Source organism: Pipistrellus hanaki (assembly GCF_964339955.1).
Source record: "Pipistrellus hanaki genome assembly, chromosome: 2".
NCBI classification, from domain to species: Eukaryota; Metazoa; Chordata; class Mammalia; order Chiroptera; family Vespertilionidae; genus Pipistrellus; species Pipistrellus hanaki.
This window is the reverse complement of record NC_140504.1, coordinates 13350828-13422916: the sequence shown is the minus strand read 5'-3', so window position 1 is coordinate 13422916 and position 72089 is coordinate 13350828.

Genomic DNA, 72089 nt, shown 5'->3' with positions numbered 1-72089 from the left:
GCCTGCAACATGGGAGAAGGCAGAAGGAAGAATCTGAGAAGACTGGAGCCCCTTGGAGAAGGCAGAATGGAGAATGTGAGAAAGCTGGCACGTTGGGAGATGGCAGAAAGGCGAAGTTGAAGGGCACAGGTTTGAGAAAGCAGAAGGGAGAAGGTATGAAGGTCTGAAACAATGGATAAAACAGAAGGGAGAAGTGGAGAAGGCCTGCAACATGGGAAAAGGTATAAGAGAGAAGGTGAAAAGATAAGAGCCACTTGAAAAGGCAGAAAGAAGGTGAAAATGCCATCCCAAAGGGAGAAGATAGAAGCAAAAAGGTAAGTACAGTAGAAGGCAGAAGAGATAAAGTGAAAAGTCCAGCAATGTGGGAGAAAGCAGCAGGCAGAAGATTTACATGTAGGTGCTGATGGAGAAGGCAGAAGGAAAAAAAGTGAAAATGTAGGCACCACTGGAGAAGACAGAAGGGAGAAGTTGAAAAGTTAGGAGCCTCATGGAGAAGGCAGAAGGCAGAAGGGAGAAGATAAGGAGGATGGAGCCCGTGGAGAAGGCAGAAGGAAAAAAAGAGAAGGCAGAAGGAAGAAGGTGAAAAGGCTTGTGCTGTGCGATACAGAAGAAGAAAGAGGGGGACAAAGCCAGCAGCAATGAAGAAGGCAGAAGGTAGAATGTGAGAATGCTGGCACCAAGGGAGAAGGCAGAGGAACAAGGTGAGGATTCTGGTGCTACTGGAGATGGCAGAAGTGGATGTTTTGAAGGCCTGCACTAAGGAATAAGGTGAGAAGCCTGCAAAAAGGAAGAAGGCAGAAGGGAGAAGGTGAAAAAAGTAAGCAATGCTTGAAGAAGGCAAAAGGTAGGAGGTAAAAAGGCAGAAGAAAGAGGGGGGAAATGTAGGCACCACTGAAGAAGGCAGAAGGAAGAAGGTGAGAAGGCCAGCCTCAAGGGAGAAGGCAGAAGGGAGAAGGTGAAAAAGTAAGCAATGCTAGAGAAGGCAGAAGAGAGAAAGTGAAAAGGCTGACGATGTGGGAGAAGGCAGAAGGCAGAAGGCGAGAGAGCCATTACCAAGGAAGAAAGCACAAGGGAGAAGGAGAGACAGCTGGCACCACGGGAGGAGACAGAGAGACAAGGAGAGGAGTTTGGTGCCACCCGACAAGGCAGAAGTGGATGTTTTGAAGACTTGCGCCAAGGGAGAAGGTTAGAAGGCCTGCAAAAGGGGAGAAGGCATGAGGAAGAAGGTGAAAAGGTAAGCAATGCTGGAGAAAGCAAAAGGTGGGTAAAAAGGTAGGTGCTGCTGGAGAAGGCAGAAGGAAGAAGGTGAGAAGGCCAGCCTCAAGAGAGAGGGCAGAAGGGAGAAGACAAGAATGCCTGCAACACAGGAGAAAGCAGAAGGGAAAATCTGGGCATATTGTAGTTCCTTAGAGAAGGCAGAATGGAGAATGTGAGAAGCTAGCACATCGGGAGATTGCAGAAAGGAGATGTTGAAGAGGCACATGTTTGAGAAAGCAGAAGGGAGAAGAGTAGGAAGGCCTAAAACAAGGGGGAAGTCAGAAGAAAGAAGGTGAGAAAGCAGGCACCATGGGAGAAGGCAGTAAAAGAAGTCCAAGAGTCCACTGCTACAGGCGAACAAGAAGGGGAAAGGTGAGAAGGCCTGCAACAAGGAAGAAGGAGGAAGGGAGAAGGTGAAAAGGTAAGTGATGCTGGATAAAGCAAAAGGTAGGTACTGCTGGAGAAGAAGAAGAAAAAAGGTGAAAATGTAGGCACCACTGGAGCAGGCAGAAGGGAGAAGATGAGGAGGCCGGAGCCCTTGGAGAAGCCCATGGAGAAGGTAAAAGAAGAAAAGGCCAGCGCTGTTGGAGAAGGAAGAAGGTGAGAAAGCCAGCCGCAAGGAAGAGCAAGAAGGGAGAAGGTAAGAAAACTGACACCACAGGAGAACACAGAGGAACAAGGAGAGAGGTCTTGTGATACCAGAGAAGGCAGAAGTGGAAGCTTGGAAGGCCTGCACCAAGGGAGAAGGTGAGAATGCCTGCAAAATGGAGGAGAGAGAAAGTGAAGAGGTAGGTGCTGCTGGAGAAGGCAGAAGGAGAAAGGTGAAAATGTAGGCACCACTGGAGAAGGCAGGATGAAGGAGGTGAGAAGGCCTGCAACATGGGAGAAGGCAGAAGGGAGAATCTGAGAAGACTGGAGCCCCTTGGAGAAGGCAGCATGGAGAATGTGAGAAAGCTGGCATATTGGGAGATGGCAGAAAGGCGAAGTTGAAGAGGCACAAGTTTGAGAAAGCAGAAGGAAGAAGGTATGGAGGCCTGAAACAAAAGAGAAAGCAGACGGGAGAAGGGGAGAAGGCCTGCAACACGGGAGAAGGTACAAGGGAGAAGGTGAAAAGGTAAGAGCCACTGGGAAAGGCAGGAGGGAAAAGGTGAAAAGGCCAATCCCAAGGGAGAAGATAGAAGTAAAAAGGTAGGTACAGCACCACTGGAGAAGGCAGAAGAGATAAAGTGAAAAGTCCAGCGATGTGGGAGAAAGCAGAAGGCAGAAGGTTTAAATGTAGGTGCTGATGGAGAAGGTACAAGGAGAAAGGTGGAAATGTAGAAGACAGAAGGGAGAAGTTGAAAAGTTAGGAGCCCCATGGAGAATGCAGAAGGGAGAAGATAAGGAGGAGAGAGCCTGTGGAGAAGTCAGAAGAGAAAAAAAAAAAAAAAGGCTGGCAGTCAAAAGGGATAAGGTCATAAGGCCAGCCTCAAGGGAGAAGGCAAGAGGGAGAAGGTGAAAGACAGAGGGAGAAGGTGAAAAGGTGAAAAGGTAGGAGCCACACGGAGAAGGCAGAAGGGAGAAGATGAGGAATCCGGAGCTAGTGCACAAGGTAGAGGGAAGAGAAGAAAAAAGGCCTGTGCTGTGGGAGAAGGCAGAGGGAGAATCTGAGAGAAGATTGGAGCCCCTTGGTGAAAGCACAATGGAGAATGTGAGAAAGCTGGCACATTGGGGGATGGCAGAAGGAAGTTGAAGAGGCACATGTTTGAGAAAGCAGAAGGGAGAAGATGAGAAGGCCTGCAACAAGGGGAAGACAGAAGGGAGACAGTGAGAAAGCAGGCACCATGGGAGAAGGCAGTGAAAGAAGTAGAGGATTCCAGTGCCCCAGGAGAAGCCAGAAGGGAAAAGGTGAGAAGGCCTGCAACAAGGAAGAAAGCAGAAGGGAGAAGGTATGAAGGCCGCAATAAGAGAGAAAGCAGAAAAAAAAAGGTGAAAATATAGGCACCACTGAAGAAGGTATAAGGGAGAAGATGAAAAGATTGGCACTGTGGCAAAAGGCAGATGGAAGAAGGTGAGAAAGCCAGCACCAAGGAAGAAGGCAAAAGGGAGAAGATAAGAATGCTGGCACCACTGGAGAAGGCAGAGGAATAAGGAGAGGAGTCCTGTGTCACAGGAGAAGGCAGAAAGTGAAGTTCTGAAGGCCTGCATCAAAGGAGAAGGTGAGAAGCCTGCAAAAAGGAAGACAGAAGGGAGAATGTGAAAGGAAACAATGCTGGAGAAGGCAAAAAGTATGCAGTTAAAATGTAGGTGCTGCTGGAGAAGGCAGAAGGGAGAAGATGAGAAGGCCTGCAACATGGGAGAAAGCACAAGGGAGAAGGTGAAAAGGTAAGAGCAATTGGAGAATGCAGAAGGGAGAAGGTGAGAAGGACTGCATCAAGGGAGAAGTTGAAAAAGTCAGTGATTCTAGAGAAGACAGAAGGGACAATGTGAGAAAGCTGAAACCATGGGAGCAGGCAGAGTTACAAGATGAGTCCAGCACCACCGGAGAAGTCAGAAGGGAGAAGATGAAAAGGTAAACGATGCTGGAGAAGGCAGAAGGAAAAAGTGGACTATGTCGGCACCACTGAAGAAGGCAGAAGGCAGAAGTTGAGAAGGGCCGCCTCAAGGTAGAAGGCAGAAGGGAGAAGGTGAGAAAGCCTGGACCAAAGGAGAAGGCAGAAACAAGAAGGTGGGTATGCTGGCCTCATGCTCCAGAAGGCAGAATGTGAAAAGGCCAAGGCCAACGGAGAAGGTGAGAAAGTAGGCACCATGGGAGAAGACATTAGAATAATTCAAGGAGTCCAGCGCCATGGGGGAAGCCAGAAGAGTAAAGGTGAGAAGGCCTGCAGCAAGGAAGAAGGCAGAGGTAGAAGTGAAAAGGACTGCACCAAGGGAGAAGACAGAAGGGAGATGGTGAGTAAGCTAGCACCAAGGGAGATGGCAGAAGCATAAAGTAGAGAAGTTCAGCACCAGTGGAGAAGACAGAAGGGAGAAGCTGAGAAGGCTGGAGCCCCTTAGAGAAGCCAGAATGGAGAATGTGAGAAAGCTGACACCTTGCGAGATGGCAGAAAGGAGAAGTTGAAGAGGCACATGTTTGAGAAAGCAGAAGGGAGAAGGTACAGATGTCTGCAAGAAGGGAGAAAGCAGAAGGGAGTAGGTGAGAAAGACTGCACCCAGGGAGAATGCAGAAGGCAGAAGGTGAAACAGGTGATTAAGGAGAAGGCAGAGGGGAGAAGGTGAGAAAGCTGGCACCATGGGAGAAGGCAGAGGAACAAGGAGAGGAGTCGGATGCCACAGGAGAAGACAGAAGGGAGAAGGTGAAAAGGAAAGAGATGCGGGAGAAGGCAAAAGATAGAAGGTAAAAAAGTAGGTGCTGCTGGAGAAGGCAGAAGGGAGAAGATGAGAAGGCCCCCACCTTGAGAGAAGGGAGAAGGTGAGAAGGTCTGCAACACAGGAGAAGGCTGAATGGAGAAAGTGAGAAGGCCTGCGCTGATTAGGAGAAGCAGAAGGGGAAAGGTGACAAGGCCAGTGACACAGAAGACGGCAGACAGGAGAAGGTGAGTAGGATGGCACTGTGTACAAGAAGGGAGGATGCAGAAGGGAGAAGGAAGAAAGGACAAGGTAGCAGTTAGGGTGATCAGGCCAGAGTGGAGAGCAGATGCGCAGTTAGAGGGATCAGTCCAGGAGAGGGGAGCAGTTAGGCAGTTAGGCGTATCAGGCTATGAGTGGGGAGTAGTTAGTTTGGGGATCTGTCCAGGATAGGGGAGCATTTGGGTGCCCAGTTAGGGTGATCAGGCCAACAGGGGAGAGTAGTCAGTGCCATTTGACCGACAGGGAGCACTTAGGGGAATCAGACGGGCAGGCAGGTGAGCTGTTAGGAGCCAGTGTTTCTTGATTATGAGAAGGATTTAGGACTGGTGAGGGTACAGTCAGGGCTGAGGGACATTCCCGCCCCCCACCCCCTGCCCTGTGCATGAATTTGTGCATGAGACCACTAGTATAGACTCCCATATTTTATAAGAATATGTAGAATTATGTAGTATGATGTAGTTAATATAATGGTTGTCTTTTAAAATAAAAGGTGAAACTAGTAATTGGAAGGGATACTGGAGATACTTCTTTTTTATTTTTTTTAAATATATATTTTATTGATTTTGTACAGAGAGGAAGGGAGAGAGAGAGAGAGCTAGAAATATCGATGAGAGAGAGTCATCGATCAGCTGCCTCTTGCACACCCCCTACTGGGGATATCCCGCAGCCAAGGTACATGCCCTTGACCGGAAACGAACCCGGGACCCTTCAGTCCCCAAGCCGACGCTCTACCACTGAGCCAAACCGGTTTAGGCATGGAGATACTTCTCTAGCACTGTTCATATTCTATACCTTTAGCTCACATTTAGACAGAGATAATTAATTCATAATTATTAAGATATATATTCATAATCTGTATACATTTTGAATTTTCTATCCTATCTAGTAAAGACAGGATATGCAAATTGACTGTAACTCCATGAAAAAGATGGTGCCCACAGCCAATAAGGAAGGGATATGCAAATGGACAAGACAGGCAGAAGATGGCTCCAGGCCAGAGTGACAGCGGAAAGGAGTCTCAGGGCCAGAGAGAAGGCAGAATGGCAGCTATGGCCAGCGTGAAGGCGGTGCAAGCAGCCAGGGGAAGGAAGGCCTATGCTTGCACGAATCTTTGTGCCTCAGGCCTCTCCTGGAACTATAATAAAGAAAAATAATTGTACTTTGATGTTTACCTTTAATATGTAAATATCACTTTCAATCTCAAAAGTGGAAAAAGCTATAAGTCCTGAAAATATGTTTTTCTTGGCTCCAAAGAATATTAAGGTTACATTTCAAAGCACTACCCCAAAATCTGTCTTTCCAGATTTGGAGCCTTTAGAGAGATACTTCCAAGATCTGATAACTTAGAGCTGTGTGACGGGTTACTCTTCTCTGTTCTCTAAAAATATGCATATTTAGTAGCAAAAAAAGTATGCAAATAATTTTTTTTAAAAACAAACTTAAAAATAAAATTTGTTTACAATGTAAGTTTTTATATATGATAACCAGATTCTAAACTAAACCAAATGAAATATATTTTAAAGAGATTCTAAAAAACCAAGCGTATAATAACTCATTAATTTTTATTCAAGTATAAACCAGAAAAATTCAAGTGCATTAAGAATGGCATGCAACGCCAAATTTATTCTTTAAATTTTAAATTTGTGTCAACCTTCATTTATTTTTAAAAGCATATATAAAAACACTCTCAGATTAATGTATAATTCATATCTATAATAATAAAAGCATAATATGCTAATTAGACCAGGCAGCTGAATGACCTTCCAGACCTCATTGTGGATGTCCTTCTGAAGGAAGCTGAGGCAGTGAGGACCAAGGCATAGGTGGTTAGGAATGGTCAGGCAGGCAGGCAAATGGTTAGGGATAATCAGGCAGGCAGGCAGGTGAGTGGTTAGAAACCTGTGGTCCTTGATTGCTAGAGAGATGTCCAACTTCCAGTTTATGGCCAATCTCATGGAGATTCCTGAGTAGTCCCAGATTGCGAGAGGGTACAGGTTGGGCTGAAGGGACCCCCTCCCCAATGCACAAATTTCGTGCACCAAGCCTCTGGTATTTTTATACAAAGCATGGTTATGATAGTGGTGATTCATGATGATATACTTATAAAAACAGTTCTGGTAATGATAGTGATGAGTGATTCTGACATCATTAATAAAACATGTGAAGTTCCTCTATTGAAAACCAGATTTGCTTCTGTAATAATGGGTCTAACACTGTTTTTAATGTTTGACTTCTCACAACTTTGAAATCCCAACACCACTTTTCTCTTCTGCACATATCTCGTCAAGCTGATTAAGTCCAGTGCTGCCTCCTTTGCTGCTGGGGGTGAGGTTCAAAACACGCAAGCTTCAGCCTGAATGCAAGCCTCTATATTTATCTCACACCTTACCCTAACCACAATCAACTCCAAATTAGTTTTCTTTCTTTCCTCTGAAGACACATTCAGACCTTCTTGCAAGCCTTCCCTACTCTTCCCGGAAAACCTCACTAAGTGGGTAATATTTCCTAACCTTTCATTTGTGCCGATGGTTTCATCAGTTTCAACATCTCAAACAATTTGGGGATGGGAATCCCAACCATGTCTACAGGTAACCACAACACCTTCTAAAATGCCTATCTTTTGGTGTTGTTAATAATTACCCAAGGATATTTTTCCATTGATTTTTGAGTAGAAGGAGGGGGTGAGACACACACAGAGAAATATCAATGTTCATCGGTTGCCTCTTGCATGCCTCTAGACCAGGGCTGGGGATAAAGTCTGCAACCGAGATACATGCCCTTGATGGGAATTGAACCTGGGACCTTTCAGTCCAAGGGCTGATGCTCTATCCACTGAGCTAAACCAGCTAGGGCTATAATGTCTAATTTTTAAGATCCATATCATGTCATGTATGAAGTTCAAATATTTTTGTATTATTACTACCATTTTAAAATCCTTGAAGGAAGAATTCATCATATCTATAATAATAAAGCAAGGACTTGAATTTAACTAGTTCTGTCATTTCTGCTCAGTCAAATCACTATATTATCACTTTATATATAATTGTTAAATATATATAACTCAATCTAAATACACCAACTTGCTTGGAAATATCATGTACTTTAATTTTGGTCTTTGGGAACTATAATTTGTCTTTGGAATGTTTGACTTAGGAAGTTTGTTTAAGGCAGTTAAAGATATTTTGAAATTTGTGCCTAAAATTAAAACATATGCTGATTTAAAACTTTTTATAAATTTAAAACTGTGTAAATGGAAATCTTTTTTATTCTACATGGAATATTTTTCCCTTTAGCTGTACTTTGATGAGCCATCAAGTTAACATTTGAAATAAGAATATATATTATGAAATATAATTAACTAAAACTACTGAGGTTGAATCAAAATTCAAATCCTTATTATCTTTTTCTCAATTTCCTCCTTTTGCTATAAAAACAAACTCTTCCTACCCTTTTTCATATGGTTATATTGGCTCAGTAATATAGACAAATGCATTGAGCTAATAGGTAAAATAATAAAAATGTTTTAATACTATCATGTGTTTTTCTTTAATAGTACAGCTTTTTAAATCAATACTAAGAGAGGTTTTAGCCCATTGGGCTGTAACTGCTTGTTTGAACCAAGGATGAAACATTTTGTCAGTAAGATCGGTCTTTGAACCTGTGCTTCTGTGGTAGCAAAAACTAAACTCTACCTAGTGACTAAAACTAAGCAGAAAGATGAGTTTACTACAAGGCCTTTGAACTGCAAACCGGGAAACTCAAGGCTATGGCAGCAATGAGTCTGGAGTTGCTGACAGACTAAGGGTTATTTATAAGATAAATATGGAGGTAATTTGGCCTTTTTGCTGATTGGTTGTCTAATGGTGTTCTTTCTTATATGGGTCAGAATAACTAAGACAGGAAAAAGAAGTTCAGAAAAGCATGCACAGATTTGGCAATTCTGGAAGGGCTTATGTCCTTTCTGAGAAGAGCTGTAAAGTCCTTTGAAGTTAGTGTAAGTTTTCTTCATGTGCCTGTGTTGTTTCCATGGTCCTGGACATAAGTTACTTCATTTGAGGATAGTTCCATGGTTGGCAAACTGTGGCTCATGAGCCACATGTGGCTCTTTGGCCCCTTGAGTGTGGCTCTTCCACAAAATACCACGGCCTGGGCCAGTCTATTTTGAAGAATTAGCTTTAGAAGAAGTTTGTTTAAAAATTTGGCTCTCCAAAGAAATTTCAATCCTTGTACTGTTGATATTTGGCTCTGTTGACCAATGAGTTTGCTGACCACTGCCCTAGTAGAATAAACTGTTAGACTCTAAAGTTCACTGCACATCTTGTCTTTCAAGGCATTGTCTGTTTGCTTGAACACTGGCAGTCCATAGGGACCTAAATATCTCATGAGAAAAGTAATTTTTATCTGGCTGCTAGAAAATTCTTCCAAATTATGTTTTGCAGTTGAGCTCATTTATTGTTTTAAGATTTGCTCTTGAAATAGTGTAAAATAAGTCATTTTCTCTTCTATATGTTCATTTTGACATATTTTGTGTGTCTATGAATGATAGCTTATGAATTTTAGAGCTCTTAATTTAGTATTCAGGTGATTTAATCCTTTTATTATCCTTCTCAGTTTATGTGTTCTCTAAGTCACATTGAACTGTGAAATTATATGATTCAATTTACATTATTAAACTTTCGAGTATATTAAGAACCGTTGCTTGGGTGACCATATTAGAATTTAGGATAGGGTAGAAAAGATGATAAGAGCAGAAGAAGACATCAGGAAAAGAGGTTTTGAGCAAGTGTTTGATATCCATGTTATGAAATAAAGAATATCTACTTCACACAGATTTTATATAGTTTAAGTGGGTTTTAATTCATTGAAATACATGACGATTATATGCAATGAGAGACATGAATAGAAAACATAAGCTGAGTCCAGGCAGTCTTCTTAAAGAAAAGCTACTTGCCTGGTAGTGTTTTTATTGTTGTTATTGAGACATATTAACATAGAGCATTGTGAAGTTAAAGGTGTACAATGTGTTGAATTGATACATTTATATACCGCAGTATGATTACCACCATACTATTAGCTAACACCTCTGTCACTTCACATACATTTCTTTTCTGAGGTGAGAACAATTAAGGTCTAGTCTCTTTGCAACTTTGAAGTATTTCTGTATATAACAGTTTGGGAGTATCTCTATGTTCTGAGATTTTGGTGATCCTGGGTCAGTTATCTCTGCATTCTGCTGGTGCTTCCCACCAGGGTGGCTTATTGAAGTCACCATAGTGTGAAGAGCAAGTCTTTGATTGGGATGAGCTTTGAAACCGATTTCTTCATTGGGTGAAATTGAAAAAAAATGTTAGTGGTCTTAACAGTACCTTTCCCATCGGCTTCTGAAATGTTAAAGACTGATTGATCGATGCTTAGTAATTCATGTGAACTTCCTCAGAATCCTATCCAATAACTTGAAAAATTCTCTGGTGTATGTTTATGGAAAAACTTTTTTACTACTACTTTGGCTGCAAAATCTAGAAGGAAGAAATTTTTGGCATGGTTGAGTGTCTGAAAAAAAGTTGTTGGCACGTTGGCTAATATAAGTTTCAATAAAAATGTTTAATGGTTCCCTTTAATTAATCTCATCTTACTTAACAATTCAATACCTCATTAACTTATATAGTACTGGTGGAGAAATCAGTCCCAGCACTATAGGGCTTGCAACTACTTTACACTTGAAACATGCTACTTTTCCTAAAGAAGTGCCTTAAACTTTAGGAAATCAATTAATCTCTAAGTTTATGTTTTTCAATCAATGAAATGCATATAATAATGGTTCCTACTTCATTAGGTTGTTAGATTAAAAGTGACATGAGATCTCATGGAAAGCACTCAGCCCAGCATTGAGCATAGAGTGTGTTATCAATAAGTACGAGCCATTTTAGTCAGTTGTGCTGAAAATAAATATTTATTATCTTTGTGGTGTTGTGGAGCATGTGGAAATAATGACAGGTTTTGAGGGATCATCCTCTAAATTATTTGGAATAAAATTACAGTAGGTTCAGAGTTGTGCCAGTGAGTCACCTAATTGTATACCAGTGAAGCACTCGTGGACTACAATAATTAGGTTGATTTTTTCCCTCTATGTCACTGAGCACAGCTAATTATGAACCAAAAGCAGCTCATTATATGCTATAGTTTCATCTCTAGACCAGTGAATCTCTTTTTTTATTTTTTGGCAACTGGGGGGAAATAGAAAACAGAACGTTCCTTCTCTTATAAAAGTACTCATGGCCACTTGGACACTCTTTTTCCCCCTCTAAATTTTCATAACTTCCATTTATGAAGCAGTTGAGATTAGAAACCAAGAAACCTTGATGTAGAAATTGTGGAAAATGATTTTTTTTTAGCCATAAACCCTAAATGCTTTAATATTTTGTTCTCTATGGTTTTTTTTTGTTTGTTTGTTTTTGGTTTTTTTTAAATATATTTTATTGATTTTTTACAGAGAGGAAGGGAGAGGGATAGAGAGAGTTAGAAACATCGATGAGAGTCATCGATCAGCTGCCTCTTGCACACCCCCTACTGGGGATATGCCCGCAACCAAGGTACATGCCCTTGACCGGAATCGAACCTGGGACCTTTCAGTCCGCAGACCGACACGCTCTACCACTGAGCCAAACCGGTTCCGGCTTGTTCTCTATGTTTTTTCTATATTTCTGCCTTGGTGTTTCTCTCTCTCTCTCTCTCTCTCTCTCTCTCTCTCTCTCTCACACACACACACCCACACACACACACATACACACTCACACAAACAAAGTTTTTTTTTTTTTCCTAAATGCAGTGCTCATATCTAGAGTCTGTGATGGAAAAAAAATCAAAACATTCTTCACTTTTGAGTATAGGTAAGGGCTTCCCTAGATATCTACTTTTTTGTTTAGGAAAATATATTCTTAAGAGGATCTAGATAGCAGTTTCAGACTTGCTGATGACATTAATTAATCAGCATAATAGCATTACTCATCTTTTATGATTACATTTCCTTTTTAAACTCAAGACATATTTCAAAGCAATGACATTAGGAATCAATGTATTGGCCTAAAAGTAGATATTTTAAAAGATTTATGGATAGTTGAGGTTAAAATAATTCTAGTTTTTACTAAAAGAGAAATCAAAATCTTTAAAGTATTTACCAGTTATATTTATTTACACTTTCCATTACAAAGTTATATTAATTATTTAATTAAACAGAAAATATATTAAAATCCATATGCCTATTTGAAGGTGATGGTTTATGACTATTTTTAGAAAGAGTAGCAAAACTTAGAAACCCTGATTTGAATTGGCCTTGGTTTTTCTTGCCACAAATAATTTAAGTGTGTGTGTGTTAATGTATTTTATTGATTTTTTACAGAGAAGTAATGAGAGGGATAGAGAGCTAGAAACATTGATGAGAGAGAGACATCCATGAGCTGCCTCCTGCATACCTCCTACTGGGATGAGCCCTCATCCAAGGTACATGCCCTTGACCGGAATTGAACCTGGGACCTTTCAGTCCGCAGGCTGACGCTCTATCCATTGAGCCAAACCAGTCCTGGCTTAGTTTTTTTGTAAGTTTGTTTGTTTGTTTGTTTTGTTTTTAATCTTGGCCATAGTTTGCATATTCACCCCATACAGTTAATTCCACCTCCAAATGGCTATGTCATTTTTAGAAATAAAAATAATAGTATAAACATTAAAATGGTTTAAATTTCAATATATAGAAAGGTCTCTTTATCAAGAGATTTTTAAAAATAGCATTTCTATATATACTGAATCTCTTAGGTGTTTATGGATTAGCCTACAAAGAGAAAAATAATCTTTCGTTGCTACTGAATGCATTAACAGCAATGCCCAATTAAGTGCAAGGACATTTCTTCATAAAATTTTTAATTTGTAGAAGAAAGTATATAACATAGCACAAAGGGCCTTGTATTTTACATTTAACTCCATCAATTATAGAAGTAGATACTACTTCTAGTCACAATGCTTCAGTCTCTATTGTACCTGCCTAACAAATGGTGTATATGACCTGAATTCACAGTCCACAGTCATTTTAATGACATTTTCTTTATAAGGGGTGCTATTTCATTAAATGGGGCTTATTAAATGGAGTGCATCATTTTTAAGTTAGTGAGCTTGTCACAAGTTCAATAAAACAAAATAACTATAATTGCTAGTTAAAAGTCACAAAATTGTATGAATTTAGAAAAAAACTCATTCACATGATATTGTGATATTATACCCTCAAGGATGCTTCTTTTAATAACTGCCATGTAGGCCAGATGCAGACTTTGTGTGGCTAAAGCTTATACAACTTGAGAGAGCGGGAGGCTTTGAGTCTGTGATTCTCAAATGGGGATCACCCTGAGGCTCCCAGGTACCTGAACACTTTTTTTTATTGTTAGCTACTAGAATCTAATGGGTAGGTGGTATGAATGTTGCTTCCGTGGCCCACCGTGCACGAGACACCCCACACATAAGGACTGTTCCATCCAAAAAAGGAGAGTAGTGCTGGTGGAGAAATGCTGCTGTAATCAAAATAATACAATTAGAAAATATAAAACTTGCCACAGGAATGAGAGACGGACTCTAGAATAAGCTTTATTAATGTCATAGGTAAAACTGCTTCAGGTGTGACTCCTATACACAATCCCAGTCTAACGTGCTTCCTGTTGAATACCGCATTAGACCTTATAAATTTCCACCTCTGGCTAAAGGTTTCAGAAGAGTGGAGAAACTAATGTGCTTTAAATGGAAGGTCTCTGTCTAATGAATTTAAAAGACAACTACATAATACATGATAATGAGGTTGGCAAGCGCAAAGTTACAATGATTTGATTAAGTTAATGGAGACTAGGAGGGGGAAATCAGATAGCAACTTCGCGTGTTGCAGGTAACATTTTTCTGAGAAGTAGCAAATTAGTGAATATAAGAAGTATTTTTAAATTACTTTTTAATTTATTTGATAACGTCAGCGTTTATTTGTAATTCCAAAATGTAACAGTTTTACACAACACTATTAGGGTATACTATGAGTTAGGTATTCAGGCCATTATGAGTAACAGACAATCACAAAAAAACAAAAAACCTGTGCCCAGTGTATTACATGCAGTAAAAACTGTACACTATGGTCCTCTATCTAGACATCCATTCGCGCGTGCGCGCACACACACACTCACACACACACAGGCACACACAATCAGGTTTCAGGCTCTCTAAAAAAACAGCTTGATTCATTAAACTACCGGTATTTGCACCATTTATATACCTAATGCCATTTGGGAGGGTCATCACATCATCATTTAAGCTTTGGTTAAATCACTAAGTATTTAACTTGTGTTACTTGTGTGACATCATACTGTCCACAGGAAAAAACAAATGCAGATGTATATTAAACAGTGTTTCTGCAATGTGTCCTAGTTTGCCAAATAGAGTTGATTTCAATCTTTCAGAAAGTTTAAAAAAAATGGATATTGCTTTGGTTATTTGAGAGTTTAAATTTCATAAGGAAGAAAGAAACTGGCAATATAGGCTTTCATATTTTATTTTTATAAATATATTAAACAAAGAAAGCAATTTAATTATTCTGTATTACTTAAAAATGACAGAGAATAATAACAATTTAGAATTCTAGGATATTTAGCAAGATTGGTGGATTTATGTAGTTTTTATGAATGAACATTTTTATGAACATTCATTTTACATATTTGAGACCTCCAATATTTCTAGGTCCTTTCTGATCCTTATTAAATTCTTTTTTAAAAAAAATGTCTTCGTGTAGTGACAGGTGTTGGGTAACTAAAGTGGTCTTTTATATATTTGAAGACTAATTAGAGAAGTAAAGCTTCAAAACTCCCTCATGAGAAAATTGCTATTGTCAGCTCACTTTATCCTTATCTGATATCTCAAATATGTTAAATTAATTCAGGTCTTGTGGAACACATTGCTGTTAAAGAGATATATATAGTTAATTTCAGCTCTATTGTGATCAATGACACGATAATTAAATTGTCCTTAAGTAAGTATCTGTACCTCAATGGAAATGTGGGACACGAGACAGGGACAATATTAAAATGTAGCCTGAAGTTTAAAATTGTCCCTTATCCTTCCTAATTCACCTATGTTATGCCAATATAAACTGTCTGGTGTACTTCTAAATTGTAGCTCCTTTTTATTTTAACTAATTAGGAGATCCTTTAGAAATTGTATTTTCTTTTTAAAATTTTATTGATTTTGGATAGAGAGATAGATACATGGATTCGTTCCATTTATTTATGCATTCATTGGTTGATTCTTGTATGTGCCCTGACCAGAAATTGAACCCACAACTTTGGTATTGTCGGGAGGATGCTTTAACCAGTGAGCTACCCGACCAAGCCTGTTATTTTCTTCTAGAAGTATTCATTTTTCCTGTCCACCTGTGATCAAAATGGAAGCAGATACTATTATATTTAGTAGGAAAACTACTAAAGGGAAAATAAGAGGTGCAGCACAGGGAATAGAAAATCAATAAATAGAAATTCCTTGCAAACTAAATGACTGGATTGGTGGTAGTGATGAGGGGACCCAAAGGGCAGTAGGAAAGTGATCCAGTTCTTGGTACAGTACTTGGCAGGCCTAAGCCATGAGCATTTGCATGGTCATTTGCTCTCCCCTAAAGGGATACTACAATGAGTTATACCTTGGTTGAATGCACAGATAATGACAGTATTGGCATCAATAAAAAACAATGCTGTTAGCAACAAGAAACTCCTATGAGGGAACAAGTACACCCAATATTCTATACCCCTAGAGTAGAAAAGATGATAAATTTTTTTAAAGACTCTGAGATCATAAGAAGCATTCCTTTGAATATGTTTTGGAGGTCAGGTACCATTTGATTTAATAGCTCACTATTTAGAATAGAAAATTCGATAAATAGGGCTTTTAAAAAAAATACATTTTGTCCTGGCTAGTTTGGCTCAATGGAGAGAGCATCAAGGGTCCTGGGTTTGATTAAGATCAAGAGCACATGCCCTGATAAACAAAAACAGCCCCAGAGACAGAGGAGCAGCTATCAGACTGTCAAACTTCAGAGGGAAGGTAGGGGAGGGTGGAGGAAAGGGGAGAGATCAACCAAAGTACTTGTGTGCATGCATATAAGCCTAACCAGTGGTCATGGACAACAGGGAGGGGGGGCATACGTGGGGAGGGGTTTGGGATGGAAATGGGGGGATGAGGACAATTATGTGATACCATAATCAATAAAGAAAAAAATCACTAAATAAAAAAGAAAGAAAGAGCATATGCCCAGACTGCGAGCTTGATCCCCAGTAGGGCATGGAGGAAGCTGCTGATGAATGACTTCCTCTCATCATTGATGTTTCTATCTCTCTCTCCCTCTCCCTTCCTCTCTGAAATCAATCTATAATAATGAAAGCACAATATTCTAATTAGACCAGATATCCTTCCATCTGGGCAAATCCAGCTGGGGCTGCACGGGAAGCCCAGGTGCTGGGTGCCTCTGGCAGCCGGATGGAAACCTGGGTCTCAGGGGCCAGAGGGAAGCCACTGCTGGCAGTTGGGGGAAGAAAGGCCTACTCTTGCATGAATTTTGTGCATGGGGCCTCTAGTAAGCTTATATTTTGAAAAAATACATTTGAAACCCTAGCCAGTGTTTGCTCAGTGGTTGAGCATTGTCTCCTGTTCCTCAAAAGGTCACCAGTTCAATTCTCCGTCAGGGCACACACCCAGGTTAGCTGGTTTGATCCGTGGTCAGGGGTGCAGATGGTGTTTTTCTTTTCCCCTCTCCCTCGCCTTTCTCTCTAAAATCATTAAAAACATACTTTTAAAAATACATTTGAAGCCATGAAGTATAAGATAGAGTTGAACATCTATGGTGCATATAACAAAAAACATGATTTTTAATATTGTGACTTATGTGTTTCTTTCATCTCCCATGGTGTCACCATTTCCACATCATCCCACCCTAAAAAACAAACAAAAAAAACATTAATCTGAATTATTTTATTTTTAATCTACTTTCTTGCTTTTCTCATTAATGATTTTATTACCTATGTATTTATTAAAATATATTTCTTTTGCTTACATTTAGTTATAAAAATGGCTTTATACCCTTTGGAAAGTTCTAGGGCTGGCATTTTTTCCTCCCGTTTAGAATATATCTGTAAGTTCCACAGGCTGTTAGTCTCCCAGTGGGCACATAAAAGTTTCTAGAGTATGCAGCTGGGAAAGGATGTGCTAGGTTATGGATTGCTTCAGAGATTCCTATTCTAAAGTTCTATCTGAAGTTTCCAATGTAAATAGACATTCTAATACAAGTATACAAGTATATTAAGTTATTTAATACAACTACTGAATAACTTTTTATAAAGGATAAAAATTCTAACACAATAAACTAAAATACAGAATGTCCTAAAATGTATGCACACTTGAACAGCTGATAGCTCAATTTAAAAATGAAATGTATTTTAATAAACACTGCCTTTATAATTATTCACAATGTGTGCATCCACTTTTTGGGGAATACTTTGCAGGAATATGTTGCCTGGCTATTTATACATCTATAGGAAAATTCATTAATTACCATGTGTTTTTTCCCCACCTAAATTAACATAATTATTTTAAATACTAATTGATTAATACTTTGATGGAACTCAGAATTATAATCAAAATAAGTGGCAATCTACCAGATTTATTTTCTTCTGATTATTTCATCAGGAATTATTATTCTACATTATTAAAATCTGTTTTCAAATCACATTTCTTTTTTTTTTTACCTCAGAGAAGGATACAGTACAAGAAAATAAAGGCTCGTTTTTGTTCATGTTTCTTTTAGCATTATTTTCTATTCGAAGGGAAAAGATGTGCATGTGCATAGTAATTGCTAAGAAATTAACATTAGGCCGAAACTGGTTTGGCTGAGTGAATAGAGCTTCGGGAAAGGTCCCAGGTTCAATTCTGGTCTAGGGCATGTACCTTGGTTGTGGGCACATCCCCAGTAAGGGGTGTGCAGGAGGCAGCTGATCAATGTTTCTTTCCCATCAATGTTTCTAACTCTATCCCTCTCCCTTCCTCTCTGTAAAAAATCAATAATATATATATATATATATATATATATATATATATATATATATATATATAAAAACAAATAGACATTAGCCAAATAACATATATGCATAGTCCATGGGTACAAACAACAGTGTGGTGATGGCCAGAGGGAAGGGCTGGGGCGGGGGGGGGGGGTGTCTGGTATAGTGGGCAAAGGAGGGGAAAATGGAAGACATCTGTAATAGTGTCAACAATAAAAAAAGTAAGAAACTTTAGAAAACATGTGTTGTTCATTAGGAATTTATGCAACCCTTATCTTTGCTGGCTGTGGATGTATAGACAATTGGCCAACGTGACTCAGCCTTATTGATGACAGCTATTCTCAAGTATGCAGCCGTGATGGAAAATACTATAATCATTCATTTAGAAACACTTTATCAACAGAAAAGAAAAAAGGCAATGGTGATTCCATTTAGAAAACTAGAACAACCATGCTTGATGTAACCAAACTAAGGGAAGTTTTAATCATCATACACATTCCATCTGCGCCTGCTTGCACTTCAGAGAACATGTGAATATTGCTTTGTTTGATTATGAGTATTAACATGAATTGAGTGAAGTTGCTAAGATCTGTACAATCCATTAAAAACATTTCAGAAAGTTGCACTGTGCTGCCAGTTGCTGACCAGACTTTTAGGGGCTGTCTAAGGAACTTGAACTCTGATGGAACAGGTTAGAAAATGAGGCTGGCAGAGCCATCACTGCTTTCTCTGCCTCTGAAGAAATCTCCCGAGGCTGCATTAATCCACATCTGTGTGTGCTCTGCATCTGTAGACACTCATTTCTCTTCTCAGACCGCCTTTTATTTCACCGGGGCATTGTACAGGATTGTTGCCACCACTCTAAGCAGCTAAAAACTCTTTGTGCTCGGAGGTTACATCCCAATGCTAGCGTTTCATTTGTCTGAGGTCGGTAAGTACACACAAAGGGCATACTTTGGGACGGTGATGTTTTAGCTTAATGGTTAAGGAGAATGTTTCTACACTTTCAAAAGAAATTGTCAGGAATTTTATGGATGTGAAATAGACAGGCATTTCTGAAGTACCGTTGGCCACCCAGAAATGGGAGGGTGTTCAAAAGCACCTAGATTCTGCAGAATTTCTGGTGGGGTTTAAAATAAAGACAAGTCCAACATTAGCATCTGAATATGTAGAAATATATATATATATATATATATATATATATATATATATATATATTCCAAAAAACAAGGTATTAATACATTATTTCATTTTATTTCAAATTTATTTTTAAAAATATTGTGTTCTCTTATGTACACCCATATATTTTTATAGTATGCAGAATATAAACTGAGTAGAAATAGAATGGGTTTTGAATACCTACAAAGATTATTCTCTTTTGTGTCATAGTTTTTATTTTGTAATGCTTTCATATTTATAGAAGGTTGCCAAGACAGAATAGAGTTTCCATATAACCTTGACCCAGCTTCCCTGAATAGTAACATTTACATAACCATGGTACATGTCAAACTAAGAGATTAATACCGGCATCTTACTTTTTATTAAACTCCCTGTTTTGTTTCTACTTTGTCAGGTTTTTTCCCCCACTCTCTACATTTCTGTCCCAGGATCCAATTAAGGATACCACATTTCATTTAGTCCCATCTATGTCACCTTAGGCTCCCTGGATGGTGAGTTCATCAGTCTTTCCTTGCCTGTCATAACATTGACAGCTTTGAAGGAAACCAGTCAGGTATTTGGAGGTGTCGCTCTGTTGGGGTGTGTCTGATGTCTTACTCACGTGCTATTAGGGATGATTAAAGTTACGGAAGAGTACCACAGAGGTGAAATGCCCTTCTCATCCCATCCCATGGTGGGATGTATCAGTGGACAGGATGGGGCGGATGATTTTCTCATGACTGATCACTGGGAATGTTAAACTGGATCACTTGCTTGAAATGTTGTCTGCCAGGTCCCTGTATTCTAAAATTTATATTTTCCCCTATGTTTACTCACTAAGAATATTCCACCATGGATGAAGGATTAAAAGCCACCTTGTGAAAGGGACACTCTCTTAAGTATTATGTGGAATTCCATAACGAAATTGTATCTCTTCTCCCCATTTATATTTATGAAACATTTACATCAGTATGTTCTTGTTTACTTTATTTTTATTTTGGGTTTTAATTCAATGCTACGTCATTTATATATTTATTATTTAATTATTTTTATAATCCTCACCCAAGAGTATTTTCCCATTGATTTTTAGAAAGAATAGAAGGGAGGGGGAGAGACAGAGGAGAGAGAAACTTTGATGTGAGAGAGATACATCAATTGGTTGCTTCCCACACATGCCCCAACCAGGGCCAGGGAGCAAGCCTAGAACAGAGGTACATGCCCTTCACTGGAATCAAGCCAGGGACCCTATAGTCTGAAGGCTCATGCTCTATCCATTGAGCCAAACTGGTTAGGGCTTACACCATTTATTTTGTTGTTCAAATTAAAAAATAAAATATCCATCAGGATCTCATTCAGCTTAACTTTTCTGTCCCTTTGACATGTGTCCTTCCCTTTGGTTTTTGAAGATTTCCTTATTTTCTGACACACCTTCATAATCCAGGCTCACCTTCATATTCCATATCTTAGCACTAACTCAATCACTTTCCCAAAGGCATTGTATTTAGAAATGAAAATCTACTGGGATATTACTGCAGCCAGGCCCACTCAGCAAACAGAACTAAGAAGTATGTGTTTGGCCGAAACCGGTTTGGCTCAGTGGATAGAGTGTCGGCCTGCAGACTGAAAGGTCCCAGGTTCGATTCAGGTCAAGGGCATGTACCTTGGTTGCAGGCACATCCCCAGTAGGAGGTGTGCAAGAGGCAGCTGGTCGATGTTTCTCTCTCATCGATGTTTCTAGCTCTCTATCCCTCTCCCTTCCTCTCTGTAAAAAATCAATAAAATATATATTTAAATAAAAAGTATGTGTTTGTAATATAACCCAGGTATATGCATATATCTGTAATTATCTATTTGTCTGTTTGTCCATATATCTTTTACCTATTCATAAAGCAGCAGTTCACACTGATATCTCCAACTCTAGTCCCATATTACAGGCTTTAGCCTGGCCTCTCTTGGTTTAGTAACTTCTTTCTCTGATAGTGAGAAATACAGCTTCAATTACCTAACATTTACTTATCTATTTTTCAACTCTGGCAGATATATAAAGTTATTTCAGTAATTTTAATCTATAACCTTGTGCAAACAAATTTATGGCTTATAGTACCGAGGTGTTTTTTTATATATATATATACAGTTATAATTATGTTATATTTCCATTTAAAATACTGTGACCAGGTGCGTAGGCCAGCTCTATTTTGTACAACTCCTTCAGTGAGGTTATATCATACACTTATAGCACAATTCATTTATCACAAACTATATGCCTTCCCAAGATCCTCAACACTCAGGTTGTTGTTTTTTAATTGCTTATATTAAAGTTCACTTCTTATGATGTACAGTACTCTGTATTTTGACAAGGGCAAAAATATAAAAATGTATACTACAGAGGTGACATAGAGAACAGTTTCTGCTTTTGCTGAAAAAAAAAAGTACAATATGCACTTCCATCTGGAATATCGCAGTGCAGTCCTCTTTGCAGGATTATTATATGTTCTCCCGTTAAGATTCAGCACAAAATCATTACCTTTGGCAGAGGCTTCCGTGACTCAGGAACATTCCATCTCTCCTGCCACTAGAACTTTTCATCGCTATGCTACAGTACTTAAAGCAGATCATGGCGGAATTATACCTGGTGTCCAGTCATGCTACTGACAATAATTAGTTCATTAATTTATTTTAGTTAGCCAGAAACCATGACCACAATTTCCTGGGTTTTGTCTTCCTTTGGAGGATAGAGTCTTGCATCCTTTCATTTGTTCAACATTCATTACCCTATGATCAATAATGATATTGCTAAATCTGGCTCTCCAGGTCTTCAGTCCACCCCTTGAGGTTCCTGACCTCTGGTCTTCATGCACTTATTAGAGGTTGATACTAACACATATTCTATCCTTAGTTTACAGAGAATGTGGTCTCCATGAGGATTCCCAGTCTTGGCTAAAATAATCCTACAAAGAATAAATTGATAACCAAAAAAATATGCCTCCATCTAAAACTTAACTGGTTACCTGTGTACTTTTATATTCAGCTACCTACAGGGAAGTACTATTACATAACTTAAGTTCATTACTAACTAAAGACAGTTTTCCTCCAAATCTTTTCATACAACTGTCACCACTGAGTCATCGCCATGAGACTTATTTATTCTCCTATGTAAGAAATCTGGACAATTATTTTCCAACTCAAATACAAAATTTCAGTAACACCAATTATCAGCTTTCTGAATAATTTACTCTTTCTAATATTCTTCCATCAATAAACATCTATTACCATTGCAATTGGTAATATATTGATCTTATTAATGTTTTATAGTCACTTATTCCTTACCTACCATATTCAAACTGACCACCTTTTCCAGAATACATGTCATTTTCAAGAATGACAGTTTTACTCTGATTTCAACCTGGCTTCCCTTGTCACTTTGTTGCATTGGTTTACTCATTGGGGAGAAGAATAAGTGGTCATTACATCTAAGGAATATCACACTAACTGGTCTCTCCTTATAGCTTCCAACAGCTCCCTTAAATGCTGCTGTTACTTTCTACATTAATTTTTCTGAAAGGTATTTTCCCATATGCGGCTTATAACTTCCTTCTGACCACTATTAGTCAAATATTACCTTAGAATCACAGATTATTATATTTGATCATCTTTTTGTTGAAAATCTTTTTAACTTGTTGAGAAATCATTTTATTATAAAAGTTGAATTAAAATGTAGTCTATTTTAATTTAAACAATTTTAAAACAGTGTGTGTGTGTGTGTGTGTGTGCGAGCGCGAACATGCTTAGTAACTAAGAATGTTGCTTTTCATTATGATGGACATTTTTTTGTAATTCATTTCCCAAGTGGTTTTTAAGTCCTCTTTATCAAATTATTATTATTATTATTAGTAGTAGTAGTAGTAGTAGTATCCATCAATTGAAGACATCAATAACTTGTAATCATTTCATGGTGCATTATTTTTAACAAATTAAGGATTATATCTGGGAAGAAATCTCATGACAAATTAAAAGAAAAATGAAACATTTGTATAATATACTTATTTAATCAGGAAACAAATATGCAAAATAATAGGACCTTCCAGTGGAATGAGTTAAGGACATGGCAGTTGCTAGGCAGAGTTATGGTGAAGCTCAAGAAGAAAGGAAATGTGTGACCTGATATATGTTTTCTTAATTTTTAATAAGCACCTTTTAAAAACAGCCTTATATTTACAGAAATTTTGAGAACATAGCAGAGTTTCCATGTACTCCACATCATTCCTCTATTATTAATGTTGCACATTAATGTGGTGCATTTGTTTAATTAATGAGCCAAATTTGATACCATATTATGATCTCAAGTCCATAGTATATTGAGATTTTTCTTTATTTTTATTTGCTGTCCTATTTCTATGTCATTTCCCCCTGGAGGATAACATATTACTTTTACTTGTCCTGCTTCCTTAGGCAATTCTTGTGGCACTTACTCAGACTTTCCCTATTTTTTATGACTTTGACAGCTTCCCAATTAATTTTTTTTAATGTTATTTCAGTAACTGCTTCAAAGAATAGCATGTGAAAATGCTTTTCTTCAGGATTTCTATTAAAGGTCTTTATTACAAAATTCAGTCCATTTACATTTTAAAAAGCTTCAGGGGGAAAATAAGACAAAAGCTTGTAGCAATTATATGTTATATAGAGCAACACAATTTAAACCTTCTTTACATGGCAGTTTTAAGCAATTTAATAATCTGTGCCCAATGAGCTCTTTAATTATTGTACATTCCAGTTATTTCACTTTTAAAAATTCAACTCACTGAAACTATTTTCTTTCTAGATAGTCAAGTATTTTCTGGTTGCTGTTGTCTTTTTCTCCTGAAATTAAGCAAATATTTTGAGATGTGGAGAGTTTGTGAGATTTGAATTCTACCTCCACTTTTCTTCACTCCAATTTCCCATACGGATAGTTTTTGTATTCTTGAGGTTTGTTTTCTAAAGACTACAAGAAATAGCAGGTAAAGGACAATGTATGATGATGCTGTGGAATTATTTCTTTCTACTCTGCGAACTGCTGTCAGAACACATAGAACTCCTTTGTCCCTCAGGAAGTATAGATGTGTAACTGCCTGCCCTGTGCTGTGCAACAATGAATGTGGATGATGCCTTTCTGGGGGCTATTCTTTTATACATAATATTTTATTGATTTTTTACAGAGAGGAAGAGAGAGGGATAGAGTTAGAAACATCTTTGAGAGAGAAACATCAATCAGCTGCCTCTTGCACACCCCCTACTGGGGAAGTGCCCAAAATCAGGGTACATGCCCTTGACTGGAATCGAACCTGAGACCTTTCAGTCAGCAGGCAGATGCTTTATCCACTGAGCCAAACCAGTTTTGGCTGGGGGAGGGGTTATTCTTGTCCCATGATTTGGTTCTCTACGATACATTCCAGCCACATCTAATTTTTGGGTTCCCACTGTTTGCTCAAGTCTGCCTCAGGCCTTACATGATTAAAGAGTCACTGTCTTCAGGGAGCTTGCAACTGGTGGAGAGGACAGAAATTAATTCACATTTTTATATGTTTTATATTAAAAAATTCTTGTTTTGATTGCTATAGGTGCATAGTGGGGTAGAACAAAAGCCTGCTCAATAAGAAAAGTCTAATCTGCATTTGCACCTGATAGTCAAGCAGTACTAAAGAAAGACAGTTCCCTTCAAATGCCCACATAAGTTACACTCACCTGCCATTTGTGCCAGAAAGTTTCTGGGAATAAAAATTAAAGTTGTGTGTTTGACATCTGGCCAAGATGTGATTTTGTAATGCTGATGGCACACCCGTGCAGCAGCCTGGTGACCATCCTATCGCCATTCTGAGAAATAAGCACAGGAAGAAGAAAGGAAATTTGATGAGTCTTTTTAAAGCAGACACTGTACTTGATATAAATTATTCTTTTAGAATTTTTAACATATGCCAAGGTACTTATCACAGATTAACTGCTTGAACTTGCATGCTGTTAACGAGCTTTCTGATTGTGAAAATGGATGGGTGCATTTTTCATAATTCTGATCAACAGATATATGGGATTATGTAATTGTAATTCAGATAAGAAAAAAAAAGCCAAGTACAATTTATACAAAATATGGGAGCATTTCTTAACCTAACTTGTTCTATTTTTTCCTACTCAAGGGTAATTAATGCTAAAAAATACTATATAGAATTTTTATACCTTGTATTACAAATGCACCTTAACACTAAACATTTTCTCATAATTGCTTAAAATATTTATACCTGCTCTTCTTTTATTTCTCATTGTCCCATCTCTTTCGCAAATGGGGATCCCAAATTTTCTAGTATATTATATTTGAGATAGAGGCCAAAGATTTGTTCATGGGTAGGGTCCAGCTGGGGTGGGGGGGCCAAGGAGGGTGGGGCTGGCCCAGAGGAGGGGCTGTGGGCTATTGGCTGGCTGGCCCCACCTCCTGGTTGGACTTCTGTTTGAACTCCTGGTTGAACTCTTGGTGGAGAGGAATATTAGCCTTTTATTATATAGGATTCATTATTTTGTGTCATTGCTTTTTTGGAAATTCTCAACTATATACTTTCAAATCAATGTGGAATTTACTTAGCATCAGATAATTGAAACATTAACAATGAAAATGCTTTGTAAATGAATTTATCTGCTTTCAATGTTGTTTAATATCTCATTTAAGACATATAGACATGCATAAGGCAAATGGATTCTTTTCATATATAATGAATAATATTTCACCCATGTTACTATTAAAATTAACTGTATCTTAAACTTACAATTTCAAAATATAAACACTAAAGGGTCTGTGCCATTAAAGAGAAATGAGCTGGCTATTAAAATTATATATTCATTGCTTTGCTGGTATGACCTGTAAAATAACTTCTAATAGGCCAATACGAAAAGTAAATACGTTCCCTCAATTAACTTATTATATTATAACGGTTTTCTGTATTTTTAAATAAAATAAAACTTGAAAATTCAATGACAGAATGATATTGCTTCCATATAAATTCTAGATTGAGCCTGGTGAGGTTATAGTTACCATGGTAACAGAAGTGTGCTCTTTACACAGTTTCTATCTTTACTACTCTTCTACTTATACTGAGTGATTTCTTCAAAAAAAAGGACTTGTGGTGGTGTGGTTCTGGGAGATTTTATTCCCCAAAAGGATACATATCCAAGTAATTTTTTTAGGAGTAGCTCAAGCATATGGAGATTAATTAGATATAAATGTTGTCAATGTAAATTTGAAAAGCACAGTATTCCCCCAGTAAGTAGCCAAATGGTGGGGAAATGTGAAGAGATATCCTCAAAAGAAAAATCAGATGACACTAGAACTGATGCAGACATCTTTTGAATTTATGAATTAACTAGGGGACCAGTGCATGAATTTGTGCACCTTGAAAGGAACTGTGGGCCATTAGGCTGCAATGGGCACAGGGACAGGTCTCAGCCCACCCTTTGAGTCCCAGCCTGGCCCCTCCCACCAGGGCCCCTGGTCCCTTGTTTACTGGCAGCCCCACTCCCTCCACCACTGCTCTCACACGCTGATGGTGCTGGCCCCACTCACACCTGCTGATGGCGTGGAACAATTGGGGCTGTCACTGGGCACCAGATGCAGGTACAAGCTGCGGCTCTGGTGTTGTCCTCAGGTGCAAGTGGGGCCAGCACTGGCAGTGGGTGCAAGTGGTGGCTCTGGCACCAGCAGAGGGTTGAGAGGTGGCTGAGGGCCCTGATTATCCCTTAGGAGCAGGGGGAGGTGGAGAATTCCCGAGGGGAAATAGCGGCCAGCAGGTGTTGCTCGCACCCTCTGATGGCGCCAAGCGATCGGCAGCAGGTGTGAGTACCAGGTGGGATTATGGTGCACAGGAACAAAGAATTTTCAGCAACCACCAGAGGCTCGCCCTGATGACTGCGACCAGTGCCCCACCTTGGTCTGGCACTCCCACTCACCTGCTCCACCATCCCGCCATGGCTGCTTTCTGCCATCTCCCTTGCTCTACCACCTGCTGCCAATGCCCAACATGTTCCACATGTACACCCCCTGGTGGTCAGTGCACATCATAGTGACTGGTTATTTGGTTGTTCCACCATTTGGTCTATTTGCATGTTAGAGCTAGATAGATAGATGATAGATAGATAGATAGATAGATAGATAGATAGATAGATAGATAGATAGATATGGAAATATCAGAGCATGTGGAAATGTTAAATAAATGTATTTCGTATCTTGTACTCTTTCAGGTCAAAGGGAGTATATCATGTGTAGCAAATTGATTCAAAAAGACATATACACTAGCAGCAATGATTTTCCCTTTATAACACTTAAGCACTATGAAATAAATAAGGTTAAAATCTGTATCATATGTACAGTGATAAGTTAGAACCATTTTCATTACCCTCAATTTTTAAGATATTGACAGATTGACTGTGTTTTAACTTTGCCTCTGGTAGTTTTCTTTTCCTCTTATTTCAAGAAAAAACTTTCAAAATATGTATTTGATGTATGAAAATGCTGCTGTTGAGCTACCCTATATGTCAATTTTTAGTCATGGTATTTAAGTGGACCCCTTGCTAACATATAAAGTTTTATACATGAAAAGGGTTGGATCTTCAATCATAAGTGTATCATTTGCTACCTTGATGATTTGAAGCAAATCTCTCAAACTTACTGACACTCAGTTATTTGCCTCCACTGTTGGAATAAGAATAATAATCAACCACGTTGCTTTATTATTATGCCAAATAAATGCACTAGTTGGATTAGACAGATGAGGCTGCTGTAACAGAGTTTCACACACTGACTGGCTTATGCAATACGAATTTCTTTCCTCACTCTTCCAGAGGCTGCACGTCCATGATGGAGGCGCCATGTGGCTTAGTGTCTTCCTGATGCAGACCGCCACCTTCTCTGTGATCTCACATGGCCTTTCTGCTCTTTGCATGTGGCCAGAGAGCCCTGTGGTTCTTGTTATTTTCCTATTAGGACACCAACCCTAATGGATTAAGACCCCATCCTTATGAGTTCATTTAACCTTTATTAGCTTCTTATAGACCTTACCATCAAATATAGTCATATTTGCAGTGAGTGCTTCAAAGTACGAAATGGGGGTGGGGTGGGGAGACAATTCAGTCCATAACAAGAGTGCTTTGTAAACTGCAAATTACAGAACAGATACTGATGACTTATCTGTTTGCTTTTTCTTGTTATGGAAGTGCCATCTTTAGAATATAACTATCATTGCAGCTTTGGCCAAATTAACTAGTCTGCCAAAGTGGCAAACTATATGCACAACCTTTGTTTTTAATATATGTTCTCATTAGCTAAGCTGGCTAGATCACTTTAAACAAACAAACAAATGAAAAATAAAAGAATCTCAAATGTGTTTAAAATGTCTATTTTTAAAATATATATATTTTATTGATATTTTTTACAGAAAGGAAGGGGGAGAGATAGAGGGTTAGAAACATCGATGACGAGAAACATTGATCAGCTGCCTCCTGTACACCCCCTACTGGGTATGTGCCCACAACCGAGGTACATGCCTAGGACCCTTAAGTCTGCAGGTCAACGATCTATCCACTGAGCCTGGCTAAAATGTCTAGGGATAACATGTCTCTTTAAGGCCAGTCGCTCTTTATCATTTTAGAGCAACATTTCCCTTGATTATCCTCAGTAACTACAACTTCCCACTCTTATGTTCCACCTTTATTTCAGTTTCCATTCATAACCATTGCTCTTTCTTCTGACAAAGTTTCTGGTACGAGGTGGCACGTAAAACAGAAAACGATACGTTTTTTAGTATAGGGAGGAAAGATGTGTGTCATGGAAAACAAGGATCCAAAAGAGATCACTATTAGAGGTGTGTTGTCTCTACATCCTGCATCACTGGCGTGGAAAGAACTGTCATCAGGGCCTGGATGGTTTTCAATATAATCCCGCCCCACCCACATGAACTTGCCATTTTGCTGCACAGTATATTTCCATTATAAGTGAACTCAGAATTATAACGATGCAAAGCCATTTTTAAGTATAAGTATTTTATTTTCTCCCTCCCCATCTTTAGATAATAAAGCAAGCCAGATCATTTTTAAGCAAGCCAAATCATTTTCTTTTCTAAATAAATACCTACTGAATTGAGTAGCCCTGTTTTAAATATCAAGGGGATAATGTGACCTTGAGAAAATGCATTTCTTGTCATTGAGAAGCCAATCTGCAGAGGAAGCAGCAATTGCCATGACACAACTAACCTGCCACATAATAGAAACTTGATGACGATAAATGACTTTGGGAAAAATTAATTTGGGAGGTAATGAATCATCATAAGTTTTACATCAGAAGGTAAAGACCATATCCTTGTAACTCCTTGTAAAGTTCTGAGTACAGGTTAAAACACACCTGAACTTTTTTTTATATATATATATATTGAATGGATAAGCAGAATCAATGAGTGAATAATCAGGGCATGCAAGGTAGAGTTTGTACTATTTTAAGCAATATTATTAATGTGTTTCTTAGTCCATATTTTAATTAAGAAGTGGTGTATACTATTGTAGGAGTAAACCACATTGGTTTTTATTTCTTACATGATTCTATTTTATTATGATCTATCAAGGAATGTAAAGCATGACAGACAGTAGTAGGAAGAGACCTATATTTTGTAAATCTGAAAGCGTTCTGTGAAACTAACCCTGCGAATGTGAGAAGCAGTGGTTCTCTTCCATTATGTACCATGTTGACATATGTCTTATTTGAATTTTCCTCCTTTTCAGTTGTTTGTGCCATATTTAAGTTTATAACATTGGGGGTGCTGGAAAAAAAATCAGTTTCACTAAAAAAGAGATCTTGACAGGAAGCCAGGAAGGCTGGTCAACAACCTTAATTGCTCTAACCTTTAGTTGAGACATTGTTAGCTGAAGCAGCCTCCACCTTGTTTGTCCCGTGTAAGTTTCTGTTATTTCCTGCCTAAGGGCTACATGTAAATTTCTGTTTATGTTGCCTAGGATGTTTTCCCCAAAGCCTCAATAAAAGGGATGGCAGGGCCAGAGCAGTGAGTAGTTATCACACTAGAATTGCACTACCGCCTGGTCCCCCATATTGCCAAATTGAATTTCTTCAAGTCTCAAGTCTCTTCATTTGTGTGCTGCCCTCCTCCAGAACCCGAACCCTGAATTGGAACTCTTTCTACGCGGGTCATGAAAGAGAAACCTATAGCGGGGAGTACACCTGCTCTGCATCTGTCTGTAAACACAGCTCCTCACTCAGACCAGTGTTCTGATTATACATTTTAAATGTTTTGGCTGTTTCATTACCTAACCAGCTGGTTGATGGGGTAGGGGGTGAGCAGCATGGTTCTTAAATTGAGAGAGCATTTTTAAATTGATTTCAAGTTATGATTTTTTTAAAAAATAAGCATTAAAAACTCTCCAAAATAACAAATCTGTGGCAAATGCATTAAAAACTCTCCAAAATAACAAATCTGTGGCAAATATGTGGCTTCTAGTCACATATTTGAAAAAAAAAATAAACTAGTTTTTTGTACCAAGTATTGTACATACACAGTCTTTGCCTTCATTGGGAAGTATCATATTAACCTATATATTAGAACATATTTGTGACAATCATTTGAGGGGAAATAAAATATTTTAAGATAAAAAATAACATATGCAAAACCATTTTGACCCTGAAAAGATAGCATGTATTGATATATTTTTATTTAAAACTTTGAAATAATTTTATTATTTTTCTTTATTGATTAAGGTATTACATATATGTCCTTATCCCTCTCTTTTTCCCCCCATTCCCCACTCATGCCCTCACCATCCTGGTGTCTGAGTTCACTGGTTAGGCTTATATGCATGCATGTAACTCCTTTGGTTGATCTCTCCCTCTTACCCCACACTCCCCTACCTTCCCTCTGAGGTTTGATGATCTGATTGAGGCTTCTCTGTCTCTGGATCTGTTTTTGTTCATCAGTTTATGTTGTTCATTATATTACACAAATGTGTGAGATCATGTGATATTTATCTTTCTCTGACTGACTCAAATAATTTTAATAAATCACAGGGATTATCTTCCTGCTGAACTTCAATACTTAGCATCTAAACTTGACAACTCATCAAAATACTATATAATTATTTAGGTATTAAAACTATTTTAAAGGTAGTTAACATACATGTGTAAAATAATGGCATGTAATAAACATTTTCCAATCTGGCACATTAACCATACCTACCTTTTAAAATGATTCAGCCACAGCAGGCTCTAATCCAGATACCACATTAACACATTGTTTTTTTTTTACAACTTCCATATAAGTTTATGATGTAAAAAAAAAGAAAAGAAAAGAAAAGAAAAGAAATGATGTTACTTTTGACTAAAATTTGGCAGTATATTAAGAATTTAGTCTTCATGTAATTTTCTTAATGCTTCTCTGATTTTCTTCACTATAAAAATTTACATTTTTCAATAATCTGAGGTACATACTGGCTAATATCTCTTACAAAAACTTTCCTGAAGGTTTTATTCCTCTTCCTCTTCTAGGGTTGCAACTATGTTAAGTATTGTCATGCTGTCTCACAAATCCCTAATATTATGTTTATTTATATTTGATAACTATTTTAATGATCTATTTTTTCTCTCTCTTATTTGTTTATTCTGTTATCTTCAATCTTATTTTAGTCTCACTCAGTAATTTTTTTATAATTTCCCATGTTTTATCTTTTATTTCCTTAATTATATTTTCCTTCATGTTATTAAGAATAGATATAATAATTTCTAGTGCACTGATTCCAACATTGAAGTCCTTTTCTTTGCTAAGGATCACATTTGCTATTTCTTCATATGCCTATTTTTTTTTTTAATTTACCCTAGATATTTCAAATGGTACAGTTTGAAAAATTTGTATTCTATAATATTTTGTTTTCCCAAAATAATAGGTTGCATCAGTACTTAGCCTAAAATTTTCAGGTCAATTATTTCAGCTTAACCTGAACTGTTTAGATTATGTCTGTGGGTCTGTACTATGGAGATCAGCCAGAGATTTGAGCAGAGTCTACCCATACAAAGAATTGGGTTATCTCTGCAAGCTCTCCTTCCCAAGACATTACAAACTCTTTAAAGACTTACTAGTAGTTGCATAATGAAAGGATATTTATATGGGATTTGACTAGTCCCACAGAGCACAGTTCGAATCTGCCCTGGGGCAAAAACCCACACATCTAGTATATTTTTCTTCTGAGAAAGTACAATACTCCTCCAGAATCTGTGCTTTTGTTCATTCTCCAATATTGTCAGTTAGTTGTGTTTTATTATTGTTATCATAATCATTGTTATTATTAATTAAAGTTATTTGCAAGAGGGACTGGGCATCAACCATTATTCTAAAAACGCATTTTTAATTATATGCTAGGAGTAAAATTATTTTCCAGAATTTTCAAAAATAGATAATTTTCTTGTCCAGTTCTCATGTTCTTAATTTGTTATTCTCTACACACACTTGGAAAGCTATCTTATTGCTCTCAATATTCTATTTGAGGGTTGACAGTATTTATTAAATCCTTTAGTAATAATTGGCCAAAATATCCCGAACTTGCAGTGTTTACATCTCATTTTATTTGGATCCTGTAGACATAACACAGTACAGATATGACTATTTTTGTTTTAATTTCTCCACTAAGTTATGTTGTAAAATTCACCTTGAAGAAGTTGCTGTAATATTTATGAAAGTCATATTATTGCAGAGCCCATTACAAGAAGGATGCAGCTGGATCCCAGGTTGTGAGCTGTAACCTTTCCTGCCTCAGGCGATTATTGCAACTCCAGCACAGACTCAAGTGATGTGATCACCATTTTTAAGACATACCATTTCCTGTTAATATTGTCTATGAAGCCAGAACCCAAACATGTGAGATCTACTGTATTCATACATGTATCCATATATTTGCCAATCTAGTATTATTTTATTTACACAAACATAGCTGGAACTTGGGTTGCCTAGAGGTTGGGACTTGAAGTGCAAATCTAGTGGGTCTAAAGTTCTATGTGCAGTATTTTCTCGAGGCATTTGCCAAATCTTAAGCTGTCAATGTTCTGGTTGAGATACCCAGATCTAAATCAAAATAAATAAGTAAATAAGTAAGTAAGTAAGTAAATAAATAAATAAATAAAATAAACATAAAATAAATGGGTAAGGACATATATGTAATACCTTCAGCAATAAAGAAAAAAAATAAACTGGATGAGTAACAAGCTGACATAGATTTCAGTAATCTTTCTTTAAGAAAAAGACAAAGATTTGAGTTTAAAATTCAAAAGTTGAAGGAGCCCTGGGAGTATCCCAGACTCTAGTAGAAACCCAAGAAGCCTAACCTTTGAGGTTGTTGATCAATTACCACATGTGATCACAGAACAATCTGGAACAAGTTATATTATCTGTGAGAATATTTACAAAATATACATGTACACAATTATTTCATGCAATGATAATGTTTTACTAGAACTAATGGCAAAGTGAAAAGTTGTAGGGTTTGCTTTATTCTTATTCTCCTGTAGCTATCATTCAAATTGTTTTTCAGGGCAAATAATGGAAAATAACATAAAGTTATCATCATTCAGAAAAAAAGATATTGTGTTCCTTTGCTTGAAAATTAAATAGAGGTACTTTGAAACACAATTCAAATATTTTATTTAAAATATTACAGTATACTTTCTATTACAAACTTAATTTTATACTAAAATCATAGTGTAATGAGGTTCTATATATAATTATGTTGACATAAGCAATATAAAAATCACACCAAATCTCTAATGCTGATATAAACAGTACGTTCATAAATGCTTAGATAAGTAAAATAAGAATCACTATTGCAATAATAAATGACATAGGAAGTCTGGAAAAGCTAGCTTAGAATATGAAATAACATTTATTGTTCAATTTCATTTTCAAGTATTGATATTCTAAGAATATGGGACCCGAAGTCCATCCAAAAAATACTCCATCAGTAATGCCAACAATTATTCATTCAATAGTTAAAGGTTCTCTCTTACTAGGTATTTTTCAAAGATTTATATTTGCAAAATGAACCATAATTATTCTGTTAGTACTTGGGCAATAGTTTGGAGTTACTTAATAAAATTTGTCACCACATAAGAAGCCACATTCAATAGCCCAGACTGTGAAAGTGATTAAAGTATTTGTAATGTAAATAAGTAAAATACTTTATGTGATAATAGTTAAGTCACATTTTACCCAGCAATAATCGTATAAGACAGTGGTCGGCAAACTCATTAGTCTACAGAGCCAAATACCAACAGTACGATGATTGAAATTTCTTTTGAGAGCTGGAAACCGACTTCTGTGAATGGGCCATGAAGTTTCAACCACATCATATGTGTGCGCCTGCACGTGGTATCTCATGAAAGAGCCACACTCAAGGGGCCAAAGAACCACATGTGGCTCAGGAGCCATGGTTTGCTGATCATTGGTATAAGACATTGGAAACAACATGAAGTCCAATAGGAAGGATTCAAAAAATTAGGTCATAGGCTTGTGTTATAAAAAAAAATGAAATTATCGTCAAGGATAAAGGATTGTTTATTTTTAACTGTATCTAAAAATAATAACAAGATTTATAGAGTATTCATGATAGGATAATATAATGCATGCTACTTGGGATATGGCATCTAAAGCCTTGTGTATCTGCAAACTTCTTGTTAAAGGTCTCCTGCAAGGTAAGTGCACAAAGTGAAAGTCAGTGTTTAAAAACATGTAGAGTATATTTCAGTGACACTTTTCTCATACATTACAAAAGCATCAGGTATATTTTTTAAATGTCCTTCACAGCAGACAGTTTGAGAATTACTATGATACAACACAAATGATGGAAGATCGGATGAGGAATAGTTGAAATACTACTACTAATAAATATATATTCCTGCTTTTACATTATGCAGTCATTGTGCTGAAAAAATTTACATAGATTTATATATTTATTTTCAACAAAGATATTAAAAATTATTTATAGATGTAGAACCTGAGGCTCCAAAGATTTAAATAATTTATCTGAGGTCTCAAGATGTAATATAGACAGACTAAGAAATTGAATCCAGATCTAACCCAAAATCTGGATAGCTATTCACTGTTCTACGTTGTGTCTTTCCTAAGAACAAGCCTTATCATGATATCTCCAATGATACTTCTAAGTGCTGTAATACCCACTTACAACCTTTTACACAATCTAGTGAAATGTGAATGTTCTCAACTATAATATGAAGAGTAAAATGAGTGAAATTCTTCTAATTTTTCAGTTTCCACTATAGGTCAAACAATAGACCAAATGTTTTCACAAATAGTATCTAACTTAGCCAGTAGCTAACTATAAGCCCCTATATAAATGTTTAGTGTAGCTTTGAAGGCACAAATTAAATCTTCCTGTAAGTCATTGTATGTTCAACAAATATTCAACAGTTTACCTCTTCCAATTTGATATAGGATTCCTTTTCCAAACTCAGCTAAAATCTGATAGCATGGAGTTGAGAAATATTTGTTAATATCAGAATATATTCATTAGAAGTATATAAAATGTTCAAATATTTAATAGGTATTTTGATCTCACACTTTCCACCCTTCCCAGCTGGAAAAAAAAATAAGTTTCTGGCCCTAACCAGTTTTGCTCAGTGGCTAGAGTGTTGGCCTTCGGACTGAAGGGTCTCAGATTCAATTCTAGTCAAGGGCATGTACCTTTGTTGTGGGCACATCCCCAGTAGGACTAATTTCTAATGAGGGGAAAATCACTAATTCTATCAAATATATCATTGATGTATACTAAGCAATTTTAATTTACTTATATCATATTTAAGTACTACAGGTAGCATTCCTAAGAATTTAGTTTATTTAGAGAGGTTTTTTTTTTTATATTGCAAATAGTTTATTTTAGCAAAATGTGTATGTGTCTGAATTATGTTTGTATTGCCCCACAGATTTTTCAACTTGAGAAATATATCCTAATACATTTTAGAGACCTGGAAATTTTGGCAAGAATAAAACTGGAAGTATGATTTTTATACTATATGCAGCACACAAAAGAATGATCTAGTTCATTCCATAAATTAATTTTTATAAACATTTTAACTATTGTGAGACTTTTGAAGTAATAATTTTTAAGAGTATAGACTTTTGAAATAATAATTTTTAAGAATTAGGGACTAACTTGTGTTCAAAATATGTCATTTCACTTGGTTTGATAGTGTATTAATAAAAATTGATAGTAGGATTTTATTTTCTGCATTATGTAGTTATAAACATGTATATATTTATAGATATACAAAGTGAAAACCAGGCAATTTTTTCTTATTTTGACTTATGACTAAAAAGGAGAACAATATGTTTGCATGGTTTTTTAAATCAACTGTGGGGATAGCTTACACAGATCTGAATTAATTATAGCCCCTGAGGTAATATCATGCTAGGTAACAACAGCAGTCCTATTCAGGTGGCTCATAGTCTTTGACAACTGTAATAAAGCATGCAAAAATAAGCTCTACAGAGAATTAGTTATGCCTAGGAAAATAGTTTCTGTTCTGTCTTCAATAAAAGGATTGTACCTCAGAGACTCACTCATTGTGATTAAAATGTAATGTTTTATGTTAAGCATGTGCATGGACATTTTAAAGGAGGAATTTAATTGATTGTTTGGGATTTGAGTAAAAGTATACGCGCTTGTAAAGAAAAATGAAAAGTATAAGAAAGAAGGCATAAAATACGTTATAATGTTTTTAATTAAATGATTATCAATCCAGCAATTATTTGGAAGCTTGCTTGTTACAGTAAGATCACTTTCAGACTAATCTTTGGGTGTTAATAGACATATTCTCAAAAGGGTAATAGTCTTAAAGTCTGTGATCAAAAGAATACAAAAAGTCATCAAAAGACAGAGTCTATGCAGTACAGAATGCTTGACGATCTGGTTTAGATAATGTAAGTAAAATTCTATTAAGAGGCAAGAGCAGATGGAGATAATGAAAGTCTGAATGTGCACTTTAATGAGGTAATTGCTATAGGCCATGCCTTTCCCTCAAATAGACATGCACTGATCATTTTACTTCCACAAGAGTTATCTTAGAATGCTAAGCTTTCTAGAAGTACAAAATTACAAAGATTAGACAAATAATTTATATAACTTCTTATATCACCAGATATTTTGTATATGTTATAGGTAGCTTTGCCTGAAATATAAAAAATATATTCATATCTCATATTTAATTACTAACCTCAATACTAAAAATATAAAAACTATGATTTTTATAGTAAAATTTTATGATAAATTTTTTCATTGTTTAGAGATTTTCAATATGCTTGAGAAATATGGACCATTTTATTTATTTATTTTTTGAATGTACATGATAGTTTATTATTTCAAAAATCCCCTGAAGTGATTTTTAGGAATTTTTTAAATTTGTTTTTTATTTTGCCAAGACATAGAATCAGTCTTATCAGACACACAGATGATTTGGTTAAGTGAGTGAAATAATCACACCACATGGAAAACAATTAAAAATTGGTAAAATTCGTCGAAACCGGTTTGGCTCAGTGGTATAGCGTCGGTCTGCGGACTGAAGGGTTCCGGGTTTGATTCCGGTCAAGGGCATGTACCTTGGTTGCAGGCACATCCCCAGTAGGGGGTGTGCAGGAGGCAGCTGGTGGATGTTTCTCTCTCATCGACATTTCTAGCTCTCTATCGCTCTCTCCTCCTCTCTGTAAAAAATCAATAAAATATATTTTTTAAAAATTGGTAAAATTCTAATAGACATACTTTGACAGTTTACCTCAAGGTCCTTTAACATGTTTGCATATATAGACTCCCCTCTTTCTACTTCTAAGATCTAGCTAAAGGAAGTAAGCCTACACAGGCAAAATGTTCACTGCAGTATTATCAGTAATCATGGAAATATAATATAATCTAGATATAAAAACGTCTGGTTGTTTAGGTAATTATATAAAACTAGAAGCCCAGTGCATGAAATTTGTGTAGTCTGGTGGGGATTCCTCAGCCTGGCCTCTGCCCCCTTGCAGTCCAGAAGCCCTCACTCCGGACTGGGTGTGCGTGTAGCAGAGTGATGGTTAATTTGCATGTTTCTTCTAAATCTTGGCTATTGTGAATAATACTGCAATGAATATAGGGGTGCAAATATTCTTTTAAATTAGTATTTCCAGTCCACAGAGAGTGGGCCTAAGCCAGCAGTCAGACATAACTTAGTGCAGCCGCAGACGTGGGAGAGACTCCCGCCACCACTCCACTCTTGCGAGCCTGGAGCCCAGCTTCTGGATAGGCAGCACTCTCCCTGTGGGAGGGCACTGACCACGGGCAGCTCCTGCATTGAGCATCTGCCCCCTGGCTGTCAGTGATACAAATTCCACCATTTGTATCGATTTCAATTAGCCTTCTATTATATACAATTGATTAAAATGAACCTCAGGAAGTAATTGGAATTATATTTCCAATGACACAATCATTAGGAAAATTACTTATTTTTTTTTGCTAAGTTAAAAAGCTAAATATACATTTGTAAACAATACAACACTAATTTTAATTATGAAAATGACTTAGAGTAGAAATTGGCATTTTTATTAATTTTCTAGAGGCCCGATGCATGAAATGTGTGCCAGAGCAGGCCTTCCTTCCCCTGGCTGCCAGCACCGGCTTCTCTCTGGCACCTGGGACCCGGGCTTCCCTTTGGCTGCCAGCAGGCACCCAGGACCCAACTTCATCCTTAAGGCTGTCTGGAAGGATGTCCCATCTAATTAGCATATTACACTTTTATTATTATAGACTAGAGGCCCAAGGCACAAAATTCATGCAAGGGTCTTGGCCCTGGCCCCTGCTCACTGTGCCTTTTTTTTTCAGAAGGAAGGACATCGGAAGGACGTCTGGTCTAAATAGAATATTATGCTTTTATTATTATAGATAGCATCACCTGTGGTTTATGTATAAATGTCATCATATCACTTTTTACTATTGTCTTCGATATGTGATTTTTCATATTATCCAGATTTTACTTATTGTTAAAAGGGAAGCAATTTTTTCTTGCAACTTGTCTTTTTTAATTGAATTTATTGGGGTGATGTTAATTAATAAAATTTATTGATAATTTTTGGTATATAATTCTACAACACATCATCTGTTTATTGTATGTTTACCACCCCATACCAAGTCCCTTCCATCACCATTTATTCCCCCTCTACCCTCTTCTACTTCCATAAGTCTTGCTCCACTTTGTCTATTTCATTCATTGGATTTTACAAATTAGTGAAATTATATGGTACTTGTCTTTTTCAGACTGGGTTATTTCACTTAACATAAAACTCTCCAGGCTGATCCATGCTTTTGCAAAAGGTAAAATTCCCTTCTTTTTTATGGCTGAGTAATATTCTACTATGCAACTGTACTATGGCTTTTTATGACCCAGTAGTTCTACTTGTGGTACAGATACAAATAAACCGGACATACTAATTCAAAAAGAATGTTTGCACCCTATATTCATTGCAGGGTTATTTACAATAGCCAAGATTTGGAAGCAGCTCAGGTGCCTATCAGTAGATGAGTGGATACAAAAAAAAAACAAAACAGTGGTATATTTACACTTTTGTAAATTATTATATCTAAATTGAAGTGTTTTTTTTAAATTCTATTTTAAACTCAGTTTTTAGACAATATGGACAATGAGTGTCCTTGAGTATGAACTTATCCTTATTGTTCTCTTTGGGAGTCAGATCACCATTTATCCCTCTTATTCTTCTGAGTAATGGGGTCGGTAGAAGGAAAAGAGTTTGGTTTTCCCCTTGACTTAATAATTCTTATTTCACCACACCTACCATTTGCTGACTACTATACTAAGTTTTGGGGAAAAACATGAGGAAAAGACAAACACACAAGTCCTTAGGCTCATGGAGAAAATAGCCATCAAACAAATTATCACATGAATCATATAAAATACACACTCAGGTGGATGCTGAATGGGAAGAAGCAAACATGCTCTGGTTCAGATACGATGACTGATTCCAGAGAACATTCCCTCCAATTGGAGGAAGAGGGGTTGGGTGATGAGCAGGCCTGCCCATAGAATATTTGAAATGTGGAGATTGTCCCCAGGCAGACACTGACAAGCTCCATGCTATGGTTCTAGCAATTGTGAAGGCGGGCTCTCACATTCACAAGAAACTAAAGCACTAACTTAGACACCTGAAAAGAAAATCAAGATAGCAACCTGAAGACTGGTGACACAAGTAAGAAAATAGTACTTCCTGGGGATTAAATATATTTTTTATTGATTTCAGAGAAGAAGGGTGAAGGAGATAGAGAGATAGAAGCACAAATAATGAGAGTCAGCTGGGAATTCCATTGGGGATTAAAGAATCCAAATATAAGAATAGGAGTTAAAGTGGGCTGGACAGAGACTTTCGGGGCAGTATTCAACATCTGCTTTTTTATAATTGTATTTCATTTTTAGGCTACTGGTCATCTGGAATCCCATGTCCTAAATCAGGATAGAAGGAAATTGCAATAATGACCTGCCTAAGAAGGGGAAACAGGAGTAGGTTAAGTGCTTACAGAGTTAAGCCTCACATGCAGTGAGAGCTGAGATAGATCTGAACCTGGCAGATGAAGCAGCCAGTGCACACAGGAGTGTGTGGTGAAGGCTGAGGCTAGAAAACGGTACCAGGTACTGATAGGTGATAAAATCTGAGACACAAAAATAATCTTCTGAAGGTCATCTCATTCTCCAGCAATAGTCATTCAACTGGGAACCTTCCCGTATTTGAGAGATTCAAAAAATCTATGGCAAAGGCCTTCAGTCACCTGGGAATGTTTAAATTTTGTGGCAATATTTTTTTTTAAAGGCTGTGTTTATACTGGCTTAGTTTGACCAATTGTGTTCAGCAGTCAAAACCAACCAACAAAAAGTATTACATGGATTCTGAGCAGCACTGTCTGGTATCATTCTGATGGTATCTTTAATAATAGATTGCACTGGTTTTTAGATAGACATTTATTGACATAGTTTGAACATTGATATTGTTTACTTTGGCCTCACATTGATGTAGGTTTACAAACTCAGGAAACGAATATTTTTCTGTGAAATGCAGGAAACCACTTTTTGTATATGTCACTGTTGGGGATGATACTGAATAAAGAACGACAGCAGTGCTTTTGGGAAGTTGCTTTCAGCATATCAAATCATTCACTTATTGACTGTCCAGGAACAGGGATTTGATATTTTCCTTGGGGCGTCTTAATAATTTTGAGTGGCTCATAAACCATGTAAATTAGGTTTAAAATGGGAGATGTCTACAATACTATTAAAACAAACAAACAAACAAACAAACAAACAAACAAAAACAGCCCCAGCTGATTTTGCTCAATAATAATGCATTGGCCTGTGGACTGAAGGGTTTCAGGTTAGATTCAGATTAAGGCCACAGGCCCAGGTTGTGGGCTCAATTCCCAGTAGGGGGTGTGCCAGAGGCAGCTGATCAATGAATCCCAGCTGCCTCTCATCTTGGATGCTTCTATCTCTCTCTCCTTCACACTTCTGCTCTGAAATCAATAAAAAAATATATGTAATGAATAAATAAAATCACACAAAAGCAAACAAAACAAAACAAAACATGTGCCATGTAAAGTCTGCCTTCTTACTGTCAGGAGTCATTCTAAATTGGCACCAGTCAAATAATGTTCCAAAAATATGAATTTATCAATGAATATTGTGTGATAAAAAGTAATAAATAGCAAATTCCATGTTATAGTATCTCAAGTCAAAGCCAAGTTTGTGAAATTGGCTCTCCTGTGAAATGTGTAATGCATGTTTCGGTAAAAATCTCCCTTTCCTGGCTATTTTATAAAAGTCCTGTCTGCCAAATCCTGTGTGTTAGAGCTCAGCCAGTTTCCGTAAAACGAAAACAAAGTTAAACAACTTCACAAGAGACAGAAATGGCCTTTTAAGATTCACCGGAGTGTGCCTTCCTGTCTAATCTGAGCAGCCATCATGGCGAGATTGATGTGCGTTGGCAGGGAAGTGTTTCAGAGGCGGCTGTCTGCTCAGTGTTACCAGAAGGGAGCTATCTGTCTTCATTGTACTCCATTAACATGCCTCTCAGATCTATCAGGCGAGTGCCTACATACCCACTTTATAAATTATTATCTGCGGCAGTTAAATATTTCCGAACTTGTTTGCGAGTATCACTCACCTGATAGCCCTTGATTTACTCACCGCCACCGTTTTAAGCATTTTCAGCCCAAAGATTACTTAGAACTCTTTCATATGCCTGCTTTAGAGGAGCTTCTCCTGTTGATAGTAACCCATTAGTTGGCAGTTTATTGAGGTAAATCAAAAAAGAGAATGCAAATTATTCACTAACAAGGACACATTTCCTTGGAGAATTAAGTAGAGAGGATTTCATATCAATGTGCCCTGAGGAATGAAATCTTATTTGTGCCCTTTCGATGCAAAAATCATTCTGAATGGGAAGGAATGCGTTCAAGCTAACTGTGCATATTTATAATTTTTCTTTCATAATTGCTTTTATTTAGCTCATTTACATTTTACTCACACATTGATGTACAGCAGTTCTATTTATAATAATAATAATGCTTACAGGTCCAAAATTTTACTTTAATAATTTTAGCATATTAATTGATAATATCCCAAATTATTGTTATTTATTTAGGAAATATTCCAGCGTCTTTCTGGACCTACACGGCTAACTATACATTAAATCGATTTGGCTGTGGAGATGCAAGCAGGGGGAATTATTTTCAAAATAATTAAAGTAAATTTGAACTGACTAAAGTTAAAGGAGTCTCAGATTTAAAATGAATTCTGTTTACTACGCTAAATGTCAATTCTTCAGCCTGCATGGCTTTGGAAAGCAGAAGGAGTTTTTTGTTTTGTTTTTTAATATATTTTATTGAATTTTTTACAGAGAGGAAGAGAGAGGGATAGAGAGTCAGAAACATGGATGAGAGAGAAACATCAATCAGCTGCCTCTTGCACATCCCTTACTGGGGATGTACCCACAATCAAGGTTACATACCCTTGACTGGAATCAAACCTGGGACCTTTCAGTCCACAGGCCCACACTCTATCCACTGAGCCACACCGGTTTCAGCAGAAGGGGAGTTTTGTTTTTTTTATTAATCTTGTTTTTAAGGTGCATAATGGCATGTAATGGAAGTAGACATTACAATTGGAGACGTTCTTCAGGAATTGTTTGGTGTTATGTGACTTGGAGTTGGCTCTGACTGCCGACAACCATGTGAATGAGTGATGTTCAGTGTCCTATCCTAACAGCCCTGCTCAGCTCCTATAGACTCATGCCAATGGCTTCCTTTGTGGAGTCCATCCATCTCTTAATGGGGTTTTCTCTTTTCCTGCTGCCTTCTATATTTCCCAGTGTGATTGTCTTTTCCAAAGAGCCCTTCCTTCTCATGGTGTGTCTGAAGTAAGACAGCTTCAGTTTTGTCATTTCTGCCTCCACTGATGCTTCAAGCTTACTTTCCTCTGGGACCCACTTGTTTGTCTTTCTGTCATCCCAGAGTACCTGTATCACTCTTCAGATAGCCTTTGGTTTACACACATCCCAGCACCGTATTTCAAGTGAATCATTTTTTCTCCCTACCAGCCTTTGTCACTGTCCAACTTTCACATCTTTACATAGTGATTGGAAACACAAGGATGTGAATGACTTTAGCATTGCTCTCTTATGACACATCTTTGGGCTTTCTGATCTTTCCTAATTCTTCCATTGTCACCCTTCTGCATCTTGTCCTTCTCTATGATTTCTTGGCTTCAGTCTCCATTTGAATTGATGAGTGAACCAAGGTAAGCAAATCCTTTAGCAATGCCTGTGTCATCATTGTCTGTTAAAGTTGTGTATTTCCTTTGTAGTCATGGTTTTTGTCTTTTTGCTGTTCAAATGCAGCCCTGCTTTGGCACTTCCTTCTCACTCTCACAGAAGTTGTTTCATATCATTGCTCCTTTCTTACAGTAAAATGGTATTTGCATATATTAAATTATTGGTATTTCTTCCACAAAATTCAGCTCCTTCTACCTCTGAGTCTAACTCAATTTTTGGTAAGACATGGTCTGTGTACAGATTAAACACATTCTATCTAATAAAGAGGGAATATGTTAATTGATTTTCACACCCTCACAAAGATGGTGGTGCCCACAGCCAATAAGAAGGGAATTTGCTAATTGACTCCCATGCCCTCAAAGATGGCAGCACCCACAGCCATAAGATGAGCAGCGCCCACAGCCACACCCAGTCCCCTCAGCCCTGTCAGGGCAGCAAGCATGTGGCACGGCTGGGCCCACCCCTAGGTGGGTACAGCTGCTCTGCGCACCTACTTCCAGAGTCCCCCAATTCCCTCAGCCCTCCAGCTGCCCAGGACTGGTCCAAGGCACAGGCAAGCCTCAGATGGCAGCTGCCCAGGGCCAGCCCGAAGTGCAGGCTGGCCAAGGCTTGCACTACCAGCAGTATCAGCAGAAGAGGGTAATGGGGGCATCACCTTCCCCTGATTGCCGGGCCATCTCCCTCCCCTACAAGCTCCTGAACTGTGATCAGGGGCAGGTGCATGAATTTTCATGCCCCGGGCCTCTAGTAGGGAGATAAAATGCACCCTTGTCTGATACTCTTGTTTAATGGAAACCATCTGTCTCTCCATATTCTACCCTGACAATGGCTTCCTGTCTACAATGCAGGTTACCCATTAGGATAATCAAGTACTGAGACATGCCGACTCTTTTTTTTCTCTCTCTCTTTTTTTTTGATCATGAAAAGCTTAATCAAAAAAGGGGGGGTGGCTTTATTGTAGTCTATAAAATACAGATAATCATTTTCTGAAATTCATTGGGACACTCCAGTATCAAACAAATGGTGGCAGTTAAGCCTCAATGCTTCCACCTTTTCTGAATCCACCTTAGACATCTGCCATCTTTCCCTCCATATAAGGTAGAAATCTTTACTGTGCCACCTTGAGCATATCTTTACTCTCATGGGAAATTAGAGTAATTGTCCCATTATTACTTCAGTATTTGATATATCCTTTCTTGAAGATTGGGATGTAGTGCAGCAGGTCCTTGAATAGCATCATTATGTTAAATATCATTTCATTATATTATTGATGAGAAAAAACAAACAAACAAATTAAAAACAACAACAAAAAAAGTTCCTAGTCAGGGCCATTGTCTGTGTGGAGTTTGCACATTCTTCTCATACCTTTGTGAGTTTTTCCTGGTAGTATTCTGCCCCTCCTCCCCCAACACACACACACACACACACACACACACACACGCACGCACACACACACCAGAGATGTGCAAATTAGGTCAATGTTTGCCTCAGTCTGAGAGTCTAAGAGAGCTTGGCTTTGTGTGAGTGCCCTGCAATGGAAGAGTGCCCTGTCCAGGATGCATTTCCTTCTTGTGCCTGAGCTGCTGGGAAAGGCTCTTACCTCCTAAGATTCTGAACTGGAAAAAGCCCACTGGAAAATTATGATCTTACTTTGTTTTTATTCCTCTTTCTTAAAAGTCTGTTTAGCTCATGTTTATTTCAGTGTCCAATGTTAGAAGTCTTTGGCTTTTTATTAAGCACTTGGTGATGTTTTTGTAAAAGGAAATATGCCATGGGAACCCATGTTGCTTATATCAGTTAGCCTGTGGCAAAACTGGTTTCCTTATAAGGCATTTTGCTTAAAGTCAGTTTCCAAGAACTTATTAATGGTGCTAAGTAAGAACTGACTTATTATAATTTATAATATTTATCCTAAGTATAAACCTATAATGGACATATAAAACTGAGGATTGCAGAATAATTAACATTCTCCTGGCCTCTCACCCTTAACTTACTCATTATGATCCAGGAAAAAGGGGTGATTCATTTGGTTAGTGAAGAAAGTGGGTGTCAGTCCATTCACCCCAATAGATAGAGGGCTTGCTTTCTATAAAAAGATTTAATCAAATCTATTTTCTACCCCTTTGATGGAGGCCCACTCTTATCCACTGCTACTGATGGAATAAGTAAGAAATAAATGGGAAAATTATAATTTTGTCAAATTGTTAGTTGTTTTGTTTTTTTGTGTTTTTTTTTCAAAAAGAAAGAAGCCAATACATAGTTTTCAAAAGAAAAATGAAATAATGTTGAGATAATCTAGTTACTAGGTTCTAAAATCTACTTCTTTAAAGTTAAAAAATAGCCGTCGTCAGTTTGGCTGAGTGAATAGAGCATTGGCCTGTGGACCAAAAGGTCCCAGGTTTGATTATAGTCAAGGGCATGGACCTTGGTTTCAGGATCCTCCATGGCCCAGGCAACCAATTAATGTGTTTCTCTCACACCAATATTTCTGTCTGTCGTTCCCTCTCTCTAAAAATCAATGGAACAATATTCTCAGGTAAAGATTAAAAGAAAAATAATTAAAGTTAAAAAATACTCACTGGCCTGATAGCTCAGTTGGTTAGAGTGTTGTACCTATACACCAAGGTTGTGGGTTCCTAGTCAGGGTTCATGTGAGAATTAACTAACGAATGCATTAATAAGTAGACCATCAAAGTGAACTCTCCCAAATAAATAAGTAAATAAATAAAAATATATAGATAGGTAGATATATATATAGATATTTTTATTGATTTCAGAGAGAAAGGGAGAAGGAGCAAGAGAAGAAACATCAATGATGATGATAGAGAATGATCGGCTGTCTCTGCATGACCCTACAGGGTTCAAGCCCATAACCCTGGCATGTGCTTTTGACGGAATTGAAACCTGGGACCCTTCAGTCCACAGGCTGATGCTTTATCCACTGAGCCAAAGTGGGTAAGGCAAAAACATATTTTTTTAAAGTTAGAAAATACTTTTCATAATAGTGCTGACTTGTATCTGTGCACATTATACATCTGAATGTTTTTCCTGCTTTAACTTCTGCTTAGAGACTATTTAATAGCAGAGAAATTCCTTTTCTCTTCATTATCAGACAATATTCATTCTCTCTTATTAATGGGTGAAAAACATTCCCGTTCTCCTTGCCATTTCTCCATAGGTAGACAGTATGGGCAAAGTTCAGCCACAGCAATGACCAAAACGAAGTTAACAAGCAAATATTATAAAGGTTAGATTCTAATCCTTGATACTCAATTAAATATTAAATTTTGAAACAGATATTACATTATTTTGTCTTTAATTACATTTAGCTGTGTATATTTCTTTCCTTCTTATTTCTAAGTACATTATATATAAATATATTTCCAACTTCAATTATGAAAAGCTATGCATGAATATTGATATGTCCCTTAGCTCTCTAGGTACCGGGTCTATTTTTGAAATGAGAGCTTGGGGACAAGTTTCCTCTAAGATTTCCTAGAGTTTGGTGACTCTAGAAGGTAGCTTTTTGGATGACTCAGTCCATGTGTTATATATATGAAACCACCCATATCCTTTGCTAATAAATAAGTACCCACAATAGTCTGAGCATGTTTTCAAATGGAATACATAAAATTCATTTTTCTTTTATCCAACTATTTGAATAAAGGTAACCTAACTTTAAGTGATAAGTTTATCCCTATAGTAATATAAAGTGCAGGTGTTAATCCACAATTGCTAAATCCTTCTTTTGAATTGTTTTAAATCTTACATTTTAAAAAGATTGTTTTTGTTTTTTTTCAAGCAATAATATTCACTCTTCCTTCTAAATCTTAGAATCTGAAACTTACTTCAGAATTCATATATGCAATATATTTTTGGTAACTCAACTCAAAATTATGAATAAATTGTGATACCTACATATATGGATGAGGGACTTCTAGACACCCTAAAGGCTGTTTACTTACTCAATTTCCATCAATGCCAAGAAATGTAATTAAAAGGTAGTGAAATGTATGCATCAAAGACCAAGATTCTGAGTAATTATCTTCAGCATCTATGGTTTTCTGCTTTATCCTCCGCCTCCTCATCACCATCAACATCATCGTCATCTATTGTATTTCTTATCTTTACTTCTTGTCTTGCTTAGTTTTATCTTGACATTCACAAAGAGGAGAGGATGTGTGAAAAGGCATTACACCCAACAGCCTGTTTGTTCTTCCTTTGCTAATGGTGTGCTCTCCACATTCCTTAGGCCTGAATGTTTGCCACTGACAATTAAGCAGGTGATAGATGAACTCTTGGTTTTTCTAGGATGTAAAATCAACTAAACAGAGTCTGAAAATATCAACATGCGATATGAATAATGTGTCCTTGCAGACTACTTTGCATTTCTATCAGCCTCAAATTGGTTCTCATTGTTGAGCTATAAACATGTCACAATATTGTTTAACTGTCACAAAATGTGTTTTAGGCCAACCGCGCTAAATATAAAAATTCAATATTATTGCATAATCATATTTTATTCATGAGATTACAAAATATATCAATTAATACCTTTGAGTGATAGAATTATAGTAACAAAAGTATGGCAAATATATATGTGTATGCATACACGTTTCAATACATGCCAATATACTCTAAATCATACTTCTAGCACTATTCGGTGCTTGCTCAATATTTGTTGACTGAATTCATGCATATTCAATGCGTGCTTTTCTTTTAAGGCCTAACTTATTATTATTTATTTTTGGCAATATTGACCTCTTTGCCTAATGGAAAAAGAGCTATAAAAATAAGTTGCAGGCATAGAATGCAAAAATGCACACATTTACTTTGAGAAATGCAACACAATGCTAACAGAGGCCAGATAAAGGCAAAATGTATTATCTTAATTTATTATATATATAAATTATATATATATAATTTATATATATAATAAATTTAATATATAATTATATATATATATTAATTTTGGTACCTCAAATAGAAAAGAGTAGAGAAAAACTAAAATATTATAAATATTTTATTAAAAACATATGATGGAAATATAAAATATTCATGGAAAAGAGACATGAATTTTAAAGTTGCTCCTAGATACTATGGGGTTGGAAGGAATGTTGGATGGGGCTTTAACTGTAAAAGATGTGTTTTGCTTCACACACACACACACACACACACACGCACACATGCACACACACAGACAAAGGAACAAATGCCAAAACACTGAATGGTGAGCACATGGTGTCTCATTATTTTGCTATACTTTTTCAGATATAATATAAAAATCAAATATGTTAGAAAGATAAAGCAAAAAAGATATCATGATAATGTCAGAAAATGCTAGTATGTTTATGTAATATATTTAAATCTAGAAATAGATACATTTATTGTAGAGGTAATTCTAAAATTGTCTGTGAAAAAATTCTCAAAAACAAGAATTATTTCTTTGGAAGTCTGGTTTTACATATTAAGTAGAGATTTTTTTAATCCTTATTGGGCATTAGGAGCATTTTTATGGAATCAAGTCAAAGTATTTGAAAAATGTCATCAGGATATGAATATTTATACTGGGAAATTAAAAAGCTTAAATTAGACATGAAATTTAAATGGAAAAAAAAGTCAAAAATTATCAATATTGCCAAGGCAGCAGCTGTGGATGTAATAGGTGTATATTTAAAGAGTATATTTTGAAGATGGAGACAAAAGTGTGTTTCCTGATGGATTGGATGAAGAGAATGAGAAATAATGAGATTTAAGATGGTGAAATTTATTGTTTTTCTTTGTTATTAATTCTGGGTTGCTATTAATTGAGTTTAAGAAACTCTGGAACAATTGAGTTTTTCTTTGTAGGATAAAAAGGAACACAACTGTAAATATGCCAAAGTAGAGATATCTAAGGAGAGAGGTCCCGTAAGCACTTAAATATGCAACATTGAAGTTTAGAAAGGTTTGTATGGAAGATATAACTTCTGGAGATATTGTGCACAGATAAGGTTTAAAGCCATAGGACTTAAGAGAAAAGACGGTATTGTAGATGATGCCATGAGGTTCTTGATCATAGATTTAAAGTGAGATCACTTATAAGTTATAGAGAGAAAGTTGATTTTGGACAGGGAAGTGGAATTGGTGAGATAATACAAGTAGATGAGAACATAGGAAAGTAGATGCAACATATACTTGTTTCTAGCTTTTTTTCCATGTACTGCTAGCATGCTCTCATTTCCTCATATTTGCTCAGCAGTACCAGCACCCTCACTTGCGCTTGGTTAATGCCAGAATAAGCTTGCTTTTTGGTTCAGCTTTCAATTTTCTTTTTTGAGAATTTTTATCAGTCATATTTTATTTCTAATACAGTACACATATAAATCCTAAAAATCTACAGAATGGGGACACTAGTACAACATTTAAAATATATCCTATCTAATTAAAAGTAATAGGCAAATTGACTATCACTCCAACACACAAGATGGGTGCCCCCATGTGGTCAAAGATGGTTTCCCCCATATGAACACAAGATGGCCACCACAAGATGGCCAGCAGGGGAGGGCAGTTGTGGGCAGTTGGGGGGTGACAAGGCTATCAGAGGAGGGCAGTTGGGGGAGACCAGGCCAGCAGGGGAGGGTAGTTGGGGGGGGGGAGCCCAAGCCTGCAGGGGAGGGCAGTTGGGGGGGACCAGGCCTGCAGGGAGGGCAGTTGGAGGGGAAAAGGCCTACAGTGGAGCGCAATTGTGGGTGATCAGGCCAGCAGGGAAGGCAGTTTGGGTTGATGGGGCTGGCAGAGGAGGGCAGTTGGGGGACACCAGGTCTGCAGGGGAGTGCAGTTGTGGGCAATCAGGCCAGTAGAGGAGGACAGTGGGAGTGACCAGGCCTGCAGGGGAGGACAGTTAGGGGGCAGGCCTGCAATGGAGGGAAGTTAAGGGTGACCAGGATAGCAGGGGAGGGCAGTTGGCAGTGACTAGGGATGCAGAGGAGGATAGCTAGGGATGACCAGACTGGGGGGGGGGGGCAGTTAGGGGTGACCAAGCCTGCAGGGGAGGGCATTTATGGGCAAACAGGATGGTGGAGGAGCAGTTAGTCATTTATCAGGCTGTCAGGGGAGTAGGTAGGGGTGATCAGGCTGGCAGCCAGAAGCAGTTAGGGGTAATCAGGCAGAGGCAGGTGAGCAGTTGGGAGCAAGCAGTCCTGGTTTGTGAGAGGTATGTATGACTGCTCATTTAAATGTGCAGTCAGACATCCCTCAAGGGGTCCCAGATTGGAGAGGGTGCAGGCTGGTCTGAGGGACACACACCCCGTGCATGAATTTCATGCTCCACACCTCTAGTAAATACATAAATATCACATGATCTCACACATTTGTGGAATATTATGAACAACATAAACTTATGAACAAAAATAGACCCAGAGACAGAGAAGCATCTAATAAACTATCATATTTAAAGGGCAGCAGGGTTGGGGGAGGAGGGGGATAGCAGATCAACCAAAAGATTTGTATGCATGCATATGAGCATAACCAATGGACACAAACACTAGGGAGGTGAGGGCATGTGCTCGGAGTAGAAGTGGCCAGGGAAAGGTCAATGGGGGAAAAGGAGATATAGGTAATACTTTAACCAATAAAGAATAAAAATAAATAAATATCTAAATACTTCTATTTATTACACACACACACACACTCACAATTTCCTCTCCTCTGAATTCCCAGTAGCATTGCTGCTGTCACCTTATTCAGAAGACATTTGTATTAAAAGTTGTGCATTCATTGGAATTGCCTCATGTATTAAACAATAAGTTATTAAAACCAGGGACTTTCACATATTTTAACCATATCTTTTATATACTCTTACTTGTATTCAATTCTTCCTCAAAACATCTTTTTAAAGGAATGAAGATTAAAGACATTTGATGCTAACATTTGATTCCATAAGAGAAAACATGATGTCCCCATTATCATGTCCCTTATCATTTGCTGGAAATAGAATTACTCCTGCTTGCATTATTAATCCACTTTTCCAGTGGTCAGCACAGTTAGTTAATAGTTCTTGTGTACCCTGACAGAAAATTTCCCAAGTTATTCTTGATATGTTCAATGCCTTTCTTTGAATATGTTTAGCAAATGGATGGTAAATTGAAATATTGTAAAAATACTTTGACTTGACATGTATGCTATGAAAACAAGTCAAACATGGCATTGATTGGGAGTGGGAACAATGGACTGATTGACTAATGGCTATATTCTAGATTTTCATCTGGATGGTAGTTACAGTAGCATAAGTGAATCTTATATTATAAAAGGTTAATATGAAAATTGACAGAACAGCGGAATGACCAGTCACTATGATGCACACTGACCACCAGGGGGAAGACACTCAACACAGGAGCTGCCCCCTGGTGGTCAGTGCACTCCCACAGGGGAAGCGTTGCTCAACCAGAGTGGTTGGCACACAGCAATGGTGGTGGGAACCTCTCCCAGCTCTGCCGTAGCACTAAAGATGTCTGATTGCCAGCTTAGGCCTGCTCCCCTAAGGAGGAGTGGGAAGCAGGCCTAAGCCATCAGTCGGACATCTCCTGAGGACTCCCAGACTATGTGAGGCCATAGGCTGAGCTGAGGTGACCCCCCCCCCACACACACACACACACGCACACAAACATACACACAAATGCATGAATTTTGTGCATGGGGCCTCTAATATATTTATAAAATTGATTAAGTAAACACAAAATTTTACACTTTATTATTTTTATATCTAATAAAAATAAAGTCATGCAATAATAGACTAAACAACAGTCATAATTGTGAACTAGTTACCTTTGAAAATATTCTCATCAGTAAGCTGGGAAGTAGAATAAACAGAACTTTTAGTGGCACAGGTTTCTTTGTTTTTGTGGTCGGACCTGTTTAAGACCTACTTCTGCCATGGGTTCCTGGTGTGTATTTGAGAATTGCAATTAATATCTCTGAGCTATGTTCTGCTGTCTTTAAAATAAGGATAGTAAAATTCCCTATCTCAGAATTGTTGTAATACTTAAATAGATGACACAGAGCATTTACTGGTATATGAAGATATGGAAAGAGTGAAAATTTGAGTTATTATTTTTGTCTTTCGATTTAAAATAAAAACATTAGCTTTGGCTGAAAACTGCCATTCCTTTAAACAACTAAATAGTAAGTATATACGTTGACATATTATATAGCATAAAATTAACTGAGATGTTTTCACTAATGAAGTAAATTCTCATAAAACCAACAAAATAGATATATGAGCATAGAATCATAATCGCAATATAATTGATGTATCTTAAAAAATACCTAAAAGCATTAATCTTCTTAGAGTCAATTTCATAATAATGAAAAGCTGCCAAGACCCATATAATATTATTTTACCCTTATCACATTTCCAATCTACTCAATGTATTTCATGTCACTCAAGATGATGGAGTTTGAGTTCTAGTTTGTCAAGATGGAGCACAAAACATATTCTCTGTCATCAAGGGACTCTAAAAGTGGAAAGAATCAATGTGCCCTTAATACTTCATTATTTTTTGTGGAAAAAATCACAGTCCTGGAGGTTTGGGTTGTCTGGTATATGAAAAGATACTCCTTCAAAATTTTTAGAGAATAACTAAAGAAAATTTATTAAAACCTTTTACATTTAAGATGCAAAATAAGATTAAAAAAAAACAAAACATAGTTTTCCAAGCAAGAGACTTTCTCAATAGTTGTTTAATATTGATCTCCAAAAAAAGGATGTCTCATAATGCCAACTAAAATTATTTGAAAAGTTCCATAGATGATTTTGGGGTTTTTTTGTTCGTTTGTTTTAAGTTTATAGTTTCAGACTGTGAAATATATTATGTAAAACCCATCACAATTTTTTTTTATAGTTTTGATAACAAAAAAATGTGGGTGTTGTTTGAACCCCAGTTCTTACCTTGGGGAAATTGAAGAATGAAGTCATAGACAAAAACTATGAATGGGAGCAAAGTTTATTGAGAGAAAGCAGGCCTGGAAAAGGTGTAGCTGGGATCCAAGAATAGGCCAGTGTCTGGAGCTTCCTTTTTATGTCAGGAGCAGTTTAGCACCAAAACTAATTAAAATCTAAGGTCCTTGTGTGGAGGCCCACATGGGCCCAAGCCAGGGGTCCGCAACCTTTAAGACATAAAGAGCCACTTGGACCTGTTTTCAAGGAAAAAAACAACCTGGGAGCCGCAAAACCATTGCGACATTTAAAACAAATATAACACTGCATATATTGTTTCTTACCTTAATGCTATATACCGGGTCGTGCAGAAAAAGGATTTTTTCACTTAACAAAAAGAGCCGCATGCGGCTCCGGAGCCGCAGGTTGCTGACACCTGGCCTAAGCTATGTGGAAGCTGGGGTGTGCTCCCCAACCATGGGAATGAACATCAGGAACTCCTTGCAAGCCTGGGAAAAGAGAGAGAGCAAGAGGAAGGGTGCGCCTTTTAATTTAGGGGGTAGGTAGTCTTTGTAGCTCCTAATTGGCGTTTTCAAAAAAATCTGCCTTAGCAATATTCTTTTTCTTTTTTTTTAATTTTATAGATTATGGTATCACATAATTGTCCTCATCCCCCCATTCCCATCCCAAACCTCTCCATACATATGCCCCCACCCCCCTGTTGTCCATGGCCACTGGCTAGGCCCATATGCATGCACACAAGTCCTTTGGTTGATCTCTTCCCTTTACCCCCACCCTCCCCTACTTTCCCTCTGAGGTTTGAGAATCTGATTGCTGCTTCTCTGTCTCTGGGTCTGTTTTTGTTCATCAGTTTATGTTGTTCATTATTTCCTCTAGATGTGTGAGATCATGTGATCCAAGAAATGCCCTTGTAAGAACCTAAACTGAGACAAGCCATAATGGTTATGTTGAATCAGTCTGTAGTGAGCAATATTCTTTATATTAGTTTATACAGCTTACTGCTTGTGATTGGTTATCGGCATGTGGCCTATCTTAGCAGTACCCATACATTTTAAAATTCACACCTCTCTCCTGAGTGCCCTTTTTTCCTTGCCCAGTTGGAATGCCTTTAGTAACTACACCTAATTGGGTTCCCAGTTCTACTGTCTTTCCCTTGGCCCCACCACTATCAACCTAGCTTTCTTCTGTCTCTTCAAATTAAAAAAAAAAATTATTTTAAGATTTGTAGATAGCTTTATCTTAAAATTGCTATATTTCCCAGCACTCTCAGTCATAGTAATTACGTGAGAGTATCTATTATTATGACTATAATTATGTTTACATATAAATATATAAAGCTTTGGCACATTTGCATGTAAAGATGTAAACTTTAAATAATTGGCATCATTATGTATTTACTATTTAGTGGCAGTTATATCAGTTGAAGTATGATATGCTTTGCTAAAATAAAAAATTGTCCTGCCCTAGCCAGGTAGCTTAGTTCATTGGAGTGTCATCTTGTGCACCAAAAGGTTGTGGGTTTGATTTCCCTTCAGGGCACATATGTAGGTTGCAGGTTCAAGCCTCAGTTGGGGCACATATAGGAGGCTACCGATCCTACTGATCTCTTTCTCTTTCTCTCTCTTTCTCTCTCTCTCTCTCTCTCTCTCTCTCTCTCTCTCTCTCTCTCTCTCTCTCTCTTTCTCTTTCTCTTTCTCTCTTTCTCTCTCATCTTTCCCTTCTTTTCTTTCTAAAAGCAATTTAAAAAAAGAAAACATACCTCAGGTGAGGATTTTTAAAAACTCTTTAAAATCTTTAGTCACAGCAATTAAGTTTTATTTCTTGCTCATGATCATGTCAATTGTAGATTGGCTATAGACCCGCTACTTAGCATCTTCATTCCAGGTTTCAAATGACAAAATAGTATCTTTCTGCACATCTAAGAAGAGAGAAAAGCGTGATGGTGCATACATCACTACCCAGTAATATGGACTATCCAAGTTCAACATGATGGGCATAGGCAGAAATCCCCCAGAGTGATTCATGAGGGGAAGGAATAATATGTGGATATAATAGTGTATCCACCATGATGTTTTAGCATTCACTTCATTTAGTTTACAAGAACGGAAATTAGTCAAGAAGAACATAAGAGATTGCCCTATGATACACCTATCCTCTATAATAAAAGGGTAATATACAAATTGACTGAACGGATGAATGACCAGTGGCTATAATGCACACTGACCACCAGGGGGAAGATGCTCAATGCAGGAACTGCCCCCTCATGGTCAGTGCACTCCCACAGGCTGACAGCTTGCCAAGCCTATGGCCTACCTCCATTGTGCAGAGCTAAGGATGTTCATCTGACGGCTTAGGCCCACTCCCAGTGGTGCACTGGGCTGCTAGTTTAATTATAATTGTCCTAACATTCACATGCAATCATAGTCTTCTTCTCAAAATTAGTATATATAAACATAAAAGGTTTTAAAAATATCCACCATATTTCTGTGACAGAGGGAGGAAGGAAAAACTGGGATAAAGCAGATGGCATACAAATGTGTCTTTGGTTATTATTATTAAATAAATTACTGATAGCAATATATCCACTTGGAATTTGGTTATATATTGAGTGAATCACCTCTACTTATTTTCATGTCTAAAATAATTATTCCCTGTGGAAAAATAAATTCTAATGAGAAATAAATATTTTGTGGGAAACCATATGCTCATATGCAAATTAGTGCTATAAACTCTAGAAATCTTTCAGCCTTCTCTTTAAACTCTATACCTCCTTCAAGGGCAGGCTTATCTTTGAGCTTCTGTGTTTTTTTTTCCCCAAACTATGATGAATTGTCATAAGTATTCATATTGTTATTTAACTCTTGTGTGTATTTTCCATTTGTTCAAAACAAGTAGATTTCATATACGTATAAAGAAAAGATCATGATTCCATTTAACCCCGAGCATAAAATGGCAAATAATTAACATTTTGTAAATACTGATTTAGTTGTTAAAATTGTAGACTGTGCATTAAAACAATAATCATTTCATACTGTGGTTAGCTGTAAATGCTGATTAGCCCCTTACAAGGAAAAATAAAAATTATCCTTCTCAAAACTGCTTAATATCTTTCAATGATGTTTGATATAAATTATTTGTTGCAGTGTTTAGAAAAATAAAATTTGAAAAAAGAAATATAGAAATTGTGTTTCTCTGTAGAGTTTTCCCTTGGAAGGATATGGGTAGATAAAGAATCATTAAAATGGGTTCACAGATATGAATTTGACTCAGTTCTGCACAATATAATTGTATGAATCGGTGAAATATTTAACACACTTATTTTCGTTTCATCATTGAAACTAAGGTGGAGATACACTTATCTTAAAGCATAAAGCCACAAATTTCTTGTTCTCCTAAACAGTGTGGCGGTGGACAATTTTTAAAAATTTCAAATTGCAACATAAAAATACCAATGCATATTTTATTCTTGCTATGCAAGCAATACCATTGTAGTTATATTCTGCAATGAAAACTTAAGGTGAAATAAATAATGTTATAATCAGTATAATAATGAATAGTGTTTTCATGAATGCTTATCTTAATTTTAATTATATTTTATAGTATTAGCTACTCATTATAAACACAGTGAAGTAGCCAATGACAAGATAGAATCTATATATATTTGGCAGATACATATTTAAACAGAAAGCATTTACAAGTTAGAATTGGAGGTAAGTAAAATTCATTCAATTCCTTTCAATAGTCTCTTATTATGTATATGTCACACAATATGTAGTTTGTCATGCATTACCTTATTTAACCAGACCTGCTTTTCAGCATGTACTACAAACAACCCTACTGTGCTTTCTTCCATTTTCCAAAAAATCCTTTTGGCAACCTCAGTTATCCCTGCCTATAAAAGTCCAATCACAGGCTTGTGGACATGATGATACTCAGTTCATAATCAACAATTCATGTTCCAAAAGCACGTAATGTCCACTGATCAGTTTCCTTTTCTCCAAAGATCCCAGTATCATTCTAGGATCTAGGGCATGGGTTTACTCCTTAGCCTTAGGGTTTTCTACTGCAACTCACTGATGGGCCACTACAGAACTCAGTAGAACATCCATATTTGCCACAAACCCTTTGACTGTTGTTTGTTGACCTGATTCATGCATACAAGGGCAGAGTAGCTGCCAACAGCTTCTGGACCTACCGCAGAGCTTCCCTTGCTCTGAGTCCCACTCAAAGATGGCAGCCTTCCTGGTTTCCAGTAAATCTGCCAGAGTAGCTCATTCATACATGGAAGGTCTCCTCTAAAATCCAAAGGGGCCCACTGAATGCTGTGCTTCTGTATCAATGACAGGCCATACAACAGCAACATTTTTTCCTTCACTTCAGAGGGGCTATCCTGACATGCTGCTGGCCACAGGTCCACTAAAATCTTCAATGAACCCAGTTCGTGTGGCTCAGTGATTAAGCGTTGATTTATGAATCAGGTGACTGTTCGATTCCCAGTCAGGGCATATGCCAGGGCTTCAGGCTCCATTCCCCGTGTGGAGTATTCAAGAAACAGCTGATCAATTATTCTATCTCATCACTGATATTCCTATCTCTCTCTTCCTCTTCCTTCCTCTCTGGAATCAATAAAAATATATTTGAAAAAGAAACTTCCCTGAGAGTGTGGGTCCCTGAATTTCTTTTGTGTTTTTCTCTCAGTCGCTCACATAATGTGTGTTGCTAAAGGATCTAAGCTACTTGTTTTTCTTCTCTCATCAGCTCCAGTGTCAACAGAGTAGTGAAGCAGTGTGATATTCTGCGGGATGTCAAGGAGATCGATCATTTCAGCAGACTACTGCTGAAAGCAGCATTGGCCTCAAGCTGAGGGGTGGGACTGGAGAATACTGAGGGTTGCCAGGTAAAGGTGAACTGCTGTTGGTCATTCTTCCAAAAGGAGATAAAAGCACTTACTAAATTAATAGCCACTATCTGGCCACAAATTTTATTGATTTGCTTCAGTGTATATGCACATCTGGAACAGCAGCTTAAACTTTAGTCACCTTCTGATCACGGTAATATATAATCATTCTCCAAAGTTTGTCTGCTTCCTTTACAAGTGAGGTAGTGGGAGATGGGGTAGAAATCATCAGACATTGACAATAGATTAAAATTGCTGGAACTTATTTAGTAATAAATGTATCCAAGATTTGACATATTTCTGATATTAAAATTAATATCTAGACAGCTCACTATCCTTATTTTTGCCATAAATGCGTAGAAAAATTAGTATTAATCTTATAATTTATAAATAGTTCATGCTAACATTTATTTTACTATACCTGCATTTTCTCATATTTTTTTTTAACATATTTGCTTTTAATCCTGTTAGGTAAGTAATAATAAAAAGTAAAGAGAATGCATTGACAATAGGATACATTTCTTATAAAAGTATTTTGTGATCTTAGACTGTTTTATAGTTAATGCTACATAATATTAGGGCAAAATGTTCAAAATATCTTATAATAAAATAAATTTTAAAATTACAACTAAGTCATCCACAAGAAAAATACTGTCATAATATGTCCAATTTAAAATCAGTTAATAAATTTATTGTAAATTTATAGGATATTATACCCTAATTTTTCCATGCCTCAGAATATATTTTAAAGCATCATATACTTTAGTCAATATAAAATGCAAAGTTAAAGAGAAAAACATGGTACCCAGCAAATACACAAATAAAAGATAAACAGTTCTTTGGGTGTAGAAATTAAAATTGATTCTGATGTCCAATTAACTCCCAACCTGATGAATTCATAACTTGAGGAAATATTCTGCATATTAATGGTTTTAACTTCCTTTTATTAATGAAATAGTTTCCAGCTACAAAATGAATCTCTGGAACTGATTAAACAAGGATGTGGTACAGTTTTGTTTTGTTATAGGTTTCAACTGGACAGCAATGAACAAAATGTTGAATTAAAACCAATCTCCTTATTTAACTGGGACAAAAAAAAAATATTGTTTAAGCCATTATACTGATTTGACCAAGCCTAATTTTACTTATGAGAACAATAATTAAATGCATTGATCAGAAAAATTTAAAATTAGAATACAATTTAAGTATCAGAAAATATAAAGGAAAATAGACTTTTAAAAAATGTTAGTAAATAAATCAAATTTCATAGCATATTTTTACATATTAAATTTTGATATTCAGAATATAATTAGGAAAAATATCATGCAGGTCTTAGATGAGTTACTCATGGAGTACATGAAAATATATAATCATATGTTATATACAATATATTACAAATTCTTTGAGAAGAATATTTCCACTCAAATTAATATATTCCTGGTCTCTTATTTAATGTAATTTTTTTAAAGTTAGTATAATTTGTAATAAAATGAACATTAAAAAGTAAAATAGCCCTGTCTGGTTTTGCCCAGTGGTTAGATTGACAGCCTGTGGACCAAAGGGTCATGGGTTCAATTCCTAAAAGCGTGTACCAGAGTTGCAGTCTGAATCCTCAGACACCTGTTTGGGGTGTGAAAGGGAAGCAACCAGTGGATGTGTCTCTCTCACCTTGATGTTTCTCTCTCTCTCTTCCTCACCTTTTCCCTCCATTCTCTATTAAAAAAAAATGAAAAAAAAACAAACATCCTCAGGTGAGGATGAACATAATACTAATAAAATAATAAAATAGGATAATAAAATAAAATAAAATAAAATCCTACTAGTTAATGATTGTTTTGCTATTCTAAGATATTTAGGAGAGAAATTAATATGTAAATATTGATGCTTGAAACATAATTTATAATTCTTTACAAGTAGTTTTTTTCTCTCTGATATTTCTAAATACTATTTAATTATTACAGGCACACTAGATTAGAAGAAACTACTCCACCTGATTCTATAAAAGATGTACTTTCTAAGAAATAATGACAAATATATAAATTATTAAAACACTCATTGGTATTAATAATACTTTATAAAATTACTGAAAATCTCCTTTTTGGTGTTTTAAAATAAACTTCTAATAAAGCAATAATAGATCTCTCTACTGAGATCATAATGAGCAGAACAAATATTGTAATTTTTTATTTCAGCATTCATCCCAAATCTTACATCTGTTAACTTTAAGCAAAGTACAGCTTTTTTATTTTTTTTCTTCTACTCATTATTTTTGTTTCTTTTTTCCAAGACATTATTTTGATTTGGATACTATTGTTAATCTTCTCCAAAATTCTGCTTATTTTACATAAAATATTTTTATTTCTCTTGATTAGCCATATGGCAAAACATTAATAATGGAGGAGAACATCTTAGCTCGAATACATTCTCATTAAGCCTGTTCTGTAATCAAAAATGTTTCTTGGCTAGTTTCACCATTTCCAGTAGCAGGCAATCCAGAATATTACCTATGTGCCATCACATTTGTCTATAAATTAATGGGTTACCCTAACTGGAACTCAGACTTCTGGAAATGGTTGGGCAGTTAGAAATTTAATACATTTAATTCTTGTATTTACTGTATTTGAGAATAATGAACTGAGACTAATTAAATCCTTATTTTGGACTAGTTTCTCTGTGATGATACTACCTGTCATTTCAGAACATGCATTTCTGCCTTTGCCTCAGTAGAAAAACAGCCCTTAGCCTGTGGGTTTTCCTAACATATTTCTAGAATTTACATGTGCTGTTAGCATGTACTGAAAATTAAGTATAATTCTAATTCTGACTCAGAATTAGAATTATGTAGCATTTATGAGAGAGATAATATAGAAAACTTGAACCAAAATACACAAAGTATGGTCCTAAAAAGAGACAGTCAATTATGGCTTTGCAAAAGCCATTTTGAAGCTGAAAAAAATTGTTCATATAAAAAGCTAATCTGTTTCCATTACTGACTAAGGTGTGTGATAATTATATTTATGTTATCAAGGGTGAGCAGGCAATGGATATGAAAGAGATAAGAACTAATGAACCAATTTCAGTGTTATCTAAGATATATTTGCCTTCCACAGGAAGGCATTAAAAGGAAGAGCAATGTTGTTATTCTACTGTGAAAAGAAAATTATGAAATTTTAAAGTTGTGCCAATAGGAGCAAAGAGAAGTGGAGAGATGGATGAAATTGATCACTCTAAGCAGCTGGTTTCAGTAATTCAGTCTGCTCAAAATAAATGTTTATTACAGAAAGTCAGTAGCTCATGCAACATGCTAATTTTTGAATGTGGGAGCTAACTTCCCTCCAAAACATTTTATCAGAAAATATTTTTGAGCTGGTATACTATGAAAGAAATACCTTCAGTTTTTAGGTGAATGATTACTAACAATGGGTCAGCTGTAGTTCATTTTATTTTCTAATATTGGTATTCTCATTTAGGCTTGTTTAAACATAAAACATAAAATAACATGGTTACCATAAAACCATGCATTATGGGAAAGCACAATTTGAGAACAATAACACGATTCCCACATTAGAAATGCAAAGCTACCGTCATTTGTTACATTGTTACAGTCACATTTATAGAAGGTCTCAGACTTAAGGTATGTGTTTTGATTTAAAGAAACAAAAACAAAAAAACTTTATTTTTTTAAATGGTCATGTAAAAGTACATTTGAATTCCCAACTGTTCTCACTACTGAGAAAAACACCATGGCTGATTATAACCATAAGAATAATGGACAAATCAATCCGCAATGCTATAAATGTGAAGAAGATGAAATTTTATAGTTTAAAATAATGCCCTTAACTATCTCAAAAATATTTAAAAATAGTAACAGCATAATATGTTGTAAAAACATAGTATTTTAACACAAGGACATATTAAACTTTGGGACATAGTCAACAATTTCCAAGCTGTTTCCTTAAGGATTTTACTAACATGCTATGCGATTGAAATTAAGTTCTTGAAGTGTACTCTCTGCTATGGTAGTCAGTAGTAGTAGCAGTAGTAGTGAAACCTAAAATGTGAGTGTTTTGAGTCCAGTTCTTGTCTTGCAAAAATAGAAGAATGAAGTCACTGACAAAAAAACGATGAATGAAACTGAAGTTTACTGAGAAAAGACAGTCCTGGAAAAGGAGCAGCTGGGGTCCCAGGAGCAGGTCAGTGCCCAGAGCTTCCTTTCCCTGTTATAGTCTGGAGCAGTTCAGTAGCCAATTTGTTAATAATTATTAATAATTAAAGTCTATTAATCCATGTGTGGAGGCCCACCTGGCTCTCAGCCAGGTGGGTGCAGGGATGTGTTCCCACACCACAGGAATGTCAGGCAACCATTGTGAGCTGCACAGGGGGAGAAGGAGAGCAGAGAGGAAGACTGTGAGCTTTTAAGTTAGGGGTGGAGACAGCCTTGCTAGGTCCTGATTGGTTCTCTGCAAGCTGTGTTAGCAACACCCTTCCATTTTAAAGCTCACGCCTATCATGTGTGCACTCTTCCTTCCCATTCCAGCTGGAGTGCCTTAGGGACTCTGTCGAGCTGGGTTCCTGGTTTTCCTTGCTCCTCCCTTGGGTCAGGCCTTTATCAACCTAACTTTTGTTTTATCTCTCCAGATCAGTATTGGCCACCATATCCTGATGTATAGCACAGCCATAGAACATTTCTATCATCACAACAGTTCTATCGGATAGTGCTATTCTAAAACATCTATATTAATAAAAGGGTAATGTACTAATTAGACCAGATGTCTTCTGGACATCCATCTGGATATCCTTCTGCACAAAGTCATGGTGGTGGGGACTGAGGCAGAGGCACTTAGGGGTGACCAGGCCAGAAGGGGAGGGCAGTTAGGGGCAATCAAGCTGGCAGAAGAGGGCAGTTAGGGGTGATCAGGCCAGCAGCAGACAGTGGTGGTTAGAGGCAATAAGGCAGGCAGGCAGGTGAGCAGTTAGGAGCCGGCAGTCCAGGATTGTGAGAAGATTGTCCGATTTGGCCTAAACTGGCAGTCAGACATCCCCTGAAGGATCCTGAATTAGAGAGGGTAGAGGCCAGGCTGGGGATATCCCCCCTCTCTCCCATGGACGAATCTTGTGCACCGGGCCTCTAGTTTTAAATATATATAAACAGCTTTCTAACTTACCTATATTATTTTGTTTTTACTTTATTAAATATGTAAACCAAATGGAAAAGTAATATTAGATCATAATTTGTTTTTAAGACACCAAATACATAGTTTTTTTTAATGCAAAATCTCACAGAAATGACATTCATTTTTCTTAGCTGTTTTTCTAAGTTAATTCAGAAAAAAAGAAGGTAAATTAAGGCACTATTGACTACACATCTCTTAGCAATGAGACTCTTCTCTCAACAATAAAACTTAGACCAACTAATATTTGTTCAGTGACAGAGAATATTGTACAGAGTGGGGGGAAAGTATAGTTACAGTTGTATGTATGAAAATAACACAATAATAAGTAAATAATAATATAAGAATAAACTGTTTCTCATGCTCACAACTGTAAACTACTTTTGCCTCACCTTATATATTTTTTATATATATTAAACTACAAAATGTGTACAATATGAGTGAATTGGTTTTATGACCTAAAAAAAGCAACTTAAAATGTCCAGACATCAGTTTACTCATCTGAAAAATATAATCATTATATCTGTTTTACTGAGTCCAAAAGTTTTTATAAGTATTCATTTATAAATTTTTAAGTATATGAGTATTAAATTAAATCAGTGTTGTGGCTCTGGCTGGTTTGGCTCAGTGGATAGAGCATCAGCCTGCGGACTGAAGGTCCCAGGTTCGATTATGGTCAAGGGCACATGCTTGAGTTATGGGCCTGATCCCCAGTGGGGGTAGTGCAAGTGATAGCCAATCAATGATTCTCTCTCATAATTGATGTTTCTGTCTCTCTCTCCTTCTACCTCTCTGAAATAAACAAAAATATATTTAAAAAAATCAGTGTGGTGAAGGTTTTTTGCAAGGAAGAACTTCAACATCACATTTAAAGTACTCAGGAATAAAATCTAATAACATTATTAGTCAAAATTGGCCATGCCCCTGAGCCCCTGCTTAGGGTGGTGGGGCCAATTGGAGGCAGGGCTGGCTTGGGTAAGGGACATAGGTGGTTGGCTGGTTGGCCCCACCCCTGGTCAAAGTCCAGGTTGAACTCCCAGTTGAACTCCCCATTGAGGGGACAATTTGCATATTAGCCTTTTATTATATAGAATGATTAAGAATTCCCTTTAAAATCCTTTAGATTAAACACATATTTATTTTAAACGTACATCTACAATATCACCTGATGCTTTCCCAAATATGCATTGGTTACTGAGCATTCCTAATTGTGATCAGCAGTGGGTATAGTATTTGGTCAATTTCCCTTCAGAACATAGATTGATGCTTTTATCCTCTCTAAAAGCCAGCATGATCATTCAGCAAAGATTAAACCTTATTTATTTATTTATTTTTTTGTAAATAGAGTATGATATTAATATTGGAAGCTCTTGGAAATTATTTAAAACTTGTCATGTTTTCTGCCCTCACTGAGTGATGATTGATGAGGCAATATTTGCAATGTATAATAGGTTTCATGAGTGAAAGCTGTTGAATAAGTAATAGAGTACACGTTCTGCTTATTAAATAATAATTAACTTCAGATTTCTTCATTTTCTCTCCTTTCTAAAAATCTTGGAAAATCAAGTAACAAAATATTTAGAACATTTAAGAAACCCAATTAAGAAAAATATATTTTTTTTCATCATGGAACTATTTTTTTAAAATATATTTTATTGATTTTTCACAGAGAGAAAGATAGGGATAGAGAGTCAGAAACATCGATGAGAGAGAATCATCAATCAGCTGCCTCTTGCACACTCCCTATTGGGGATGTCCCCGCAACCAAAGTACATGCCCTTGACCGGAATCGAACCTGGGACCTTTCAGTTGGCAGGCCAATGTTTTATCCACTGAGCCAAACTGGTTTCGGCATGGAACTATTTTTTAATATTTTTTTATAGATTTATAAGAGCAAAGGAGAGATAGAAACATCAATGATGAGAAAGAATCGTTGATTGGTTGTCTTCTGTACTCCCTAACTGGGGTTCAAGCCTGCAACCCACGCATGTGACCTGACCAGTAATAGAACCAACCTCCTGGTTCAAAGATTGATGTTAAACCATGAGTCACACCAGCCAGGTGATCATCATAAAACTACTGACAACTCTTGTTTTCTGTGTTGGTATGTCTCCCCTCTGCCCCCATGCAGGTATCTTAATAATTAAATGTTTACATCAATGACTTATTTGCTTTTACTGAAAATGAACTGTGATGCTCTCTAATAATGAGTATGGGTGGTTTTGTGGTTAGTCTTTAAATTGACTCACTTAAAACTCCCTTCTGAAATTAAATTCTGTTTTTCTCACTGATGTTTTTATTTGGGAGATATTTTGTTGCTATTTTTTTTCTTGTGTAAGATTGCTGAATTAAAAAGTAAAGCTAACTTACAAAAAAAAAGATATATTCTTTCTCTAAACCCTAATAACATTATGGATGTTTAACTCTCTTGAAAGATTGAACAAGAAAAAATCTGGATTGTAGAAATACCTGCCCTTTGAAGTTCACAGTATCCCATAAAAAACTATTTTTCTGAAGAAACATCTAGTCCCTCTAGTCTAGATAGTTCTCAGTTATATGGGGCTAGATTAGGCCGGTATTTGGAAGATTCTACTCTGGCAAACGTGAAGGGTCTATGCAGTGCAAATTTGTAGCTGCAGAATAGCCATAGAGACACAGATTGCATCATGGGGCATAAGGTCAATAATGTCGAGATAGGTGGGTATAAGACCAGATAGTTGTTTGAGGCAGTGTGGGGACCACTCTATCAAGTGCATGGTTTTCTGGACACTTTACTGTACATCTGACACTGGTACAGAATGGTACTGAATATAAACTGAGGTTGAATAATAGAGAGAGAAGGAAGGAAGTTGTGGCAGGATAAAAGGATATTTGTGAAATAATCTTAGGGTTGGATAAAAAGGTCCTTCTCTTTGTCTAAAAAAAAAAAATAGCATCTCTCCATTTATCTTAAGGATTTCTACATGTTCATGGCATTGCACTGTTTTAACAGGGTCTTTCTTAGGCATGATTTGGTTAAGCCATGGTTCATTACCTGGGAATTGCTCTATAGATTGGTTCTTGATACCCTTTATAACTGATGTTTTCAAATGGATGTAATTGGATACATTTTATTTTTCATCAAATTTCTTGAACACGATCCAAGGTGAAGGGGGCGATGATGGGGAAGGGCCGGAATGGGGGGAAATTGAATTAGCACAGGTCCAGCAGAATCCCTTACAGGAGGAAGGCCAGCACTGACAGATGGAGCTGTCTTAGTTCTCCTGGAAAGGGAGACAGCCAGCAACACTCCCTGGTTCTCAGGGAAACTTGACTACTTCCTGTCCTCTGAACATCTCGCCCACTTTTGCTTGCCCTTTTTGGGCAACCTATTGTTCTCCAGAGCAGGTAGCTGAAAGGGAGGGACTTGAGAAGGAAGGAAAAATAGAGAAGTAATTCTAGTTGCTGAAAGAGAAGAATGAAGGGGGGCAGGTAATGCTCTTCTTGAGGTATCCTAATATCTGAAATATGATGATGATGAGGATGATGAGGATAATAAATCCTCAAAATGTTTCAGTTATTGATAAATTAAATTTATTTTAATATAGTTAGGTACTACCCTTTGTCTTAATTATTAACCTAATTTACATAATTTAGGTGAATTTTTCCCCTCCATTTCATGTTCTTAATTTCAAATGCCCTCTATTTGAAGTCATTTTATAATTTTGTTCATTTAATTCTTTGCTGTTTTCTCTTGCTTTATAGTTTTCTTCTCTTATTCTGATGTGCACACATCAGAAATTTCAATTTCTTTGAATGACTTTAGTTAGAGAAATAAAAGTTACAGTTATATTTGTTTAAAAGTGTCTAGAAGAAAAATTTGGCTGTCATGGGCATTCAAAAGTCATATGGAAAATGAGCAGTCTTAGCAATTAAGGAAGAGATTGTTAGATGACCTCAATATGTCAATGGCCACAGAACTACTGTTTAAATGACAGCAAGAAAGAAAGACTAAAACTAGAACTTCTCTTTAAAATCCATATATATTTTTTTCATCCCAGGAATACAAATCACAGTATGTCACACAGATTATAACTTCCATAAAAGTTTTTAAACATTTAAATTGTAAGGAATGTTAGTTTCTCGAATATATAACATTTTCTATAGAAAATCAAAGCTGATCATTTAAATATATAAAAATTCATACTATTTATATTAATTGATCTAGCTCCACATATGTGTGAAATTTCCAGAAGCTCTGAATTCATTTTGGCTGTGTATGAATGAGGATGATTATAATGATTATGATAATCACAGTATTTGAAAACAATAAAATGAAATATCAAATTTTACTTCTTCCAAAATTCAAACCTTCAGAGAAAAGAAAACTGGGAGTACTTATTTCACCTTTTTGAAATATATATATATATTTTTTTAAGCTCACTAATCTCTAGCATGGAGATTAGTATATGTATTTAAGTTTTGAAAAACTTGAACATTATTTTAGATATTATCAGAAAATGTGTGTATATATGTGTGTTTTCCGGTTCTGATATACAACAGAGAAATAACTGGAAGGCTTTGTACCCAGGCCTTTAGTGTGCAAGAACTAGATAAGAATATTGTAAATATAAGAGAACAAACATAAAAGTTGAAAAGATGAAAAGTGGCAAGATATGTTCAGCTTTATCAAGAAGAATGAAAATAAGCAATGTCATTCAAACTCAAAAGAATGATGTTGGTAGAGAAGAAAAATCCTTTCTACAGACATCAAGGTTGACATTATAAGCAAAAATAATTAGCAATGAAAGTGAAAGTTAATAGAATGCTTGTCATTATTCCTCAAATATATACAAGCTAATAATATTAGATCAATAAGAAATTCTTGTGATGTATTTTTATTTAATTTCTTCACACATTTCAGATAAATTACAAATTCAAAATAAGAGTTTAAAATGTCAATTGTAGTTCTGAAGCAATATAATATATTTTTTTATAAAAGAGCTTAAAGTGCCAAGTGAGTACCAAATAAGTGAATATCTTAAATCAAAATACTACATATTAATGTTCTAAATGACCTAATTGTCTTCAAGGACTTAAAATAAGAAACATATCAAATATTCTTGAATTGGAAACAGATATTCTTAGATTACCTTAAAGCCACAAATTCAACAGTTAAATTATTTTGTTACTGAGTATAGCTTAATGTTCATAGATGGAATTAAATTGTAGTACAGTAATCTCACTATAACACACACTATTTGTAATAGATAACTTGGAAACTAAAAAAATGAGTGTCAATGACCCATTATCAGAGGGTCAGTGAAGGGGCCTCAGAGTACAGACCTACGAGGGGCTATAGAACTGACAATGGGCTCTGCCCCTCAGCCAGTGAGAAAGCAGGGACCACAGTCCCACAACCACAAGGACCAAATTCTGCCAAAATCATGTGAGTTTAGAAGAGGGCCCCAAACTCCAGAAAAAAATGCAGCATGCCAACATTTTTATTATAGCCTGTGAGATCCAGAGCAGAGGGCCCAGCTAAACATCAAAGACTCCTGACCCACAGAGGTGTGAGGAAAGGAAGGTATGTTGTTTTAATTCTTTAAGTTTGTGGTGATTTCTCTGTAGTAATAGAAAACTATTACAATTAGTGTACAAATAGGGAGACATTACAAGAGAGGAGAGATCATTATGAACTCAATAAATAGTGTTGTAGAAGTTAATACTACTCAAACAGAATTCAAAATCTATATTATTGGAGGATTGATCTTATTCTTTATTGTGTATCTTGAACCTGATACTTTAGAGTGTTTTTATCATAATTTTTATTCTTAACTAGAGGCCCAGTGCATGAATTTGTGCACTGATGGGGTCCCTTGATCTGGCCTATAAGATCAGGCTGAAACCAGCTCTCTGATATCCCCCAAGGGGTCCCAGATTGCAAGTGGGTACAGGCCAGCACAAGGGGGCCCACTGGTGTATGATCGGGGCTGGGGAGGAATGTGAGAGGTTGGCCATCTGGGAAGGGATTGCAGGAGTGCTCCAGGGCATGTCCAGTCCATCTTGCTCAGTCCCAATTGGCCAGACCCCAGTAGCAAGCTGACCTATCAGTTGGAGCATCTTGCCACTGGTGGTCAGTGCAGGTCATAGCGAGCAGTTGAGCGGCCTTAACATATCATTAGTGTATTTGATTGGTTGAACAGATGACTGGGTGACCAGACACTTAGCATATTATGCTTTTATTATATAAGGATATTCAGCTTCTTGACTTTGAATGGCTGCAATGGTAATTCATGAATTGAATAGCTTTTTATAACTGCAGAGTATGTGGTGACTTGGATCCCACAACCCGGGCATGTGCCCTGACTGGGCATTGAATCCTCTACTTCACCACTTTTTGGCCTTCCAGATGACTTTCCAACCAACAGAGCCACACTGGCCAGGGTCCATTGGTTTTCACAGGTTGCAGGGCTGTGTAGTCTCTTGTGTTCCTTCATACCTACCAGTTGTTTCTCCTTAGGCTCTTTTGTTGATTCTTCCCTTTGCCCTTAACATTGGAGTTCTTGAGGACTTGCAGTTTGGGAATATTCTCAATAAAAATAGGTGTATCACTTTTCTAATTCATACTTTTAATACTATATGGATTCTGATAATTCCCTGAATAAATCTCCAGTTCAGAGCCCTCTTCCAAACTCTGGATTACTAGGGCTGAATACCAATTGCATAAATCTTATTGACATATCAATTTCAGCCACCAAATCTACATTGTGATTGACCACAGCAAAACTGCACCTAATACAGACTTCCTTATTTCATCCATAAAATATCTTCTCTTTCATTGATAACTTCACTCTTCTAATTTCTCAGGGGGAAAAAATACATCCTCCTAGACCTCTTGTTTTCTCTTTAAACACTATTTTTAATATATTCTATTTTATAATATATAGTAATATATTTATAAGCCATTATAAAATTATTTTTTTCCTGAACTAGTTACTATAGAGCACTTTTATGCATAACCTCTATGCAAGCATATTTATCTTCTAAGAACTCTAAAAATATTCAGAAAATGATAGTATCTTGAAATGTGGCCAATATGTAAGGATGTGGAAATAGGATGATAGGTTGAAAATGCAATTAGACTCCCTCTGTCCACCAAATATATCCAAGCACACCCACACAGATTTTGGAAGGGAAAACTCCAGAATTATTGCAAGCAAACACATTCTCCTAAGGAAAGAAATTGAAAGATTTGTCTCTGGTGAAATCATCCAGCCAAAGGCATAAAACTTATATCTACTAATAGCTGTAGTTCCCTTCTAATAGTTGAAAATGCCCAGCCTAATTTACCTCCACTGAGATTAATTACTTGGCCAATTTCTTCACACCAATGAAACTTACAGTGCACTGTTGGCTCATTCAAAATGTGATTAGTCACTCAGGATTCACTATACAATTCTAGAAAGGCCCAAATTTGAAAAGTAGTGAAAAAAATCAACTAAAAGAGATTTAAGAAAACAGGGATAAAGAACTTCAAAGGAAATGTTAGCTTTTTAAAGGGTAGGGAGAGAACTTTATCCATGAAACAAATGTAAAAGGAATATTTAGAGGATAAAAAGAACTCTTGGAAATTAAAGTAAAAATGCAATAAAGAAAAATGTAATAGAATTAGAAGACCAAGTTGCTCTCCAGCAAAGGAATCTTCCATAAAAGATGGAAAACTTGATGTACAATATAAAACAACTGAGAATTCAGTGATTCAATTCACAAAGTCCAATACCCTAATGATAGGAGTTTAGAAACTTGAACTCCTATGGTCAAAATGAGGGGAGGAATATTATCAAACAAATAATTCAAGGAAATTTCTCAAGGACATACCAAGGCATACCATTGTGAAATTTCAAAATAGAATGGGTAAAGTGAGACCTCATAACCTCACAGAGAGAACGTAAAGGCAGTGGATTATATGCAAAGGATTAGTAAATGGAACAGCATGGAACTTCTCAACAGGGAGACAAAACTTTTAAGATCATATAA